General features: G+C 45.1%; 2 protein-coding genes across 5 annotated transcripts; both read left to right on the forward strand.

Annotated features, from left to right (window-relative positions):
• The first annotated feature begins 15,561 nt into the window (after nucleotides 1–15,561).
• Nucleotides 15,562–39,993, forward strand: OBI1 (ORC ubiquitin ligase 1). The gene is made up of 6 exons (XM_087757499.1): nucleotides 15,562–15,876; nucleotides 21,194–21,329; nucleotides 22,271–22,362; nucleotides 24,023–24,271; nucleotides 28,081–28,169; nucleotides 37,658–39,993. Exons 1-6 carry the CDS (start codon nucleotides 15,805–15,807, stop codon nucleotides 39,156–39,158), a joined length of 2,139 nt encoding a protein of 712 aa, XP_087613625.1. The 5' UTR covers nucleotides 15,562–15,804; the 3' UTR covers nucleotides 39,159–39,993.
• Nucleotides 39,994–49,647: 9,654 nt separating this feature from the next.
• POU4F1 (POU class 4 homeobox 1) lies at nucleotides 49,648–51,713 on the forward strand. Of its 4 annotated transcripts, none has more exons than XM_087758110.1 (3): nucleotides 49,648–49,770; nucleotides 50,667–50,928; nucleotides 51,019–51,713. In XM_087758110.1, exons 1-3 carry the CDS (start codon nucleotides 49,648–49,650, stop codon nucleotides 51,711–51,713), a joined length of 1,080 nt encoding a protein of 359 aa, XP_087614236.1. The 4 variants fall into 4 exon arrangements, with proteins under 4 accessions (XP_087614236.1, XP_087614238.1, XP_087614237.1 ...); XM_087758112.1 differs by having other exon boundaries at nucleotides 51,091–51,713; XM_087758111.1 differs by having other exon boundaries at nucleotides 50,667–50,926; nucleotides 51,023–51,713.
• Nucleotides 51,714–71,048: the final 19,335 nt, after the last annotated feature.

Consider the following 71,048-nt stretch of genomic DNA (forward strand, 5'->3'; position numbering starts at 1 on the left):
TCAACACAGAATAAGAAAATGTGCGTAGTCTGCAGAACAACTCACAAAAAATCGTGGCCTCTCTTTAATTTATTTATGGTTTTAGCTATTGTGCTGTTTATTCTAGCCTTTACAAAAGAACAATTCCAGCAATACTCATATTCTGGTATTGGCAGTTGGTGTTTCTATTAAAAATACAGTAAAAATACTACTTTAGGCATTAAGAGACATGGAAAAACATACCCAACCAAAATATCTGCATCATATGTTCATAATTGTCCTGGTTTTGGCTGAGATAGTTAATTTTCTTCCTAGTAGCTGGTATAGTGCTGTGTTTTGGATTTAGCATGAGAATAATGTGATAATACACTGATGTTTCAGTTGTTGCTAAGCAGTGCTTATACTAAGTCACAGACTTTTCAGCTCCCCATGCTTGCAAACGAGGAGGTGCACAAGAAGCTGGAAGGGAGCATAGCCAGGACAGCTGACCCAAACTGGAGAAAGGGCTATTCCATACTATATGATGTCATGCTCAGTATATAAGCTGGGGGGAGTTGGCCAGGGGGCAGTGATTGCTGCTCGGGGATGGGCTCGGCATCGGTTGGTGGGTGGTGAGTAGTTGCATCATTTGTTTATCCTGGGCTTTGTTCCTCTCTCTCTCTTTTGTTGTTTTCCTTTTCATTACAATTTATTATCATTATTATTATTTTATTTCAATCATTAAACTGTTCTTATCTCAACCCACTAGTTGTCTTTCTTACTTTTGCTTTTTTGACTCTCTCCCCCATATCCCCCGGGGTAGGGAGGGTGAGTGAGCGGCTGTGTGGTTCTTGGTTGCCGACTGGGGTTAAACCACAACAGTAATAGGGAAGGATTTATCAAAGCATTTCTATTTGAAAGCCCCTGTGTTTTAAGTGGCAAGTAACTGCATTAGCAAATACTGTGCCTCATTTCACAGGTTTATATATATATACACATATACACAAGTTACATCCAGATAATTCATTTCATAGAATCATAGAATGGTTTGGGTTGGAAGGGGCCTTAAAGATCATCTAGTTCCAACTCCCCTGCCTTGGGCAGGGATACCTTCCACTAGACCAAGCTGCTCAAAGCTCCACCCAGCCTGGCCTTGAACACTTCCAGGGATGGGGCATCCACAACTTCTCTGGGCAACCTGTTGCAGTGCCTCACCACTCTCATAGTGAAGAATTTCTTCCTTATATCTAATCTAAATCTACCCTCTTTCAGTTTAAAGCCATTACCCCTTGTCCTATCACTACATGCCCTTGTAAAAACTCCCTCCAGTTTTCTTGCAGTCCCCCTTCAGGTACTGGAAGGCTGCTATAAGATGTCCTCAGAGCCGTCTCTTCTCCAGGCTGAACAATCCCAACTCTCTCAGCCTGTCCTTATAGAAGAGGTGCTCCACCCCTCTGATCATCTTCGTGGCCCTCCTCTGGACTCTCTCCAACAGGTCCATGCCCTTATATTGAGGGCCCCAGAGCTGAACATGGTACTCCAGGTGGGGTCTCACAAGAGCAGAGTGGAGTGGGAGAATCACCTCCCTCAACCCGCTGGCCACGCTTCTTTTGATGAAGCCCAGGATACGGTTGGCTTTCTGGGCTGCAAGCACACATTGCCAGGTCAAGTTGAGCTTCTCATCAACCAACACCCCCACGTACTTCTCCCCAGAGCTGCTCTTAATCCATTCTCTGCCCAGTCTGTATTTGTGCTTGGATTGCCCCAACACAGGTGCAGGACCTTGCACTTGGACTTGTTGAGCTTCATGAGGTTCACATGGGCCCACCTCTCAAGCCTGTCAAGATCCCTCTGGATGGCATCCTTTCCCTCCAGCATGTCAACTGCACCACACAGCTTGGTGTCATCAGCAAACTTGCTGAGGGTGCACTCAATCCCACTGTTCCTGTCACCAACAAAGATGTTAAACAGTGCCAGTCCCAATACCGACCCCTGAGGAGCGCCACTCATCACTGGTCTCCACTTGCAGCCATTGACTGCAACTCTTTGACTGTGACCATCCAGCCAATTCCTTATCCTCTGAGTGATCCATCCATGAAATCTATGCCTCTCCAATTTAGAGACAAAGATGTCATGCAGGACAGTATCAAATGCTTTGCACAAGTCCAGGTAGATGACATCAGTTGCTCTTCCCTTATCCACCAACCCTGTAACCCTGTCATAGAAGGCCACCAAATTTGTCAGGCATGATTTGCCCTTGGTGAAGCCATGTTGGCTGTCACCAATCACCTCCTTATTTTCCATGTGCCTTAGCATAGTTTCCAAAAGAATCTGCTCCATGATCTTGCCAGGCACAGAGGTGAGACTGACTGGCCTGCAGTTCCCCAGGTCTTCCTTTCTTCCCTTTTTAAATTCCAGTCAGTGGGAACTTCACTGGACTGCCACGACTTCTCAAATATGATGGATAGTGGCTTAGCAACTTCATCCACCAATTCCCTCAGGACTCGCGGATGCATCTCATCAGGTCCCATGGACTTGTGCACCTTCAGGTTCCTTAGATGGTCTCGAACCTGATCTTCTCCTACAGTGGGTGGTTCTTCATTCTCCCAGTCCCTGCCTTTGCCTTTTGTGACCTGGGCAGTGTGGCTTGAGCACTTGCCAGTGAAGACAGAGGCAAAAAAGTCATTGAGTACCTCAGCCTTCTCCATATCGCAGGTAACCAGGTCTCCTGTTTCCCTTTGGAGAGGGACCACATTTTCCCTAGTCTTCCTTTTATCACCGACATATCTATAGAAGCTTTTCTTGCTGCCCTTGATGTCCCTGGACAGATTTAATTCTACCAGGGCTTTAGCTTTCCTAACTTGATCCCTGGCTGCTCGGACAATTTCTCTGTATTCCTCCCAGGCTATCTGTCCTTGCTTCCCCCCACTGCAGGCTTCCTTTTTGTGTTTGAGTTTGTCCAGGAGCTCCCTGTTCATACCTGCAGGCCTACTGGCATTTTTGCCTGACTTCTTCTTTGTTGGGATGCATCGTTCCTGAGCTTTGAGGAGGTGATCCTTGAATATTAACCAGCTTTCTTGGGCCTGTCTTCCCTCCAGGGCTTTACCCCATGGTACTCTACCAAGTAGATCCCTCAAGAGGCCAAAGTCTGCTCTCCTGAAATCCAGGGTAGTGAGCTTGCTGTGTGCCCTCCTTGGTGCCCTAAGGATCTTGAACTCTGCCACTTCATGGTCACTGCAGCCAAGGCTGCCCTTGAGCTTCACATTCCCCACCAGCCCCTCCCTGCTGGTGAGAACAAGGTCCAGCATAGCACCTCTCCTCATTGGCTCCTCTATCACTTGGAGAAGTTATCATCAATGCATTCCAGGAACCTCCTGAATTGCTTATGACCTGCTGTGTTGTCCCTCCAACAGATATCGAGGTGGTTGAAGTCCCCCATGAAGACCACGGCTTGTGAACATGAGGCTACTCCTGGCTGCTCCTATCTGTCTATAGAGGGCCTCATCTGCTCGGTCTTCCTGGTCGAGTGGCCTGTAGCAGACGCCCACTATAATGTCACCTGTCCCTGCCCTCCCTTTAATCCTGACCCATAAGCTCTCGGTCAGCTCCTCATGCATCTCCAGGTAGAGCTCCATGCACTCCAGCTAGTCATTGACTTAGAGGGCGACACCCCCTCCTCGTCTCCTCTGCCTGTCCCTCCTAAAGAGCCTGTATCCTTCCATTCCAACATTCCAGTCATAGGAGCCATCCCACCACATCTCTGTGATGCCAGTAAGATCATAGCCTTGCAGGTGTGCGCACGTCTCTAATTCCTCTGGTTTATTCCCCACGTTATGTGTGTTTGCATAGAGGCATTTAAGTTGGGCCCCTGATGAAGCTGACTTACTGGCTGCAGTGGTTGGAATTCCTTTGTGCTGCTCTTCAAGTGCTCTCCTGCTGACCTGTGATCCTTCTCCAGGCTCTGAGCATCTATTGCTGACACTGGCACCAAACTGGTAGGAGTGGGATGGATTGAGGTTCCCCTCCCCCAGCAACATTAGCTTGAAGCCCTCTTCACCAGCTTGGCAAGTCTGTGACCGAAGATGCTCTTCCCCTTCTCTGACAGATGGACCCCATCGGCCCCTAGTATACCAGGTTTCTCAAAGTGAGTCCCACGCCCTAAGTAGATGAATATTTCCAGCCAAATAATTCCATATTTCTTTCTGATAACTTCATTAAAAGAGAGCATAAAGGGTAAGATTAAAAAAAAAAGGAAATCAGGTGTCACTCAAAGAAATGACAAGGCTGAGAGAATAGTTTGGAGCGGAGGTTTTAAGCTGCCATGCTGTGCCTTTCACAGCTGCCTACACTTCATGTCATTAATAACCAGTAAATAAGATCTGCAGGTGGGCATATAGGGCACCCTGAGCCAAGAAGCTGTAGCTAGAGCTTCTGTCTCTAAGATGGGTGGCCAGGCTCATTTGCACAAGGCTGCTTATGTTTCCATACAGAAGTGTAACCCTACTTAGCATAGCTTCAGGGAAGCTGCTACAATACAGAGAATGCTAATTACTGTAACCAACTGGCAATGATGCATCCAAAATTAAATGGCCTGTGACTGAGCAGATGAACAATTTTTATAGCCCTAAGTTCAGGGAACATGGATATTCTGTCAAATTAGCAAACAGTCTATTTGGTCTTAATAGGTAAATTGAAGTCTTTTAAAAGACATTTAGATGTGCTATTAAGTTATCAGTGTGAGTGCAGTTCTCCTTCCAGTTTAAAGGTGTCAATTTGAAACTAAAATACCCATAGCCTATTACAGAAAAAAAAAAAAAACAAACAACAACAACAAAACAAAAATAAACCCAAAACTCACAACATTTTATGGCCCTTATAAGCTTCATTTTCAGGTGAAGCTACAACATGGCCTCTGCTCCTGCTCCAGGTTCCTGTTCATCTCTTTGTTCTCAGGCAAAATTCCCACTGAAGTCGGTAGCAGCTCTGAGCACAGTGGCCTTCAGGCACAGACACTGCAGGCTGCCTCCTCAGTCTTCAATTCCAGTACAATTTGGGGTTTTTTCAGGAGAACATTGTAAGATCAAAGTTTTTACTTGACTTTCTACAATGAGCTTTAACAAGTAAATCAAAGCCAAAGCCAGACATAAATAGTCCTTGATTTTTCCTGATTGCACTTAGTGAATGAATTGACCATGTATTTCAGCACAGATGATATAGCAGTCCAGCATTCCTACAAGTGCTCTCAACAAATACATGTACTCATCAACTGACTTTATTATCCTCTTTAAAGTTACCAAAACTCTCTTTCTGAATAACAGAATATACTTGAGAAAAAGGAAAAAAATTGTAAATAAACTATATAGAAAAAGTTCCAAAAGACAAATTTTATTGGCAGAGTGCAATCCTTTTCAAAGGATGTTTTGGAGCAAATGAGACTTACAAGGAAAGCTATTGGTGCAGTATATCTGGCAGAATGGTTCATTTATAGATTTATCAGTAAGCAAGACTGGCTGCTTTCAGGAAAAGCAGAGTTGTAAGCAAGTCTGGCTTAGTCTTCCCCCAGACGATAAACGGCTGGATCTAAAACCCACTGCACTTAGGATATGATTACAGAAATGGCACTGAAATCAGTATCTTTAGTTACTTGTCAGAGTTCCCTTCTTTGCTGACCATATCGAATTGAAACATAAATGTCTCTTCATCCCAGCTTCCCAACACAAAGTATGGGATTCACCTCATCAGTCTTAAGACACATCTACAATGTCTGGTCTAGTCACCCTAGAGTCCCTTTATAGGCATTGTAGAAAAACTAGGCACTTGTAGAAAACAAGTTATCAAATCTATTCAGGATGTTTATCTGAAGATATGATGCATCATATCCTAGAAAGCTCTGTTTCTCTGCAGTGACTCTCAGACATGTTTGGTGAGATTTGCTCATATATAGATACCGACATCTTTTTGTTGGGTGAAGAAGAATCTACAAAACAATTCTCACTTGTTTTTCAGACACCCAAGATGAAAGCTGTGCACCCTGCAGGCCCTTCAAAGGGCTCTTTATGGGCTCCTTGAAGAGTGCATGCACACTGGGAAAGCACCCCTTCACAGCCACCAGGCCTCAGGCAGGGTTTCCTTCTCCTTCACCCCCATGAGCGCGGAGGGGTGAGGGGAGCTGCAGAGATGAGCTTGCCAAGGAGAAAAGCTGGCAGAACAGCTGCAGCCACCGTTCAAGCAGGAATTGATGGATGTTGATATCATCGGAGTATCTCTGTAGTTTTCACATTGGCCCCTCTCTCCCCTTCGCTTACTGGCCGTTCACTCCAATTGCTTCTATCTTTGCTTTTCCATTTGTCCATTTACCTCCTAACATAACCCCCCTGGACAGATTTAAAAAACAATAACATGAAGCTTATAAAACTCCAGCAGTTCCTGGATATATGTTATATCCTTCCCTCCCTTCCTCTCTTGTCGATTTAAGATCTGTACAGCAGTCTATTTCTTAACTGTGTTTTTCCTGAAACTAGCCTCAGAGGCTAAGTCTACATTTACCTGAGTTGCGGTGTCCCAGGAGCACTCGCAAGTCTCTGAAGTCGTGTCTGACAAGCTATCATCAACTATTAAAAATGGGGGGGTGTTTCTGTTTTAATCCAGTAACATTACCGTAACAGACAACAAGAAAAATTACTTGGATACTAAACATCTTTGCTAAACATTATTGTAATGAAGAGACAGAGAAACCGGGAGTACAGGTCTCAGAGGTAAGTCAAGTAGGAAAGACCTGGGACCGATTGGATCCGTAGCATCTCACATGTCTTGCTGATGAATGCCTGGTCCTGCAAGGAGCTGTATACAATTCCCTGGTTGCCACTGCACTCCAGAGGTCCCTGATTGTGAGCCAAGGGTAAACATATATATTGTCAAAATGCAACACAACACTTTTTTTTACATTTTTAACATGAAATCCATTAGAAAGCCTTTCAAAGATTAGCTGAACTTATTAAATCAACTCAATCCAATTAATACAAAATCTAGAGAGACAGAAGTAGCTACTGCATATACTAGCAGGAAAGACATTCTTTTTCTCTTACATTATTATGAAAAAACTATTTCATAAAAACACACAGCTTTGCATATTCTGGACTAAAAGAACTGAGTATTTAGGGAGAGATCAATTTTTATTTTTAAAAGAAAGATGCAATTCCATAAACTAGTAGCTTATATTCAGCGACAGGATTCATTCTCAGAAGTGCTGAAGTTGTTGAGCACCAAGTTAGTGACACAATACTTCAGTGGGAAAACTCCAATTGGGCCATTTTGCAGGTGTCTGCAGCAAAAAGCCAAGAAGAGCTGTGGCATTGTTACAGTCGTCTCTCTCTATTGCTTTGCAGCTTTTCCTTTTCTTCTTTTCTGCCAAGAAAGACTGTCCAGGATTACCGAGCTTGGTACAAAACTTAACACACTGCTCACACTAGCATCTGTCAAATCACTGGATAAACAGACAGCTGGTTCTCACCACCACACTACTGCAAAGAAATGCAAAGAAATGCTCAGAGGGTGATATATTACTAGATCTCCTTAGCATTCCTCCCATTTGAAGACGTCAGATGTAACTGGACTCGGAACCCACTTCTGATTATGCAACATGTAGAGAATAGACAGGCATCTTTTTAAGGATATAACTGGAGTAACTAAACACATCCTCTGTTAGGTATGCTTGCTAGCACTTCTCTGCTGGAAATTACTGTCCTCACAGCAGACAATACCCTTCTTGATTTGCCACAATGCAAAACAAACAAATTATGTCCAGCATCTTGACAGCCCGTGGGCAATGAAAGCGAAAAATGAGCTTGACTTTGCAGCAAACAGATGAAGAGAACAGGGGTAGCAAACAGCTCAGAGGTGGTAAGAGCTTAAGCCATCATGGCTATTTGTAAAACAAATGGGTTATTTGGATGCCCTCTGCACATGCTGTCTCTGACATGATCCTTACAGGATGACTTTTCTGAAAGGGCAGAAAAGCACTGTGTGTGACTGAGATTTAAAGGAAGGGGTCTGAGAACTTGCTGTTGTCTGATTTCATTTTTTATGGGAAAAATTAGTGCTGTGGATATGCCAAATGTATAAAAGGGATGTTACATTTCAGCAGAATATACGGTAAATGAGTACTATACATTGATTGGGGAATAGGACTCTGAAAATTAAACCATTTTTTTTTCAATCTTAGATACATGGATAGTCACAAAAATGATCCATTCTCCATATTACACACATCCAACGTCAGCAAAAATCAGGAACACTGACAGGGGTTCGTATGACTGCATGCTGATGCTGAGGAGCACACCAGGACGCTCTGCTGCCTATGATTTGAAACTGTATTTCAGAGCCTCTCAGAAGAGCTGTGCCAGAATAAACATGGTTTTGGAGTGACAACAATGGGCAACCAGTTTTGATTTCAGACATTAAAGATGAAGCCAGGGATTTTTCAGAGATGTAAAAGATAACGGTTGCTACATGATCCCATCACTCCAAAGTCCTCACTCAAGTGAGATTTTAGGGAACAGTGAGTTATCTTAACATGTGTTTTAACAGAGAATAGGACAAAGAACCCAAACTACTGCAGAAGCTGTAGCAAGTCCTACAGGCCCTACAGAGGGACCTGGACAGGCTGAATTGTTGGGCTGGGGCCAACTGTATGAGATTCAACAAGGCTAAGTGCCGGGTCCTGCACTTCGGTCACAACAACCCCATGCAACGCTACAGGCTGGGGGAGGAGTGGCTGGAGAGCTGCCTGGTGGAAAAGGACCTACGGGTGAGGTTGACAGCCACCTGAACATGAGCCAGCAGTGTGCTCAGGTGGCCAAGAAGGCCAATGGCATCCTGGCTTGTATCAGGAATAGTGTGGCCAGCAGGACCAGGGAGGTGATAGTGCCCCTGCACTCGGCACTGGTGAGGCCGCACCTTGAATACTGTGTTCAGTTTTGGGTCCCTCACTACAAGAAGGACATCGAGGGGCTGGAGTGTGTCCAAAGAAGGGCAATGAAGTTGGTGAAGGGTCTAAAGCACAAGTCTTATGAGGAGAGGCTGAGGGAGCTGGGGATGTTTAGTGTGGAGAAGAGGAGGCTGAGGGGAGACCTTATTGCTCTCTCCAACTACCTGAAAGGAGGTTGCAGCGAGGTGAGGGTCGGTCTCTTCTCCCAAGTGACAAGTGATAGGACGAGAGGAAACAGCCTCAAGCTGCGCCAGGGGAGGTTTAGGTTGGATATTAGGAAAAACTTCTTCACCGAAAGGGTAGTCAGGCATTGGAACAGGCTGCCCAGGGAAGTGGTTGAGTCTCCATCCCGGGAGGTATTTAAAAGACGGGTAGACGTGGTGCTCAAGGACGTGGTTTATTGGTGGACTTGGCAGTGATAGGTTAACGGTTGGACTCGATGATCTTAATGGTCTTTTCCAACCTTAATGATTCTGTGATTCTATGATTCTATGATTCTAAGTCTGCGATTCAGATGTTCCTGGCCTGGAGAAATTTGTCATTCTCAGCATGAAACATAACATTCAAATTAAAGCACACAGTATGGGGTGGAAAAGGATTCATCCTGCTCAGTGAATGCTTCAGGTCACTCTTCAGCTGTGTGCTCTTACTCCTTATATGCCCATATCTGTGTTTCTTAAACTATAGCAGCAAGCACAAACAAACAAACAAAAAAATTGGACCAGGAATGTTAAGTAACTTTGCTTGCATGTTACTGTTTCACTTCCAGGTACCGTCACTGTCCTGGGATGGGTCATCACCTCACGTATGAACTCCATGACAGGGACTACAGCAGGGCTGGGGACATTCAACGTATGCACCCACAAACGGTTTGTCCGACGCTTGGGAAAGGCCAAAGAGCAGCCAGAGCACTGTACGGCCATCAGGAAGGCACCACCATCTGTGATGGACTACCAGGAATCAGGACACGGCCACTGAGGGTGGGACGGGAAACACCAGGGCCCTCTTTTCTCCCCTCAGAAAAATCCACACTTACTCTCAAATTACTCTTTCTGCCCGGCATGGAAAGTGGCCTGCAACTTCCAGCTGAAGAGGTTTTGTAGGTGGCAGATGCCAGTCAGCAAGCCCTACAGTAAGAGCTGTGGGCACTCAAGACCTTTCAGGAGGAGGTGATAAACCTGCCAAAAGGTGGCACAATGTGCAGTGGCTGCACTGTTGGCTGGCTGCTCAAATTAAATTTTAATAGAACTTTTAAAAATAATTTCAGCGTAAACCACAATGTATGTGAGTGAGCCTAAATTAATAAAAAACTATCTTTCAAGAATGAAGAATAAATGTAATCTGAGATCAATATTTATGAAGCTGTGATTAATTGACTGATGACCAAATGATTACAAACTTCTGTCTGAGGCAGCTACTCAAACGTATTAGCTTTGACGAAAAAAAAATTTAAAAAAAATACAAACTGGGTCAATGAAAAAATGCATTCCTAATCAATTTTTAATAGCACTTAAGATTTTATGATTTTTTAAACTTTCCTTTTAATAATTAATCAGAAAAATGAATCTAATTTAAACAAGGTGGTGTAAGGTGTTCTGTATCTGTTTGATGGTGTTCTTAATGAAGAAATTCAATTAGGGCTGACTTTTCTTTATAAATCTTTGGTTTTAAGGAATGCTCTGATTGGCTGGTAAACATTTGAGACTGGGAGAATAACGGAGGTGAACCGCAGCATTCAGCAGAATTTACTCATTAAGATTTTACACTGTTAATTCCAGCTTCCCCTTGCTTCCAAAAAAAAAAAAAAAAAAGGAAAAAAAAGTCCGTGATCTCTGCGATCTCTGTAACTTTTTTGAACTTTTCTGGTGTGTTGCAGCGCTTTGCCTTGTTCCTTGCCAGATCCCAGGAGACAGATCCTCAGCTCATAGCAGGCACCATAAGGTGTACTGAAAGGCCGTCATAATTACAGTTTAAATCAAGGCCTGTTGCACCCACATGTACATTTTGTCAGTAACATACTCCATGGTTCAAACTCTGGTGTTTGAGGAGGAACATCAGCAGCTCAGCAGCAGCCAAAACTTGCAGAATAATGGCCCAAACTTGAAGACGTTCCCTGCATGGATAGATAGAAGCACCGCTCTCCTGAAGTCAGTTAAATCTCTGCAGATGGAAGGCTTGGCTTCCACGCATAAAACATAGCTAAAATTCACCCCTCTTCTCTGTAATATTGCGTATTTCACAAAAGCTCTGTATATACTAGGAAATAAAACAAGCACAGGACACAAAGCATGGATAGTTTATCCATACCTCTTGATGGTCAGGATGCTGCCTGGTACAGCTGTGGCTCATTGCAACCAACCTTCCCCCAGACAGTCTCCTGAAAAGCCCATGGATGTATCCTTAGGCTGAGACATACCCGTACAGGCGGGTTAGAGAGTGCCTGCACAGCATAACACTTCTGGAGCTTCTTCCTGCCCTTGGGTGTTGTTCTAGTACAATTCAGTTTGTTTGGATAAAATATGCATCTGAAAAAGGGTCTGACGGGAAACCAACCTCTTGCATGCGCCTCAAAAAAAAAAAGGGGGATAGCCTAACGTCCTAGGCACACAAGCTGTACCGACTTCAGCTATAATCCAGCGTTTCTATTTACCTGTTTGGTTCCTTGCTGACAAATGGCAAGAAAAATGGAACGTGTCAGAAGGGCAAGATCAAAAAATCTAAAAAACGTCATAAAACAATGGGGTTTTTCTCACTGAACTTTGGACACCTGGAAGTAAGATGTCTGGGTCTGAGCTAGTCACTTTGAATTCCTTTGTGGACCACAGAGCCTGAGAGCAGGTATACTCCACTTTAAGAGGAGATAAAGTTACAGTGGTTAAACTCAAAATGAAAACTGCATCTGTAAAAGCTATTTGTCATCTTTTACTATTTCATGTGAAGAAGACTAACTGTGCCAAGCTTACACAAGCCTGTCAATCTCAAATGTTATTAAATCGCCAAAGCTATGCTCTTACTCTGCCCCCAGCTCACTTACCCAATGGCCAGAGATTTACCTTCTGGGCTCTGACATTCATTTCATTTCCTTTCTGGTGGTACATTTTTTCCACAGCCAAAAACCAAAACACTGTTTTAAAGAGAGAGATGAAATTCATCTCCGTTTTAAAATGAAAGCCACATGGGAACTCCCAAAGAGCACGGAGCAAGTAGCAAGAGCAGCCTACAGTGCTCAGGCAGCATAGACAAGGGCTACCTGAGAGTTACGTATTTCTGCTGAATGGCCTCTGAATGGCATCAAGAAGGGATTAGGCAGCCAGTGAATCCCTGAGCTGCTGCCTCACAAGCGAAGCCGTCACTCTGCTCATCAACAGTAAAATCCTGAGCAGGGGGGACCTGTTTTCACCCTTTCTGAAAGTAGTATGTTTTAAGAACCACGGGTTTGAATTTAGGCACCTGGAATCCCACGCTTAAATCACTTCTTTACTCTCGGTTTTAGGCAAATTTCACTCTATATTCCCCTAAATCATGTAAAACCACCCGGGGAAACCCCTCCTAAAAGCTAAAGATCCAGCCTTGTTTCTCAAAGAGGAAACTCTCTTAAAGGCAAACTCGAACAGACTTGACTGTTGCAGAAGTGGATAATGAGAGTGGATAGCCTGGCTCGGCAGCTTTCAGTCATTTCTACCTCAGCAGAATGCGAAAGAAAAAAAGAAATCAGTGTTTTATGTCTATTTGTGCAGGTGCAAACAATGAACTTCGAGTTAGGTTTTCATGGTACAAAGCCACCCATCCAAATATACCCAAATTATTAGAACCAATACAACTGCATTAGTTACTGTTTGCTTATCAGCTGGGCTAATCAGCCAAGAAGACACGAATTTCACTGTTCACACCCTCACCCATGCTCCTCACTCTTTCTGCACAACGTGCTGCTGGGAAACATGCACAGACCTAAAATAGATTATTTATGCACTTTAAGTCAAAAAGACAGTAATTTTATTTGGCTTTATGAGTCACACAATATGAGTCTCAAGTCGAAAGAGTTAACTGGGTCAGTTTAGTACTCTGACCAGTTTATCTTGTCTTAAATCAGTTCCTTTCAAGATCTCATCAAAGAAATTTTCGGTTTTGTGATAGTTAATGTTTCATATTTTCACTATTAATCATTTCAAGGTTTCTGAGATTTCAAGAGCAGGTAGTGAAGTGGCTGAAGCATTTCACAAATAAAGCCCTAACCCTGGGAGATCATTCGTGGTTAGGTTCTCGGCTTTTAACCCATCCTTTTAACCATCCTTTCTGTGTAGATTTACTAACAGCAGTGGCCAGACACCCATCTCCTGGCTGCCTGTTTGATCCTTACACCCCAGTGCCTCTGCAGAGGCATGTCAGGCATTCCAGGAAGTTTTTTATCTGTTTCATTCTGGCTCCAGCCCTACCACAAAAGCACCCTCTGCGCTACATGGACTCCCGTGTTAGGTAGCCTGGACTCTAAACGTTTGTTACCTCCTGCAGTCACATTATATTTCTCAGCTCCCCTTAGCTGCAGCAGATTGTTACCCCTCCAGCTCCCTTCCCCTCACTCTCTGCAGTCTCTCTCTCTCTCTCTCTCTCTCTCTCAGCACTACAGAATTAAATATTTTCTATGCCCCTGAAGAGTTGGCAACATCATCCCATAAATTTCAACTAAACCTCAGGCGCTACTAGATCACAAATAATTTTTGAAGTATTCGTTCACTGACTAGGCATCTAACTTCAGCAGAAATCTGCTAAACAAATAAGTTTAACCTCCTTACACAGAAAATACATTCCTTTTAGCAGCTTATTCAGAAAAATAAGCTCCTTTATAAGCTATTTTTGGTTGAGAGAAAATATATTCATCCCAACACAGCTTGTTCTCTAACAGGTCACTTTCCAGTTACATATACTTTTTTGAAGCAGTGGAAGTCATGCCTTTGAAAGGGTTCCTGCTTTATCCCAGATTCATTTAAAAGAGTTTCACCTGTCAACTGTAAGATGCATTTCCTTGCTTTTGGTTTCTCTTCCATGCATTTACCCTTTCTGCTCTTTGTATTGTCTATTCACATTTTTTCAATAAAAATCAATATAAAAATAAAGCTAAGAAAGATAAATAACAGGGATTCACTGCATTCCTGTGCAGTTCACTGGCTGCATGATAAACACACTCAACAGATTTCAGGCTCCAGTGGTTCTCTTTAAAGCCCAAACCCCAATAATTTTACATTTCTCTTGCAAAAATTCTCTTAGCACCATCCTACCTAAATGGCAGTCAATCATGCTGGGACTGAAAGCATCTCCTTGCAGTGGATGTCCACTCCCTCCAGCTTATGGCAATTGAAGTATGTCCATTATGTTGCTAATTGGTTCTTTTTTTACTTGACATTAAATCAGTTTTTCTGAAATTTACTAAAAAAGAGTCCTGTTTTAACACATGAATACTCAATCTTTATCAAGCACACCTTATTCAAACTTGTCCTTTCCCACCTAAGGATACGTTATCATCGAAGCCGCTAGGCCTTGTCTACGCTGGAATGTCACCATGGATTAGTTTGCTCGCTTTATTTGCAGCGACTTACCTATATCAAATTGAAATGCATCTGTGCAACTCTGCTATGTCAGCCTAAGATACTTTCCTTGTTAATCATTGCATCCACGACTTTACGCTTGTTTGAATTAGCTGCTCAGCATTCCAAGCATTTATCATGTGGCACAATGTTAAATCACTCAGGTCTATAATTTTCAGCATGCTATGGCACATTTACAAGAAACTACAGGAATCCTGGGACTGAGGTCAAGGGAGCAGACTCCTAGGAGCCTCCCGTCCCACCAGCACTACTTCCCAGCTGCTCTCCGGCAGCCCGGAAAGCACAACACCGAGGCTGCATGATTTGGAGAGTCATCGGTGCAAGCTGGGCAGCAGACGTGAATTTTCGTCCGTGGATTTGGCCCCTCGGTTTCCATGGATCAAGACAGAATCTTCCATCAGGGATCATTAGGCAAGTGCCACCACGCACAGCGCTCCCAGGGCTCGGGGGCTTATTGCAGTCCTCGTTTCCTTGTCGCAGTCCTCGTTTCCTTGTCGCCCTCGAAGCCGCAGCCGCATGGCCTGTGAAAATCCCACCTGAGCCGACAGACAATGCTTTGGCACAAGAAGCAGGGGGGTTTCGGCCGAGCCGCCTGTGCAGGGGGAGGGCAGCGTGGGAGCTGGGGGGCAATGGAAAAAAAAAGAAAGAGACACGGGGAAAAGCACAGAGGAAGGCTCCAGGGAATCAACAGGATCATAACGGCCGGTTTATTTAATTCAGTACGATGAAACCTGAGCGAGGGATAAATTTATAAGGGGAAAGGAGAGCCCTTGTAACGGTGTCGGCCTCCTGCAACGGACCCTTCCCAACCGCTTCCCACTGCGCTGTGTTTCCCCTCAAGAAGGCCGCGCGTAGGCCAAAAACTCGGCGGGCCCCCAGGCCACCTCCTCGGGGCCGCGGGCCGGCAAGGCCTGGCAAGGCCTGGCCTGGCCTTGCCTTCCTTGCCTTGCCTTCCTTGCCTTGCCCCGGCGGGCGCCGAGGCCGGCCTGCGGCGGCGGGGGGACGCGAGGGGGGCAGCAGCCGCCCGGCGGCGGGCAGAGCCGTGAGGGGGCCGCGGCTCCCGCCCGCCCTCCAGGGGAGCGCCGCAAAAGCGCGCACCGCCTTCCCTCCGCCGGGCGGCGGCTTGGCCTCGCCGGCTTGCCGTAGCGGAGCTGGCGGGGGGCCGCTGCCGCCGCCGTTACCGCCTGCCCGCCTGCGGGACTTCCGTGCTGGCGGGGCCGGGCTGGGCTGGGCCGGGCCGGGCCGGGCCGGGCCGCCGCGATGGCGCAGCACGGGCCGAGCGTGACGCTTTCCCTCACGCTGCCCATCACCTGCCACATCTGCCTGGGGAAGGTAACGGCGCCGCCGCTGCCCTTCCCCCTCAGCCCCCCTCGCCTGCGGGCGGCCCGGCGGTGGGTACGGGGCGGGGGGCCCGCTCCGCTCCGGCCGGCGGCTGCTCGGGGGGCCCGGCCGTGGCCCGCAGCCCTGACCCCGGCGGGTTTGTCTCTTTTAAAGGGCTGCGGCTTCGCGATGGGAAGAAAGTTGGAGGGGGGGAGAGGAGAGCTTTCTCCTCGGGGTGGTGGGGGGTCCCGCCTCGGTGAGGAGGGGATCCCGTCCCCCCATGGGGTCGGTCCCGGCCGCGGGCGAGGTTTGTTGCCAGCGTCGGGATGGTGGGAACCGTGCGCCATCGCGGCGGGAGCCCGCCGGGGGCTGCTGGAGCGGGCTCGGGGCCCCAGTCCCCGAGGCACCGGTCGCCCCCGCCCCGAGGGGTGGGTGTATGGCTCCCAGGGTGAAGGTTTTGAGGGTTTTTCTTCGTCCGATATCTGTAGGAGCTGGAATGTTTCAAAATATTAGGTGAGCGTGTGTTTCAGCGTGGTGCGGTGTCCTAGAGGACAAGCGAAACAAAGAGGGGATGCATAACCAAGTGGATTTAAACAGTATCGGGCGAAACTGCAGCAGTCTGGAGAAAAAGTTTCCGTTTCCTCTTTCTGACCCTTTCTCAGTCCCTTTCTCTTCTCCCTCGGGAAGCGGCGGGCTCTTGCTAGCCTGTTTCTCTCTAAAAGCCCCAGAGCTAATTTCATAGCTGTCACTAATTGCTTCTCAAGTTCTGTGCTCATCCCCCATTACTATTTTTTGCCTTGTTTCATTGCTTTCCAAAACAAAACAAACCTCTTAAAGCAGAATAGTAATTACAAGGGAAGAATTAACCTTTTATGTTTCTACTCTGGCATTTACTGTCCAGTTTCTTTCTATCTCGCATGGCCTTTACTCTGAGACCCTTTCTGCTTGAGTGATAACAAAAGAACAGGCGTGTTTGATGTATAAAGTAGGTGTAGTGCTGGTAGCGAAAGTTGTCAGACATCTCCCTTTTCTCAACTCTCTTAACTCTGGCAGAGTGATGCTTTTAGCAACCATGTTTACTCATTTCTTGGCTTTTCTGTGGAAGCCAAGCAAGGCTTCCTGGCTGTGGTCCCATTACCTCTCCTTTTCTATTTATCTGTTTAATGAAAATGGAGGAGAACACAAATTTACTGTGTCTGTAATGCAGAGTGGATACTGTTGAAAGGGGAGAGCGAAATCAAACTGACAATGTGTTTGCTATTTGAATCTGATTCTGGTGACTTTCTAATCTAAGCGCTTGATAGATTTGTTAGGTATTCACTCATATTTTGCTATAAAGCCACTGGGTTATTTCAAGGCACTGTTTCATACTTCTCCTTCTTTTCTGGAGTTGGTCAGGAACTGATGTTCCTTAGTTTGTACTGGAAGAGATTTCCACACTCTTTTTACTTGGTATCTTGCATTGAGGTAGTATATTAACATTATTTAAGTGAATCTACTGGTGATATCTGTAATAAAGATATTTGAATGCTTTCCTTTTTAGATGCATGAAGCTGTTTAAATTTTGCCAAAATTTGACGGCTCTGGCTGTCCTTTTTTTTAGTACATATCTTTGTCTCCAGCTTGGAACTTCATTGAAAAACATCATCAGAAAAAGCTCTTCTCTTTTCAAGAGTAATTTAGAGGAAGAAAAAGTTATTTAGTTTAAATTAAGGGTGTTCTAGTTTCAGCTGGGATAGAGCTAATTTTCTTCCTAGTAGCTGATACAGGGCCGTGTTTTGGATTCAGTATGAGAATAATGTTGATAACACACTGATGTTTTAGTTGTTGGTAAGCAGTGCTCACACCAGTCAAGGACTTTTCAGCTTCCCATGCTCTGCCAGGTGCACAAGAAGCTGGGAGGGGGCACAGCCAGGACAGCTGACCCAGACTGGCCAAAGGGCTATTCCATACCATATGATGTCGTGCCCAGTATATAAACTGGGGGAGTTGGCTGGGGGGCAGTGACCACTGCTCGGGGGTGGGATGGGCATTGGTCAGCGGGCTGGGAGCAATTGCATTGTGCATCACTTGCTTTGTATATTCTTTATAATTATAATTATTATTATTATTATTTATTTTACTTTATTTCAATTATTAAAATGTTCTTATCTCAACCCATAGGTTTTCTCACTTTTACTCTTCTGATTCTCTCCCCACCCCACCGGGGGCAGGGGAGGGAGTGAGCGGCCGTGTGGGGCTTAGTTGCTGGCTGGGGTTAAACCGCGACAGGGAAAAATCTTGCCGGTTTTATCCTATCTTGTAAGGGGGAGCAGAAAGTGTCATTGAGGGTTGACATATTCTGTGGTTTGTAGCATAGACTTCAAATGGAGTAGAAGGCCCACCCTACAATCAGAATTTACCTCTTGCTATCTCTGCAAAATTTACAAAGGACAGGCTGCAAAATAGAAACTATTCACTGTGCATAATGGTAAGGGGATTAAAAAGAGATATTGAAGAGAAACTCATTCAATAATGTGGACCACTCATTGTTTTTAATGAAGCAGAAATCTTGGGGGGGGGGGGAACATTGGCCCATTTTGTTAGTGTGAACAGTGTCGTAAAGTATATTGGCAAGATGTGCAAATAACCATTTATAATAAGACTTAATTGCTTGAATGAATTTCATGTTCGTTACCTGAATGTTCTTTTAACACAGTCTGAGCTATCTTCTAACATACCTGTATTCATAATTAGTGAGCAGATCAGAAGCCATCTGCATCAGGCCGTTAGGTTTACTCGTCCTAGAATGACTGAATCTCTCCTCTTGGTTTTGGTGTTCACAGTTTGCTTGGGCTCACACACATGATTCTGTGTGTGTTGAAACCCCCTAGGATGTCTGGGGATTTGTTCACTGGTATCAATGTGCCTGCTTTTCCACACGCCTGCTCCTCCGTTAATGCTGCTTGAAGGTCCAGAAGTGCCTTCAAAGTGACATAGGTGTGTACAGGATTTGATTTTGATCTGCAGAGGAATCGCATTATGCGTGGGGAGAAATTGGGAAATTGCTCAAAATCCCCTAGCTGATCAAGTCTTACCAAATAGGCTGTAGTCTTTCTAGACATTCTGGTTGATTAAGGAACTGAAACTGTGCTGTAATTCAAGTGAAATGCTTTCTTAGTAATGAGTATATCACGATACCCCGCCCCGGGCTTGTCACGGTCAGCATCTCAGGGACTCGGTGAAGGGCAGTGGCACCCCCAGCCATTGTGTGACACTTCAACAGCGGCTTCTGCTGCTGTCGCGTGGATTGCTTTGTGTGGATCCTGAGCCAACAAAAGTATAAACCTCAACCCTGAAATGAAACTTGTAAAGGTGTGTAAATCAGAAGCACTGTACCCTGGAGAGTAATAAATGTGACTTACTATTTTGCTAGAGATATGGAGTAATCACTCACTTGCAAGAAGTGCGCTTCCGTGTCAGGTTTGGGGTAACTGAGGGTCTCTTGCTCCCCAGGGGGGAGACCTGCACTCCTGAAATGTCTTTTCCTGTTTGGATTATTTTGTTTATCTGCTCTGTATCCTATCATCACCATCCATATAACTTTTCTTAGGCTGCTTCTGAGGAAGAACGAACTACGGCTAGAGAAAAAGTTGTTTTTTTTTTTTCTTCTAGCTGCTGGTGGGAAAGCTGGAGAAAGCTCTTTTTCGGGGAAAGAAAAGCAGTAAATAATGAGATTTTTTTAATATATAATTGAAATTGTAATATTTAAATGTTTCCAAAGCATTGGTGTGCTAATGCTTGCATTAATCACAAAAAAGCCTCTGTTAATTAGAGCTGAAAGTATGCAGACACTTGGAGAAATCGCTTAGTCTCTCTGTATTCACACCTTCAATAACCTGAGTTTCTGTTTGTGTATAGATAAATCCTTTGGCTCCCAGGACTGTCATATTGGAGGTTTTAAAGATGCTGTGAATCCCGTAATGTGACAGAGACATAGACAGTAAATTGGAGAAGAAGCTGACGGATCTGAGCCTTAATTCAAATCCATATGTATTTCAGTGGTAAAACGCTTGGGTTTTAGCTTGTGCAACACTGATTGTATGGGTATGATTACTACAGGACACATCTAATCTGTTTTCCGAAGCGATTTTTGGCTGTCCTTTCCAGTGCTTGCTTCTCCCTGCAAATGTTTCATTTTTCCTTTTTAGTTTGATTACTAATAGAATGAAAGAGGAAGATCTTGGGGATGATGAGGACTTATTTTAAAGTTGAAAGAATTGTCTTGTACTTGGGTTTTAAGTGCAACACCGTAGAGTCTAAAGTAATAGATACTGCTACTTCTGTGTCTCAAAACAAGTTTCTTTGGCAAAGATCGTGGTGGAGGAAAAAGAAATAATTATTTTTAAGACCCCTAACACAGATAGTACTGTTAAGTCTTAAGAGATTTGAGAGTGTGTATTACAGTAAGCTGTAACAGAAGCTGCAGTAAGGCATAGATATAGAGGAAAGTTGTCTTCTTCCTTATCCTATTTGGTCCCTGTATGCACACTTACTTTCAAGCAGGGTTTACAGTTAAATGACAAGACAGAATAATGCATTGTCATTAATATTTTCTAAAAGTTTGTTTACCCTGCTGTTTTGGAAGAGGAGGGAAAGCTTCTTGAAAGGATCTGTGTCTGATTGGAATATTTAATCCTTCAGTTAGCTGCCGCATTCTTGGGTAATGACTTATTTAGTAGCAATGCATATCTAGCAGGAGGCTTGAATTAGTGATTGCTGGTTCATGTTTCTCCTCTGTGGGTTCAGCCTTTATCCTTTTAAAGGCTGATTTCCATGAAGCTGATTATGTGCAGGCTAGAGTTAATCTGTAACACTATCTGTTTCAGTGACACCTCTTCCAAGGCAAAGTGTTGGTTGTTGCCAGGAGCAATCCCTCATTCCCTCACTTTTGGAAATCAGTTAATGTGTGTCTTATGGTCCCCTTCTACTGAGGGAGGCGAATGCATTTCACTGGAGTGGCTGGCTGCAGTTCTTGGAGGTTGTGGGGTGAAGGAAGGGTGCCTGCCACACTGTGTATTAATGAGCTCTTGGAATCACGGACCTTAGTGTTGCAAAAATGGTTATAGCTTTGGTGCCTTCAGTAACAGGGAAGTTTGGTGTTGTGAGTCAGGAAGTCACTCCTAGCTAGCCCTGTGAAACAAGTGTCTCTTTCCTGCAAGACCAGACTTGCACTGAGAGATGGAGTAGTGTATTTTCATATTCTGTTCCCTGAAAGAGTTTTAAAGTATTCATAGTATCTTTCTGTTTGTTTTGTTTTCTCCCTGCCCCCCCCCCCCATTACTGAAAGGTCCGTCACCCAGTCATCTGCGTCAACAACCATGTCTTCTGTTCCATTTGTATTGAAGTGTGGCTGAAGAACAATAATCAGTGTCCAGCTTGCAGGATTCCCATCACACCTGAAAATCCTTGCAAGGAAATTATAGGTAAGGAAAACTTTAGGCTTTGAAATAACTTTCTGATATTTACTGCTGAAGGAGATTCTTTTGAGTCCAAAGATGTCTGGATATTTTTTCCTCTGTGTTTTTTTTACCAGTGTCTAAGGAAGATCTGTCTTTAACTCTTTCCAGAAGCATACATAATAGCTGCAAGGTAAAAATTCTGAAGATGATGTGTGTATTAATGGCTAGATTATTCAAAGGCAGCAAGCACCCCACAGCTCTAATGATTGTTTTCTAAATCTTGGTTGGATGGTGCCTTTAACTGGAAAAAATGCATCTCGCTTGAAGTACTCTACCTATGTATTGCAACCTGTTGACCTAAAAGAATAGCATTTAGCTGAGAAATAGTGTGCTTAAATCCAGAATCTTGAATCAGTATGTGGTCTTTTTTTGTTTGTTTGTTTGTTTTGTTTACCATTTCCTCCCTTTTGCTTTTTTTTTTTTAAGAAAATGTCTCTTAGCACAGAAATAAGTCAAAGCTGTAACACTTGAATGAGGATCTGAACTTCCCCAGAGCTAGGAAATACTGAGATCTTTATTTGACATAAAATGTCAGCTCTACTATTTGGTTCTGAGAGAAAAAGATATCTAAAACTTACACTATCTTTTGTTATTCTTAGGTCTGTTTTAATAGTATGGTCTTAAATAAGATAGGATTCTGTCAAGGAAACTACAAAGTTGAAAAATTCAAAAGTTGTCTTCCTGCTGTAAGGCAGGATTTTGACTTCTAAACATTACTAATAGATACTCCTGTTTAACCCATTCTGAAAATGAAAGGACTTTAAATCTCCCATGGCAGTAGCTTGGTCCAATATTAGCTGTATTTGTAGTTGATAATATGGAAAACGCTATAAGGTGGATTACTAATGTTGAATTGACCGAAAAAGAAACAATATTAGTGTTTCTTTCATCCTGTGCTGCTTTAGGAGGAACGAGTGAAAGTGATACTATATTTAGTCCGACAGTCAGAAAACACCTACGTAAAACGAGGCTTGAATTGCTCCACAAGGAATATGAGGTAAGGACATGGGGAGTGTTGCGACTTTCCGGATGAACTGCAGCTGTTAAATTACTGCATACAACTGGTCCTTTTGCTTTGAGTCCTGTTGTTTTTAATTTGAGTAAAGGTTTATACTGAATCTACATGAAACTCAGCTGCGTTAAAATCCTACCTTCTGGCTAAGGTTACGGTAGAGTGTTTGCTGGTGCTTGAAGTGATCCCACTGAAGTCATGGTGATATTCTTTCTATGCTACAGGTAGCCAAGTACAGTCAATACCATAGTTCTGTGGGAATTCCACCCCCAGGTGGTATGGGAGGGTTTTCTTTATGTATATTGGGTGTTGGGGGCTTTTTGTTTTGTCTTCAATACAAATGCAAACATTTTCTGAAGTAATTCCCTGTTGCTCAGGGAGACTAAATTCCTTCCTAAATAAAATTGCCCCCTGTAACCTTATGGCATAGGTTAATTTTTATCATTGTTGCTTTATTGTTTTCTGAAAGCGAGTGAGTGCTTGCAAGTTTATCTCCACTCTCCTGCTGGAAAAATATTCTCTTAGGAACAAGATGAAAAGGTGTTAATAAGGAATATGCTTACTTTGTTTTCTCAGCTGTTGTCTCCTTAATAGCAGCAGTGTGAAGACCACATATTTTGCAAGGAAACCTGTCTCAGGGAGGAGAATGAGAGAAAGGAAATGGACACTGTATATATCCTTAACACTGGGGAAGTAAGGGCTGTCTTTAATGACAAGCTTGCCTGTAGCTCAGCTTCTTTCATCCTTTATGAAAGAAGGAGTCAGAAAAAAGGAGGTTTCCTGCCTTTCTATTGAATGAACTCCAAAATCACACAGATAGGCATAGGATAATATAAATCTCATCAAAAAAACTAAATTTAAAATTGCTGTTCTCATGATGGGGGGCAGGGGGAAGCTTGATTATTCGTGCAAATGTGCCTTAGATTAATGTAAATGCCGTATATGACCTCCTTTAGTAATCTGACCTTGAGCAACTTGAGTATTTAAGTTGGTGAACAGTGCAGAAGACATGTTTTCAGCATAAATTATTTCTTTTATCCTTTTAACAACAAGCTTTTGAAGGTTTTTTTTTTGCTTCTCTGTGGCTTCAGACCAATACAGCTAAAAGCCTTGCTCTTTGCATTTTGAGAGTCTTTCCTAAGATGTTGCTACTTTCGTGTAGCTGGAGCAGCCTCTTCCAGGCAGTGTTCTGTCCGGTTTGAATCTTGAGACTTTCTAGCATCCGAACATGTGATGCTTCAGAATGATACGAGAGAAACATTCTCAAATAACAGCAAATGAGTCAGCAGAGGACGACCTTATAGAACACTCTTGATACAGGAAATCCTCCCACAGAGTGCCCTAATAATAGATTCATGTTGCTGCATGCTTTGAAGCTTTTGGTCTGCCCGCCAGTTTGTTCAGGGTCCTTTATGTAGTCAAGGGATTCCCTTCGCTAAAACCTTCACTATGCTTGAGCGTGCAGGTTGATTAAAATCCTGCCTAGAGCACAATACATAAGCATACTTAGATATATGTGTAAGTGAAGGCATGCATCTGGGCTTGCCGGAGAACCCATGTTTCTAAAGTGCTGTGGGAACTTGCCGGTATTATTTAATTAATCTCACGCATTCGTTTAATTCCTGTGAATTTCTGACACCTTTAGGATGAAATAGAATCCCTGCAAAAAGAAGTGGAAGATCTGAGAGGTAAAAATCTCAGTTTACAGACACAGCTGAAATCTCTTCTGGATCCTACAGCATCAGCTTTATCATGCCAAAATGAGGAAACTAGCCAGTCAGCAGATGAAGCAAGTACCAGTGGCCCAGAAACCCCAGAGGAATGGAGCAAAAAGCTGAAAGCTGCCAATGATATATATGAAAAGGTGATGGATAATGTGGAAAAGTTAAAGGAGGTAATAAATACATTTCTTCAGCTATCTTGTGTTGTAACTGTTTTGTGTTAGTTAAACGGGAGTGAGAGCTAGCATGACCTCTGGGTACTTCATAGATCCAGAAGAAAGAGGAAAAAATTGAATTCCAGTGATTGTTGGTGTATCATAGTATTTCCATATAGCCTTTGCAAGTGTCAGATGTTATTGCTTCTTCTAGTGAGTCTTGTATGTGACTCTTCTTCAACTCTTCTGTCACTGTATGACTGGGTAATTGGATTATAGTAGCACTTGTCACCAGTATTGATGACCAGATTTTTCAGGCTTGCAATAATCTATATAATATATCTATTTTACAACATTCAATGGCCAAACACAGTACAGTTGGCTGAGGCAGATTTTGCACTATTGCCCTCTCTGCTAGCCGATATTTTTGGTGCAATTTGCTGAGACAGAGTAACTTGACCCTTTGACCAACAATAGACAAGCTTCAGCATTTTATGACCAGAAGATCCTTTACTGGAAACCTGCGGCTTTTTTGTACATCTTGAATGTAATATAAAAGAAAACCTGATATTGCAGAAGGAGGGGTGCAGGAGATAGTCATGTGAAAATACATCTAAATAAAAATATCTTGCAAAATCTACCTGTGGGCACAAGAAGGATCACCTCAAACGCTGAAGAAGAGTAAAATTTCAAGATTAATTTGAAAGGCAAGGTGGAAAGAACTGGACTTGCATTTATTCAAAATGCTGCCTTTATTGCTTCTATTAACAATCCTGGGTTGCCTCCTGCAAAACTGAAGTGTTATGTGTTTAGGAATTTTTTTTTCTTTTGTAAGCATTAATAGTGTTTACACTTTTCCTGTGCTACAGGCTCAGAGGCCCATGTTACACTGTTCTGCCATTCTGTTGTTAATGGGACACTACTAGATTTGCCTCTGTGTAGTCTAAAGCAAATTATGGTGCTGATTGGACTGCATGATGTCATGGTTTAACCCCAGCCAGCAACTAAGCCCCACGCAGCCGCTCACTCCCTCCCCCCACAGAGGGATGGGGGAGAGAATCGGAAGAGTAAAAGTGAGAAAACTCATGGGTTGAGATAAAGACTGTTTAATAGGTAAAGCAAGAGCCACGCACACAAGTAAAGCAAAACAAGGAATTCATTCGGCAGGCAGGTGTTCAGCTATCTCCAGGAATGCAGGGCTCCATCACACATAACGGTTACTTGGGAACACAAAACATCATCACTCCGAACTTCCCCCCCTTCCTTCTTATTCCTCGTTTTTATTGCTGAGCACAACATCATATGGTATGGGATATCCCTTTGCTCAGTTGGGGTCAGCTGTCCCAGCTGCATCCCCTCCTGACTTCTTGTGCACCCCCAGCCTAGTCGCTGGTGGGGTGGGGTGAGAAGCTCAGCAATAAAGAAAATAACCCTGTGTTATCAACACTGTTTTCAGCACCAATTCAAAACATAGCCCCATACTAGCCACTATGAAGAAAATTAACTCTACCCCAGCCAAAACCAGCACGCATGATAAACACTTAAAGGAATAAACTGAGTTTCCAAAATTAGCTTTTTCAATAGCTTAGCTGGACACCTTCTGCCCTCCTAAGAGGATCCCAGGAGCTTCGGGGTCACTTGTAGTTGGCAAAAGGGGATTCGCAGCACGTTCTTATCTGCCTAATTTTTTGGTTTGGGGTGGTTTTTTTCCTCCCCCCGTAAAGTTAAGCTGTACTGCCTCTATTTTTTGTGGTGACTAAGATTTTTAACTTTTTCCCTAGGTAAGTAAAAAGAATATAGCAGGGACTGAGGGAGCGATGTGTTTGGGGTTTTTTCAGTTTAACTTCAGCCTTAGCAAGAAAAGGCTTTTAAGTTTATGGAGTCTCTGAATTTGGTTAAGGGTTAGATACTAATAGAGGTTCAGATGGGTTTTATGGACCAAGTCTTAAACAGAGCAGCTGTTGAACAGGGAACAGATGGGAAGAGCTCAATTCCAGAAGGACCTAAAATCACTTGGCTCTTCTTTTGGACCTTGTTTCACTTCTGAGCATGCACTGACCAACTGCAGTCTGAACAGCAAGACGTCTTTCCCATGTACACCAGAAACCTTATCCCCTGAAGTACCTGGCCCAGGAGCTTCAACCACCCATTGCTTCCCAGTGAGACAGGGTCCCTCAGAAAATGTGGTTGCCATCACTTTCTTCTTAAAACCAGATAGAGTCAGGAAATAGCAGTCACCTTTATCATTTAATGTCCTAGAGCAGAAGCTCCCAAAGCAGATGTTATGCCTTTGAGTGGAGTCATAACGAGCATGGAAGTGGTGATACAAACCCAGTAGCAGACATACTAGACAAAGTGCGCTCATTAATAACGTGGTTACATGAACTCATCAATCTAGACGTTGTGCTGCAGGTGGAGATCCCTTGCGGATTACTGACTTGGAGGGTAGAGCACTCCCTGGAAGAAGGACACCGAAGAGGTTCAATTCTGCCTTGCCATGTGCCAGGTGGATGCCCTACCTACCAACTCCACACAAGTCATGCAATTTCCTATTTTATTGTGTGGCTGGGGGAACTGTGTCTGGAAAGAGAGAAAGGTCTTGGCCATGTTCTCAAATAGTTTGATGCTCCTTTGGAAGTCAGGTGTCCTGGATTCTTACTCATTGCTTTCAGGGTAGTTTTCTGTGCTTTTCTTTTTTAAATACCAAATAGTTGACACTCAGGCACCCAAGTCCTAGGCTCACCCTTCCCATTCCTTCTTTACCAGAAGGCTCTATTTACTCTTTCTGCCCGTGGGAATATTGTGGTGTTGGGGGGTGGGGGTGATGTTTGTTTATTTTTTTTCTGCATCATTCCCCGTATGCCCCACTGTATTAGCCTCACCTGGAGAGGTTGCTGGGGATATTTGTATAAGCATTTAGAGTTTTCTGCCTCTCTTCATGCACTGTTTGATGCTTCTGAAAAAGTACATTTCACTCCTGAGCCCAGTTGCATAGCTTCTTCTTCAAATCTAACTCTAGATCATACTTCTATTATGCAGTGGAAGCATCATGTAATTGAGGCTATGAATTACGAGTCTTGGACTGGTGGTGCCGTTTTCAGCATACGGAGATTGAGCAGACTATGAAGTGCAAAGACTATTTTCTACTTGTTAGGATGGTGGCATTCATTGTTCTGAAACACGGCAGCAGGAAAACTTCTCTTTGTATGAAGTATCTTGTTAACAAGGGTGTCCGTTGAACTGAGAAGAAGGAATTGACCTCAATTCAAGGAGTAAGAAAGGTTGTGAATCAGGAGTCTTATTCACAATGTCCTGGAAGAAAGTGAAGAAAGACTGCAAATAGCTTGTCGTAACGGATTTACATCCATAGGATAACTATGCTTTAAAAACAACAAGCCAAAAAAACCAAAGTAATCTTACTCTAATTTGGAATGGAGGAAGCTGTTCAACATTAGTTTTGCTGATACCTGCACATTGTAATGTTAATGTACTTAACGTATTTAGTCATGTAGAAAAAAAAACATGGAATTGCCATTAGTACATCTCCTTAATGACTTTCTGTACTAACTAACATAGTTGTGTTTATTTCCCTAGATAGGACACTTGCGATGTATTTTGGGAATATAAATAAAAAATGTCTGTTCGCTATTCATTTTTGCAAGCCATTTCCCATGGTGATTTTTAAGTGGTGTCCCTGTCTGAAGGCTGTTTCGTGCCTTCGCATTTCTAGTTCTGTCTCTTTAAAAAGGAGAAACAGCTTGTCCTATAAATATTAGAAGTCATTTCTGTTTTACTGTATACTTATTTTTTCCTTTTCTTTTCCTTAGGCAAATAAGAAACTGAGCATGGAAAACAATAGCCTTTTAAGAGAGAATTTGCGACTAAAAGCTGAAGTTGATAGTAGATCACCCCAAAAGTATGTGAATATTTTAAAAGCTACCATATTTTATTTATAGACTGTTTAACTGTTGTAGGACTTTAACCTAAAACTGTGGTGGTGTACATGGTGTTGCATATGTGTCTCCAGGTAGACTTCGGAATTTTTATCCTCATAGACTTGGGTGACAAATGCAACTTACAGAATAGCAGCAAGTCTGCAGTGAAGGAATATGACATGACTACAAGTGCTATTCCTTGCATTATCTGCCCAATATTGAAGGACTGGGTTTATTAGTTGAATTCTACAGTTAACTTATTTTTGTTATTGGGAGATTTCTAAATCTGGTATATGGTCAAAGTAGGTGGTCTGTTACTGAGTGTAAAGGTTCTGGTTGTTTGTATTTGTTTTGGTTTGTTCTTCCTTTTGCTGCCTTCAGGGTTTTTTTCTGTGGACTTAGGCTCTCTGTTCAAGGAAAGTCCCCGATAGCTTGGTGTCTGGGCAAGATACGTAGAATCGACCTTCTGCAGCATGAGAACATCATTCCCAGAACTGACATCTATGTTTAATACTCTGTCTTAAACAATTAAAACATAAATGACAATGACTTCAAAAAGCAGAAACTTTGCCATACTGATTACAGCTGTGTGCTAAGGTACCTCTCCTTGGAAGTACTTTGTGAAGCAACATGTTCATGTTTTTAAAATTGTGTTCCTCTCTTTCATTGGTTTTCTACCTTTTTTCCTCTCATTGGTTTTCTACCTTTTTTCCTCTCATTGGTTTTCTACTTTTTTTTTCTCTCATTGGTTTAGAACTTAGAAGGCTAAGAGCAGCTTTGGCCGGAGGTTTATACAGTGTTTTTGAGGAAGGGGGTTGAGGGGTACCTGTGTAATGTGTGAAGAGAGATCTCTGGTTTTTGTTCTAGTTCACAACTCACTTGCTGGAAGATGAAATTCATCCTTATAGAGAGCTTGCTTGCCAGACTGCTTGTCATTCAAGACCACAGGAAAGAAGATGCATGATCCTTGTGCTATGCTATTAAATGCATAAAAGTATATTCTGCCCTAAAGTCCCCTAATAAGGGAGATAGAGTCCTGTTTAAGGTCTTGGCAATGGAGAGGGCTTTAATGGCATGGAATGTCTTTTCCCATAAGATTTGAGAGTGAGTTGGCAAGGATGCCAAACTTGAAAAGTCAATAGATGTAACTAAATAAATCCTAGAAGAGAAAAGCTAGAAGAGACCAGATCATCTAACTTGATTTTCCTTTACTGATGTCAGGTAAACTCCCCAGTGGAGAGAATTTCCATTTTATCTAACTTGTGCATGCTTTACAATCCTGTTGGTCAGAAAATTAGATTTTGGAGGAGTGTGTGTGTGAAGAACTAGTCTTTGTTGCAAGCTGATTATTTTCCTATCTTCTGCCAGTGTGGCCTAAAACAACAGCCAGTCACTTTCTTCTTTAGAAGCACAGATATAGCCAAATGTTATTAGAAATTGGACAGTGTCAAGGTCTGTTTTGCAACCCAGATGCCAGTTAGATTGGCCTGTCCGTGTCACTACTATTAAACTTTTTTTTTTTAAATCTCCAGACAAATAGTCATATCCTACCTGCCTGTTGGGAATGGGAATGATCTTTGGCCTGTGCTAACTCTAGAACTGTGCATGGGAATTGAGCACGTGAGTTGAATCAGGCTTAAGCTGGGCCACACACAGTTCAAACACTTCAGGAGTGTAGGCAGTTGCATGTCTGTACCCTGCTTCTGCTATCTTCAGCTTTAGTTTGACTTTGAGCCCAGTGGTGTACTACAAGAATTTAAGTATATGCAAGGAAAAATTTGTCCTGGGAGAAGCCCTTCTGCACCTTAAATTTAGCAATTTTGATTCACCCTACCTATAGCCATTCAGTCCTAGTCATGTCTTCTAGAGTGAATTTGTCCAGTTCTTCTAGGTAAGTGTGACTTAAGAGAAAAAGTAAACTGATTTGCTTGATTTTGCTGTACTCTCAGGGCTCTCCAGTGTCTCTGGTTTTCTGAAGCAATAATGCTTAGAACTGGGTACTAGATTCCAAATGACGCTTCAGTAGCACTAAGAGCAGAAAACCTGTCTTGTGCCTTGCTACAACATCTTATATCGATATCCTGCAATACCCTTTTTGTTGCTTCCTTTTACCTGGCATTTCTAGCACGAATGGCCAGTACCAGTTCTGCTAAATAGCTACTTACAAAGTTACCTTCCTACTTCATTTTGCATTTGTGCTGCTGATGTCCCCTTCCAAAGTGTGGGACTTCACCCATTTATTGGTTTTCTCAGGTTGATGTTTTGATGCACATGTCAAACTTAAGACAATTCTTTTGAATTCCAGTCATGTCCTTCAGGTGGTAAGAAGTCTTTCCCATCTTAGTGTTGTTAGCAGATTTTATAAATTAACTTTCACCCTTGTAGTCATTAGTCTGGTCAATATCTAGACCAGACCTAACATCAAGACATTTTTTAAATGTTCTTCCAGTTCTGATGGCACACTTTGATAATATCTAAAAGGTCTTTCAGCTAGGCTTCGCACACTGAACAGGGCGTGCAATATCTGTTTTCTTACCTTGCTTATGAAATCAGAATTGAAGGACTGTTCAGAAAGTAATTTTTGGAAAAAGCTTCTGAATGGCACTATAGTGCAATTTAAAATAGCTACCGGATTGGATCTTCATAATTTAGTGTCACCACCATTGTTTCATTTGTCATATATTCCTTAGCTTCAGATTGTCGGGTATGGATTCATGCTTAAACAACTGGCTAGGTAACTAACTAAAACTTGTATCAAATTATTTTTGAAAGGATTTGTCATAGTTCAGTCCCCTTATCCTGAATGTAGTTCATTTTGTGCATAATGACACGGGAGCTAAATATCACAACCTAAATTATTTTAGTAGGCTTTGCTTTATAGCAAAGGTAACACTGATGGCAGGTGAATGATCCCTTTGTAACACAGACTCTACCTCTGACATCACAGGAAAAATATAATTGGCCTTCTTCAGTGGTCAATAAAAAACTTTCCTTTTATCATAGTCTTGAGTTGTTTTTTCTTTGTTCGTATCCATTAAAACCTGCTGAAAAATGTCATGTACGTCAATAAAATTGACATTGCAGCCATGTCAGGGATTTTTACACAATTTTTTAATTGATGATGTTGATTGATTAAATTTTTTTTTTCATGAAACATTTCTGAGAATAGACCTTCACCAGAACACCATAACCATCATATAGTTGGGGCATGGGTCTGAAAAGCAAATAGAGGCAAATTTCTTGTTCTGATTCTTACCAAAGACCTGTGTTAGTCTCCCATTGCTCAGGCAAATCAGACTGAGTGTTTGGTGGTTGTTGCTTGCTCTTTGTTTGCTCTTTCTCCTGAAGAATTTTCAGTGACTTCCATTTTCCTGATACAGAACAGGAAAACTTCTAAAACTTAAGTTTTGCAGGATGATAAAGCCCTATTACTTCCAGCTCTACTTAAAATAGAAAACTGTTAGGTCTATTGGCAAGGCACAATGGATCTAAAAGCATTTTTGGCAAAGGGATGTTTGCTTTTTACCTGAAGGAAAATAACTAGCAAGTCCATCTACTCCAGGGTATAGTGTATTTTATGAATGGTTAGATTCAAATTAGCTTGAACCAGACTGCGGGGCTTCCTAGGAGTCTTTTCCCTAAATATTTAATTTCTTCTGCCAGTTAAAATCCCAGTCTGAAAAACTATCTGTAACATGCAGAAAATTGTTGTGTTATCTCTTTTCTCTGGTTTTGTGAGTTGTTTTATTGTTGTTGTTTTGTTTTGTTTTGTTTTCCCTTTCTCCAGTTTTACTGTTTATCTTGTCTAGATTTGTGACTTCAGGTACCTGAACACTGAAATCTAAGCCTGTTGACTTTCTAGGTCATTCTGTACAGCATTCAATTTTTATCTAACTCAAATATTTCCACTCATGCCAGACTATTTAATTCAGTCTGCATTTCACTGAGCCTACAAATAGGCTTCTAGTAACCTATGTCCAGGGTGCAGAGAGTAAGAACGCTTCTATCTTCCTTGGTAGAAAACTGGGCTTCTTTCTCAGCAGCCCGCAAGCTTGCTGTCACAGAGGAGTGGCCTTCTTCAAAGACCAGCTGCAGCGTGGCCTTAAAAGTAAATAGGAGAAAATGCTATTCAGTAGCCTTCAAAACAACTTTGAGTTCTTGAGTCACAGCATTAAACCCTGAGGAAGCACCCACTCCAGGCGTAAAGATCTAAACTTTAAGCAGATGGGTAAGGACATTCAGATCTCACTGTTCGGTTTTGTGGGTTGCCCGGTGGTTTTTTGCAGTAATTCTGAAGTAATCCTTTCTGGTTTATGCTATTCACTGGCCTCGGGTATAATCTGGCTTTCCTACTTGGAAGACCAGTGCTGCTTCACTGAAAGATGTTAAAATGCTTGGAGAGGTTTTGCACATTTGTCTGAATTCACCCAATTCCCTAGGTGAAAGGAGAAGCTCTTTTCAAAGAATGGACCTTGGCTGTTCTTCTGTTCAAATCCTGCTGCTCTGCAGTCATCCAACAAACAGTAAAGCTTAGCCTTACTCGTGGGATGTGAAGGAAGTGGATTTCCCTGGTGCTCAGGAGAGATTTCATGAGGAAGACCATGTGTCTTCCGATTGGTTTGTACTCTGTGAACTGTGCAATGGAGGGGGATTTACTGCCCCTTATTTGCTTATATTGAAAATAACTTGATCTTTTACAAGCTTAGAAAATTAGTTATAGCAAATGTTTATACTACTTCCTTCAAGAAGGAGCAGTGGTACACTTTCTTCTGTCAGCCAGCCTGGTCTGCAGAATGGAAAGCAGTAGCGGGCTATGCCCAGGACTTTTTCTTCAGTGGATCTATATTCCATTACTGATTCTTTTTTTTCATTTTCTGGCTTCAGATCTTAAATAGAGCAACATACTTCAGGTGTATCTCTTGACTTTTTTTTTTTTGCTTGCTAGGAAAAAGCCCCCATCTGACAGTAACTGTTTGTTTTTTCTTCTTAAATGCGCCCATGCAAATACAACACACTTTTAAGGCAATTGTATATAACCTGGGATATGGTCAAGATGTTACTGCAAATCACCTTTCATAGTTGGTGTAGAGGATGATTGCAGGATGCGTTCTCATCCAGCTGCATCTGGTACATGATATCACAGAAGGGCTGTAGAAACTAGTAGGGCTTTCAGCTGTTTTGGTCTTGGATTTCCTACCTCTTTCTTCCCATCTAACTGCAGAACCCAAGTGAAAATGTGTATTTAAATGATGGGGCTGGGTTTGGTTGTGCATTCTGGCATTGCCCTGATCTTGAACTGTGGCAAGCCCTGACTGTACATTGTCATTTCCCACTTCTCACCCTCCGTTTCCTTTGGAGGATGGATCATGCTTATGTATCTGAGCTGCAGGGTGGTCCCCAGTCTGGGCCATCAGGTGATTCAAACTGGAGAGTCGTCTTCCATGGCATCCTTGCCACCCCAGTCTTCTGTAAATGGTTATACAGGAGAACTGTTTGCTGCAGCTGCCTACTATACACAAAGAGGAATGTTTGTATGAGGTTGTGTGGTTTTAAACTGAGTTAAGGGCTCAGGTAGACAGACTTGCTACAGTCAGTGGTCATTGATGTGTGAAAATAAAACCCTAAAGCTGAATTTGCAAAACTGATAGATAAGAAGAGAAGAAACAACTGACGAAATTGGTTCTTTTGTGAGCGAGAGACTTTTAAACTTCCCAAAGAGTTTCTAAATGGACATCTTCAGGAGTACTCGAACATAACGGAGGGAGCAGTTGTGGAATAATGTGAAAGAGGGTTACTCAAACATTACAGCTATAATGTCAGTTCTTTTTGGTCAATGTAGATGAGAGCTGACTGCAGCTTTCTGATTGGTGTCAAGTTAGAATAATGCTGGGACAAGAAGAAGGACTCTAACTGAGGAAAGGTCCTGAAATATAAGGTTCAAGTGCTCATCTAGACATCCAATGTCACCTCAGACACTATAACATATCCAGTACGCCTGCCTGGGGCTGGCAGCTGCGATACAGGACCTATAGGAGACCTGTATCCTTCCAGAGTGATAGCTGGAGGCCAGCAGTCGTATAAAAGACCTTAGGCCATTTAAAATGTCACTAGGTTTCTGTGTTGAAGGATCCAAATCCCACCTGAAATGTCTCTCTATTCACTTTGAGTGACCACTAGTTTCTCTGGGCTTTCAGGTTTCTGTAGAGAGGATGTAATGGAAACAAATGCAATGAGATACAAACTCATTGTTTAAGTGATACAGCTAAAGAACAAGACCCTAACACTGAAAAGACTTGGTCCAGCCGTGAGGGTATGAAAAGTGCTCTTTACCACACGTATAATGAATACCTTAACTTCTGCTGAACAATGTATCAAATTGTTACCAAGTGTGGAACGGTTCAAATACTTCAGGAAAAATAATTTATCTAGAGTGTCAGGCCAAATCTTAATTTCTTTTCATGTAACTGTACTGCATTGTATTATTATTATTATTATTATCATCAGACCATAACTTTCTGGCTATGGCACATAGGAGATCTCTTAGGAGAGTGGTTTGCTTTGGGGAGATGGGGAGGATTCTGGCTTCTTTAAGCAAAATATGCATATCTTTTAAACTATCTGCTGACCTGCCAGATCAGTCAATAAAACACCTATGTCATGCTCTGGTCTGGAGTAATTGGTTTAAATATGTGCATTGTAATATGGCTGTCTTAAAAATCCATGTCCTTGAAAATCTGGGAAATAAATGCATACAAGTCTCAAAGCAGGAACAGAAAGCAACTACTGTTCTGGTGCTTAACTGCAGAGGTAACTGTTTGTAGGCAGCGTGTCAGATGCTCCATTTCTGAAAACCAAAATTCCCAAGCACATCCCTCTACAACAATTAACATATTAGTGATGCTGTTTGGCTTTGAACAACATACTGTATTTTTTTTTAACCGGAGGACACTTGTTATAAAAGTTGCACTTGAGAATACACTACTTCTTCCTCATAAGCAAATCTCTGGCTGTCACTAATGCTATTTGCATTAAATAAACATACTACACCATTCTTCCATTAGAAAGGAATTGCCAGGTATGCATATAAATGTAAACACGTTGAATTTTTATGTCAAAGCGTCTGTTACAGCAGACCCCAGAAAATCTTCCTTATTTTACATAGGCATTTTTCCCCATCTCTCGCTTGGATGTTAAGCTAAGTTGTATTTTTGCACCATTTTTATATCCTTTATTAAGCAGTGTAAGGTTTGCTCCTGTAAGGCTGTGTGAACAGATCTGTTAGCAAAAGGCAAAATAAATACTTTTGAATCACCCTAGGAAACAGGAAGGGTCTTTCTTGGGCCCTGCTGTGCTACAGTGGCTCCTTCAGTATTTTAAACCAAAATCTGAGTTACTTTTACTGAAGGAGGGAAGAAGACAAAATGTGTTGTGTATGACGACGCTTATTTCATTGTAACCCCCTTCATCTGAAAATATAATTAAAACATTCCTGAGCTGTCTGTGATTCCGCTTTAATCTAGTTTCATAGGGGAGAGGGAGGAAGTCTTATGCACCTTTTCTCCCATTTCCCTCTTGCATGCAACCAGAAGTAGAGAAACTGCTATAATCAATTGAGAAAACTTGCTACCCATAGAGTAAGCAAATGCAAAATGGTCTGTCTTCTTTTTTATGAAGACAAAGGTAATTGGGTAGAGGTAATGTGGAGATGGGGAGGCAGTCCTTGCTTCAATAGGGTTCCAATCCAGCCAGCTTCTTTTAGGGGAAAAAATCTTACTGAGTGAACACTCCTATTCTAAATATAAAACTGCTACCTTGCCATTTTGTGTCTACAAAGCAGTGAGTGGCACATACCAAAACTGCGTGGAGCTTAGGCTGATCTGATTTAAAAAGTGGTCTAGTAACAGTTCTGTGAAACAACTGACTTAGACTGTTGCGTGAATCTTCCCACCACTGAACCATCTACACCAAAATCTTCAAAGTCCTTTAAACGTGCAGAAGCAGTGGAATTGTGAAATATGTCAGTAGATCTGGTCACTCGTGCCCAGCTTGTCTGGGGCTTGTGATACCCCTTATTTCTTTCGCCAGCTGCCCACCTGAATGCATTGCAGTTGTCAGCACAGAGCAGTTTCCTACTGCTTTGGGCTCAGGAATTGAAGAAACAAAATACAGTTCAGTTCTTTACTCAAAATGCATGCATAGATTCATGGATATTTTGCCAGCATAGTCGCAGGCCACAGATATACCACCTTCAGACCTCACTGGTCTAAGGGTTGCAGTGGGAGCATTTTGCAAAGGGGTGAGGGGACGGAATGAGGAAAATGGAATGGGAATTATCTCTGAAAGATGCTGAAGGAGGGACAGACAGATGAAGAAACGGGGTGGAAATTCCAGGCAGTGTTTGTGCTAGAAGAGTGAATATAAACTTGTGCTGTAACATGGAGCTGCAAGATGGAAAGTGCAGGTTAGTGTAAGCCCACATAGAGAATTGTCATTTCTTTGTGATATAAAACCTCATGTGTCAGAGTTGTAGGGTGGCTGCAGGTCCTTCCCTCCTTCCTAATAATACCAGAACTTTAATTGTTTTTTTCTTTCTGTAAATTGAAAGCCTCGGATGGAGCAGGGAATTCCCTGGTGCCCACCTGTCAGAGACAGGTTAGAATTAGTCAGGGCATATAGCTGAAACCTTCACCTGCCCTCTGGGGAAGGTCAGTCTTGAAAGCTGGTGGAGGATGGGAGGAAGGCAAGTCCGTATCTTGGCAGTTGAAAATGTGCTCAAGCTGGAAGCCCCACGAACACACAACTTTCACAAACCACAGGTGGCAGGTTTTTTGTATTAGAGTCAAGGAAGAAATTAGATTGTTCCGGTTGTAAAGCTCAAAAAAACAAGTAGCTCTGAAGTAGGTGGAAGTACCATCCACACGACGGCTGAGGAAAAGCTGTATATCTAACGGGAACATAATTGGAATGGTCTATATAAGTATTTAAACCACCTCAAAGGACTATTGCAATTTCTGAATTTCATATTGGCATTTTATATTTGACAAGGTGACATTGTGTAAAAAATGTATTGTAAAACACTGCTGTACTGTAGGAAAATGATTGAATGTAAATATTTCAAGATGTGGACCACTGTTCAAATGTTATCATAAATCTTTGCCATTGTTTTAGGGGATAATTCTTCATGCATATTTGAGTTGAATTGATAGAACCAGCCCCTGAAAGGGTAATCTGCGTGTTATTGCCTCACTACCACTAATAGTTTAATTTTGGCTTTTCAGGTATTCACCTCCACCTGTACATTATATATGATGATTTATTCTTTTTCATAACTAGCAGAGAAAAGTTCTGACTTTTGTTTTCAAATTAACAGAGCGTTTAATGGTTTATTCTTTCTTTAAATGAGCTTGCAAAGCACCACGAGAATGTCTTTTTCCAGCTTAATATTTTCTTTCTTTTTTGCTTCTTGCAGGTTTGGTAGGTTTACAGTAGCTGCACTTCAGTCCAAAGTAGAACAAAGTGAACGTGAAATGAACCGTCTAAAAAAGGCACTGGAAAGAAGTGATAAATACATAGAAGAAATGGAATGTCAGCTTTTACAGCTGAAAAATGCAGGCGAAGGAACCCAGACAGTGAGTGCTGTTAGTGAGAGAGTGCTTTCCACAGATGCTAAAGGACCTGAGAGCAGTGAAGATACATGTTTGAAAACCCAAGTTGAGGACAAAAAAGCTTTGACTGCCAGTCAAAGTCCTGACAGTCTTGAACAGCTGACAACCAGTGGAACTTGTTTAAGCTCTTCTAGTCAAGATGGTTCAAATGGCTCAAATACCCAGTGTGCCCCAAAGAAAGAACTATTTCCAGGATGTCAGGGGGTTCTCCTGGATGAAAATACTACAAATATGGATGCCTGCTTAGAAGAGCAGTGGAATAAAATTGAGGAATGTACCCCATATAAGGATGAAGAACTTTATGATCTTCCACCACCGTGCACTCCTTTTCTGTCTCTCAGTCGCCTTCAGTTGAACACTCCTGATGGAAAAGAAAATGCAAGGAAACCATCAACATTCCTGAGAAAACTGAAATTTGAAGAGTTTCGTGACACTTCAGATGATTGCAGCAAAGATTCTCCAGAGCACAGCACAAGCAGCTGTAACAGCGAAAAGAAGCTAAACTGCTTTACTACAGGAAAATCAGGCTTTTGGGGGACCTGCCCAACAAATTTTCCTGAGAACTTAGATTTTGATGAATCAGAGCAAAATTCAGTACCTGGTCAGTCAGATGAGACATCAGCAAAGTCCAGTGATAAAACAAGTTCTTGCTTGCCTAAAAGGTTACATACTCTCTGCTCTTCCGAAATGAATCGCACAAGAACCTCCAGTGAGGCATCTATGGATGCTGCCTACCTCGATAAAATTTCTGAGTTGGACTCAATGATGTCCGAATCAGACAACAGCAAGAGTCCATGCTATAATTTCAAGTCCTCCGATCTTGATAATTCTTCAAAGTCAACAGAGTGCTCTAAGCTTCTGGATGAAACTGAGAAGAAACTGGAAGAGATGAATGAGGAACAGAGTATGAAGTGTCCAGAGGCAAGCAATCTGGCAGTTGACAGAACTGGCTGGAAACCTGCTATGTTTTCCGTCCTGTCCCCATCTGAGCTAGATATGAATGACCACTTTCCGCTGTTTACGGGCCAAAACGTAGTGGCTAGTGATATCAAACCTCCAAACTGTTCATTTCAAAGAGACTTTTCCCAGAGTTTACTATTCAGTAACTCACAAAGGTTGTTTGAAGAACAAAAGTTCGGTTCCTGCTTTTTAAAGATGTCATCTGACCTGCACAATCAGCTTAATCCTCCTTGGGTGTCTTCCTTTATAACTGAAAGGAAAAATAAAAATGTCAGTCAGTCAACCAAGAGGAAAATTCAAAGCAGCCTTTCCAGTGCTAGTCCGTCAAAAACCACCAAAAACTGACTCTGCTTGGAAATTGAACATGACTCAAAGTCGTCAGCCTGCAAATGTTTAATATTTACAGGTGAACTTAACTTTTAATGACTTCCATGCAATCTGATCCTGTCTTTTTCAACCATGTGAAAACTGAACATTCCCTTACCCATTACATGCTCTTTCCTAGAGAAGAACCATTCCAGATTCTGTTCTTTGGCTGGGCATTTTGTTTACTTGGGGGTTTTGGGTGGGTTTTTTAAGTTTTCAGGTTACATGATCTTGCAGTTGTGAGCACAGCTAGTGGCTCCCTTGAACAGGACAATTTTTAGTGGTCTTGCCAAATCAGTCCTTTATGTAAGAATTTGTTTTAAAGGTTATGTTTCCCATTCCTAAAGATTACGTTTTGTGCATGTAAGGCAGCTACTGGCTATATATCCTATGGATTCACGAAATTGCTATAAAACAATGTCAGTTTTGCCATAAAACTTGCCTCCCAGAGGAAATGTTGCTGCTTGGACTGCTTGATAGCACTGTACTGTACTGAAACTCTTGTTTTAAGTGGGTGTAAGGTAGCAGCCTCTTTCTTTTCAGGATTACAGCACTTCAGTTAGAAAATGTCTCTTCTTTAACACTGCAAACATAGCTTGTATTTTTTGAAGTTAAGCACAATTTTTAATTTAGTTTCCAAAAAGCATTGTTATTCTAAATGTGTTCAGTATGCCTGTATAGACCATAAAAATGGGTTTGTATGCTAATGACTTGTTTACCTAATGTGCACTGAACATTTTACATTAATACTGTACCATTTTACATTAATACTGCATGCTTTTCTATGTGAATTGAATAAAACATGTTATAAGCACTTGATGTTGCCTCAAATATTGAATTAGCAAAAAGAGAATGGGTAAACTTTTTTTTCATAATTTGGAAAATATCTAAGTTTTGTAAAACATAAATGTGAGCTCATTCACAAAACAATCAAATCTCCCTTCCTCCTCCTTGTTAGACGTATTACCATTCTAGTGTCGGCGTCGATACAGTTGATGGAAATGGCTTTCGGCCTCTCTGGAGGTGACTCTTCCATAAAGTATTGCATAGGTCAACATAACGTGATGGCCTACTACAGGCAGGAGACCTAATTAAGCAGCAAAGCAAAATTGGTTTCTTTGCATTATTGTGTTTAAGTTTTTTTTAAGGGCCTATTTAATTGTAAGATGCAGGTTTTTCTTTCTGTATAGGCCTCTGATGGCATTTCTTACAAACAGACATCCTTGCTTCATCAATACCTGTGATATGAAAAATCCATACGCTGCCTTTCGTCCCTTTGAAAAGAGGGATAGCCACTTGGAAAATTTCAATAGCCTGGCTCATCTTTTGTAGAGTTAAGTCCTGTAAGCAGTTTGAACAAGAACCACATTTCACATTGTAATGTGTGCATGCATTCGTGCAGTTGGTGTGGTCGTTCATTTTCTTTTTTGAGAAACAGCTTTACCAGAAAATCATCATTCAAGCCATATGTGCAAGGACCCTTTCCTGGTGACAGGCAGGATGGCATTGTGCTTTCGTATACTGCTTTCAGTATACCACCTGGATTTTAATCTTCACAGAAAAATCTAGTCATTCAATTTTAACATACTTTTCAGAAGTTAGAGAGCTGGCAAAACCATCTGGACATGAGCTGCTACTTGATTTGATTACTAAGAAGTCAAAAAATGATGCCTTGATTTAACCCATTGGGAGAAGAGGCAAGGGCTTCTCAGACACGTCTCTACTACTTTCTTAAAACATCCTTGTATTGCTAAGCAATTGCAAATATGCAGTAAATAAGTGTTACGGTCATTGGTTTTTTTCAGTGTGGGTTTGGGTGGAGGTGCGTTTATGGGCTTTATTTTATACTCCAGTATACTTCTGGTACACAAGTAATTTTCAGTGATGGAAACATGGATACAACTGGTATCATACCTGAAATCAAACTAGAATAAAGGAAAATGCTGGGGGGGTTTTCATGCTACTTTCTAGTCCTTTGGACAGGAACACCGCTTATGGGCTTGCTCTTCAATATGGATGTTTTGATTTTACATGTCATGCAACTTGAATGGATAGAAGAGCCAAGCCTAAGGTTAAAAAAAATGCTGAAGATCAAAGTCATAAACTTCATATCTTATTCTCAAGCGGGGACAGAGAGTGAGGCATTTCAGGCCAAGTACTGGCTTTTCACTTGGAACGGTCATAGGAGCACATAGATCGTCACCTACAGCCTCCCAGCTCTGGGCTGGTAACCTCCTACATTGTGGCAAGTTAGTTATCGTAGCTATCCATAATTACTTGATTTCCAAGCTCTCTCATACCCTCGGATCCAACTGCAGAGACGGTGAGCGGATTGTGATTGCATCCAGTGCTATAAGTAGGAGCATTTTATGTTTCACAAGTTGTAAAGCTGAAACAGATCTGAATTCTTGTATCTTTGTCTTGTTTTGTTTGGCTGGGGTTTGTTTTGTTTTGGTGGTTGGTTGGCTTTTTGTTGGGGGGAGGCGTTTAATTAAGTGCCTTTAAAACAGCTACCACACTCTAGATTCTGTATTTTATTTGGTTAATGTAGGTTGTATTCCTTCTGGCTTAAAGTTTGACAGAGCGGTAGGTGCAATATCAACTTAAAAATTTAAGCTATATGTAATGAATGGGGTCTCTTCAGTTATACATTTGTTGGCCATACATGAGGTTTCGGTTCTCCAGGCTGCATTCTGTCAATGCTGTGCTTGCTTAATCTCTTGCTGCGCTTACCATGCTCTCTGAATAAAAGGGCCTAAACGAGAGTTCATTGCTGTTAATTTTTATGATAGTTACCTAGTTATGTAGTAATGTAGAACTGGAATATACACGATCTAAAACTTAACTATTACAATTTTGATTAAGACAATAGATGTTTCAAAGTGATGCAGAGATGAGATCTGTGATGTCTAATGATATTTAATAGCTCATAAAATTTTTACTTCATCTAATAATACTTACTGTACTAAATACGTGGCAAGTTGCAGGTTGTAACACAGGAGAAGGCTCTCCAGGGGTGTTGGTGACACAGGAGAGTGAGATTGCTACCAGCCTCACTTCATTGCCAGTGAAATTTCTTGGGTTACACCTAAGAGCAAGAATGCCAGGGTCAGGTTTTCACTTCGTAGCAGGCAGTTTTACCTACACACAGTCTGGCCAGTGACCTGTGCCTCCATGATTCCCGGGAGGCCGCGTGAGAGCCCGGTTCTGCTTGCTATGGCTTCCGCAGATGCAAGGCTGCTGGACAGCTCTGCCTGCCAGCACCAGATACCGAGCTGGGCTGCGTTTGGCTCTGTGTGCTCTGTTGTCTCTGTTTAAAATATCTTTAACAAGGGGGGAAGAGGGACAGTGCATAACTTGTATACACAATACAAGGTGTGCTAACTTGCATCTCCCTTCCTTCCCCCTTCTTCATTTCACAACTGTTTCCCTCGCCAAATAATGTCATTTAAAAACAGTTCAAACCAAGTAAGTCTGATCCGAATTCTTGCGCAGCATCGAAGTCCTGCCTCTGACTTCCACCAGCCATAGGCTTGAAAGACAGTCTCTCCACACCTCTTCTGTGCTGTGGTTATGGTAAATGTTTCGCAGGCTGTGAAGATGACACTCCTTCCTTGCTGCTTTTGGCATAGGACCCTCCCACGTGAAAAGACTAAGGCTTCTCCCTTCTTCCCTCCCAGGTTTGGATGAGAAGAAAAACAGCTCCGAGGTGACTTGATGTGGGGGTTCACGGTTGCTCCAAGGATTGCCTGCAGAGGTGATGAGCAATCCCCCCTGGCTACTAATCCAGGTCTGGCCCTTCTTGCGCCTTGGTCCCTTGCAGCAGTCCTGTACCGCTGTGACGAGCCACCAGCTTGTCAGGCCTGGCCTAACGGGCCGGCCTGTCTGTCCTGCCTTCGTGGCCCAACATCAAGCTATTGCCTCGGTGTCCCCTGGCTCTAACTGGAAAAGCCATCTTCATTAGCTGAAGGACGGAGGGAAAAGCACAGCTGGCGCAGGGGAAAGCCTGCATGTGCTTTGGAAGTCGTGAATGCAGTGGGAGATAGCAGGGGAGGATAAGACGGGGCTGGAAAAGCAAATGAAGTTTAGTATTCCTGATTTTTTTCAGCTTTTCTCACTAGAAAGCATTGTCTCCTCTCTAGTGCTCTTACAAGCTGTGTGGGTGCTGTCTGCTATTTTTCAGAGAAGCCAGACGGACAATGTCAAAATCCATCGGGCGGCTACTCCTCACACCTACTGCTCACGAACCAGGCCATCAGGTGCCGGTTTCATGCCGGCAAAATGTGCCGGGGAAGCCCGAGGACCGGGCACGGATGAGAGAGGTCCCTGTCCCTTCCCCGGGTCACTCTCCCCTTGAAGCCCGCCTGAGGGCCGGGCTGGGCGGCTGCGGCTCCGCGGCGGCTCCGCGGCGGCTCCGCGGCGATCCGGACCTCACTGAAAGCGGCGTCAGTGATGTTTTTTTCCCCGGCCGGCTTAGAGCTGTCTCCAAATTTTGGGGAGAGAAGTGTCCGCGCTGGCTGCCAGCCGCTGGCAGGACGGCGGGGCGCAGTCCGTACCCCCTGCCCGGGGATGCGCCCGCCGCCATCACCCCCCGCCCGGGGCTCCTCGGCGCCCGCCTCCACCCGCCCGGCTCGGATCAGGTTAATTAACCGGCCCGGGCACCACCGCCGGCCTGCCCGACCCCAGCTACCAAAAAAAGGCCGGGGGAGGCCGGGGTTTCCCTCCCCCGCCGGCCGCAGCCCCGCTCCTCCCGCCGGCGCTGCCCTTCCCCGGGCTCCCCCGCCCCACGCAAACCCTTCTCGCGGGTTTTTCCCGCCCCCCCACCCCTTCACTGTTAACAAAACCTGGTGATTAAGACGCGAAACTAACAAAGAGTTTTTCTTCCACCTTAACCTTGCACACAATCCTTTAACAAATTAATTAATCCTAATGAATTAACACTTCATTTATTTAAACGCGCTACAGTTCATGAATTAAATTTTCATGCAGTGATTAAAGGCTGTTAAAATATGCATGATTTCGTTAAAATTTTATAATAAATCAGGGCAATGTGTTACATGACAAGGCAACTACTTCCCAGCCCCTCGGAAGGTGCTTTGATTCGCGGGGGGGGGGGGGCGGGCGGGGGGGGTGCCGAGCGCTCCGCTCCCGGTTTTGGCAGCCGAGCGCATCCCGGAGGGCGGTGAGACTCGGCTGAGGACCGACGCCCCCCCCGCCCCCTCCAAGCCCCTCTCTGGGTCTTTCGGAGGGGAGGAAGGCAGCGTTTTTCGGCTGCCCCATCGAAACGCGGCGTCCCCGGAGCGGGGGCGATCGTGGGCGCGGGTGAAAACCAGCAACTGGTTTGCCCACGGAGCCGGTGGGGAAAGCGAGCGTGGTGTGGGAGGTGTTCTGCTGGAGGGGCTTCTCGGTGTGCTTTTTAATTCCTCCGCATCACATAAAAGAAAGAGCGAGAAACTTTACTGGACCTGCAGGACTTTCCACCGGACCTCCGCCTGGCTCCTCCGGTCTCCTTGCTTTCCCGAAAGGGGACGTTGTGAACTGCCTTGGGACTTAAATCACCATCAAGCGTTTCAATTTTTAATATGACAACATTCTACACTTTGGCTGCAAAAGCAATTATTGCGGCTTGCGCATCAGTAATTAGTAGGTCTTTGCTGATGTAAAGAAAGTCCTCATTAGGACATGGAAACACTTTTTGTGCATTCACCCAAAGGGTTGGTTGGTTGAGGGTTTTTTTTCCTTCTGAAGGTTGATTTTTATCATCTAAAGGGAAAATAGCTTTTACACTAAATGGGATATTGACTTTCCGTGAACTTCACCAAATAACACATGTAGTGTAGGTTTTCTCTCAGTGCTCTCACTGACACTCGGGGTAGGACAAATAGGGCGACTAAAAAATGTAAAGCTAACGTTTGGTGAAATTAAAATATCCAGAAGGTTTAGAGTTAGTGGTTCTGTAAGCTCGACATTAACTTTTTTTTTTTTTTTTTTTTAAGTCGGGATATATAGCAAACTATGATCAAACGTTCATACTTAATATCCCAAGCTTTAGTATATTCATCTTTGGGGAATCCTAAAAAGAGAAATCAAATACAATGGGTTACAGTAATTAATTTATAAACCGTTTCACTGTGGGAATAAGGGGTTACTTTATTACTTTCTCGAGATAGGCAGTTCAGTCAATTAAGGAAATCTGCCTATTTCTCGCATTTGAAGCTGGAGAAAACTACGGGAGACAAGTAAATGCGTTATATATATATATATGCCTCCCTCGCTTTATTGAGCATCTTGGGCCATAAAAGTAGGGCTACAGCATGGTCGTATCTCCAATGAACTCGCCCCTCAAAGCCTGCGAGTTTATTGCCATCAGTATTCATGAGGCTGGACGTACCCACGAGGAACAGAAATAACAGCGAACATTAAGATAAAATCTATTACCAGGCCCGTGCGGTGCTGAGCCTGGCTCAAGCCGCCTTCCCGGGGAGCCGGCTGCGTGTGGCGGGGAGGGGGGGAGCCGGTGACAAGGGCGGTGAGAAGGGGGGCTGGTCCCCAGCGAGCCCTGGGGACCCCCCCTCCGGGCACAGCCCCCGCCCTCGGGGGAGGCAGGGGGGGCTGCGGCGCGGAGACCGGCTGCAGCACCGCGGAGGGCGTTACGGTCGGGGCAGCAGCGGGAGGGGCTCTCATTTTAAGCGCTGCTTTAAAGGTTAGCCCTTCCCCTCTTCCAAAAAAAAAAAAAAAAAAAAGAAGCGTCCCAAGGAAAGTTTTTCCTCTCGGACTTAGTAAGCGACAGGGCAAACGGTGCCTGAAAAAAATCCTCTCCTCCCCGGGGCCTCTACCCTCACCTCTTGGCACCTCTGAACGATCAGACAGAGGGAAAAGTTGGCTGCCACTCCCTGCCGCAGCTTCTGCCCCCGGGGGCAGCGGGAGGGACCAGGCGGGAGCCGGCAGCCGCCGCACCGGGAGCCCGACGCCTCCCCGGGGTCCGGAGGCTGTCGCCCCCCGCCCCCCACGCAGTCGCCCCCGGCCCTCGGGCTGCCGCGGCGGTCGCGCCCCGGGCCATCTTAACGAAGGAGCACCCGGCAAGGGGTGTCCCTCCAGCCGGGCGGGACTACTTCACCCCCTGTTTGCCAAACGGAGGAGAATCCAGCAGGACGCACATCGCAAGCTGCAGAGACAACGTGCCCACCCCCATCCCTGCCTCCAGAAGACACCGGGAAGGTGTTCCCTTGGAGCATCTGGAGGTCTTCGCCTCCTCGGGGCGGAGGTGGGAGAGCGGCTGAATTTTCTGCTTTTCTGGCAGAAGAAAATAAGCAGGTGAACAGAAGGTGTGTCGTTTTAAAAGCACTGGAGGGGTCTGATGTTCCTCCGGCCAAGGAGAAGGTCTCTCCCACCGGCGCCTGCCCGGGCCGCCCGTCCCCGCTCCCGCTGCGGCGGGCAGGGCCGGGCCCGCGCTGCCTGCACTCGGTGGGTGCGCCCCACAAGTTAGAGACCCGCGCCCCAGAGGCAAAGCAAGGCCGGTGGCATGGGGGGAGGAAGGCAGGTGATCGGTTAGCCTAGAAATCCCCCCCCCCCCCCCCCCCCCCCCCCCCGCTGGCCTCTGTGCGCAATTTTCCCTTGCTCTCTGCGTTTGCTTTAGGGAAACCCCATGAACTTGGCCTGACAGCATCCTGGCGAGCCGGGGCCGCGCAGGGACACGCAGACAGACACCCACGCATGCCAGGCGGAGCAGCATCCCACGCCTTCCTCCACTGGGCGAGCAAGTGAGCCGGGCTTGCCGCCTTACCCCCGCCGGGGCCAGCCGAGGAGCCCCGCCGTGTGTGCCGCCGGCAGGGAAAGGCAGGCTGCTCGGGCCTTTCTCCTGGAGCTGCTGGCTTCTCCGCAACTTGGCGAAAAGCGGTGGCGTCTCCCACTTTCCTCTTCCTCTCCACCCCTTCCCCAGGAGGCTTTCTGTTTGCAAGGCATGGTAGCTCAGAAATAGCTAGAATAAGTCATATGGCTTTAAAAAAAAAAAAAAAAAGGAAAGACAGAAATCCACGTAAACTATGATTTGGCTATTCTGATGCAATGACTTCGATAAGTAAGGAGAGCCCAACCCCGCTTCAGACCAGTGTCTCTCAGTTTCAAGTTCACCCCCTCAGAGTGGAAGTTGCATTCAGCCACCCCAGGGGACGCGGTAATGGACGGAGACCTGGCTCCCTTTCGCACAAGTGACTGGCAGCCGTTCCCTCCTTCCCCCCGGCCTGGACGGGGAGCTGGGGAAGGGCTTCCGAAGGCGAATGTGGACTTCACCTGGGGTTGCGGTGTGCGCTGTGGGTGTGCCTGTGCGTGCCTGCGTGCCTTTTCGGCTCTGTTTATGCGCATAAATAAGAGGCGTTCAGGAGAAACAGAGCAATTCCGATGCACTCCGAGGCTGTCGCAGCCCTGATCCGAGCACCCCGCTGCCTGCAGCCCTGCTGAGGCAAACCCGCTAGCATCTGCTCGCTCACCGAGGGACGGCTCCGGCGTGCCCCAGGGGACAGGATCCACCGGGGGCCGTTCCCTAGGGATTCACACTAATCCCACAGGCACAGTAGCAGATTCACTCCTTCGACAGTTTTGCCTCCAACTTCATATGCAGCTAAAAGAAAAAAAAAAAAAATCTGCTCTAAAACGGGACGGTAACCCCGAATCACTCACAAAACCAGCCGTGCGTTATTAACCCTAGGGTCACTCCTTAACTATTTCATTCAAATGCAAAAGTATTCAAAGAATAAACCACAGGAAAGAGAGAGAGAGAGAGAGAAAGAAGAGAGAAGAGTAAGACAGAAGGAAAGACAGAAAGAAAGACGAAAGAAAGACAGAAAGACAGAAAGACAGACAGAAAGGAAAGAAAGACAGAAAGACAGAAAGACAGAAAGACAGAAAGAAAGAAAGAAAGAAAGAAAGAAAGAAAGAAAGAAAGAAAGAAAGAAAGAAAGAAAGAAGAGGAAAGAAAAGAGGGATGAAAAAAAGAAAAAAGCATCTCTCCAGACTACTTTTCTTTTTTTTTTCAGGGTGTATAAGATGGAATCGACTCGTTTCTTGCATAAAAAGTACCTGGGTAGCAAGAGAAAGAGGGGGAAAGGAGAAAAAGGACGGAAAGAGAGAGAAAGAAAAACAAAGATAGAAAGAGAGAGGGAGGGAGGGAAGGGAGGGAGAAAGGAGGAAGGGAGGAAGGAAGGGAGGAAGGGAGGAAAGGAGGAAGGGAGGAAGGAAGGAAGGGAGGAAGGAAGGAAGGAAGGGAGGAAGGAAGGAAGGAAGGGAGGAAGGAAGGGAGGAAGGAAGGAAATACATTCTGTCTGTGACTGTTTTTTGCTTCAGACCACGCCAGTGAACTGGGGTTTTCCCACGGAGAAGGAGCGAGGGCCGGTCGGGGGGCCAGCAGGAAACGCGCCGTGTCACCCCGGCGGCGCTGCCCGCGCAGAGCACACGCTCCTCGTGGGCGAAGCGTCTGTCCCCCGCGGCGCCGACACAATAACACTCGCGACAGAAGTACACGGGGTGGGGAGGGGAATGAAATCATATGGAAATCAATCGCCCCTGAGTGCTTCAAACAAATGTCTGCCGCCGGGGTTCTTCTCAAGGAGCCGCTGTGTAGGTCTCGGCAGTAGCGGGGTGCGGCCGCAGGTCGCCCCTTTCGGCGGTGGGGCTCCTCAGCGCGGGGTCCCCTCTCCCCTCGGCTGCGGCAGGGGCCACGCACCTTTGCGTTTCGCTGCCGGGCCGGTTCCCCCCGCCGCTCGGAGGGCAGGGAAGGGGCGCCGGCCCGCACCCCGGCCGGCCCCGCCCCGGGGGCGCCCGCCGCCTCCGCGCCCCGCCGCCCATCCCCGCCCCGTCGGGGCGCCCCGGGCCGCGCCGGCGGCCGCGCAGCGCGCACGTGTGGCAGCCACAGGTGCCGCAGCCGCCCCGGTGCTCGGCCTCCCTCGCTATAAGAGCGGCCCCGCCGCCGCCGCCCCGGCGAGAGGGGCGAGGGCTGCGGGAGATGCAACAAGGCGCGAGGAGGCAGGGACCGGGGGCGGCGGGAGGAAAAGGAGGAGGAGGAGGCGGAGGAGGAGGAGGAGGAGGAGGAGGAAGGGGGGGAGACAGCTGATGCCTGTCAAAGCCGGAGCCGCCGCGCTCTCGCGAGAGCCCGCCCGGCGGTAGCCACGGGATGCGGGGCTCAGGTGCGGGCAGAGCGCAGCGCAGCGCGCCCGGCGCCGGGCAGCGGCAGGCAGAGGAGTGAGACGGCGGGGGCCGGAGGGAGCCTCGCCGCCCGCTCACCCGCCCAGCCCAGCCCCGGCCACCGCGGCAGCGGCGGCGGCGGGGGCAGGGTCCGCTGCGGCACCGCCGCCACCGGCTCCGCCACCGCCGCCCGCCGCCGTCCGCGGCTTCCTCCGGCGGGAGGAGAGCGCCCGGAGAGCACTTTTCCCCCGACTTTAGGAGTGTTTGTGGATTTACATGCCAAGCCTTCAAGATGATGTCCATGAACAGCAAACAGCCGCATTTTGCCATGCATCCCACCCTACCTGAGCACAAATACCCCTCTCTACACTCCAGCTCGGAAGCAATAAGAAGAGCATGTCTACCAACTCCACCGGTAAGGGACAGGCAGCTGCAGCTCTCTCTTTCTTTCTTTCTTTCTTTCTTTCTTTCTCTCTCTCTCTCTCTCTCTCTCTCACGCACACGCACACACTCTTTCTCTCTCTCTCTCTCTTTTCTGTATACTGCATGTATGTGTATGTGCATTAATAAAAAAACCGCTGCGAGGCACATTTTGACAAGCGGCGCTTAATGTTTTTTTCATGTCTTCCTCTGCAATCATCTGAGCGCCTGTGATCTTTTTTGAAAGCGGTGTTCACACGAGTCTCCGACTTCATCCACTTTCTGTATTAATTTTTATGACTCGGCCTCTGAAAACGAATGCGCTTTATGTGCTCTTGTGTTTGACACAATTCCCCAGCTGAGAGTTACAGATCCATTTCTTCTTCTCCTCCTTCTCCTCCTTTTTTCTATTCTTCTTTCTTTCTTTTTTTTCTAAATTTATTTGTTCCCTTCACACCCCCGTCCTCTCTTTTTCGGATTTCCCCCCGCCCCGGCTGTCTGCCCTTTCTACTCTTCGTTTCTTCTTTTCCTGTTTTACTCCCCCTCCTCGCTTTCCCCCCTATTTTTCTACCCCATCCCCTATTTCCCCTCACCTCCCCGTGCCGTCTCCTGCTATACCCCGCTTCCCCCATTCACTCGGCTCTCCCCACCCCGTTCCCCGTTACACGGGCATACTGCCGCCGGCTCCCCCCGCACGGTCACCCCAACTTTGCCCACCTCTCCCTCCCCTCCCGGGCTCCCCTCCCTCGACTTTCCCCCCTCCTTCCCCACCGCACGCCCCGTCCTCCTGCAACCCCCCGCTTCCTTCCCTCTCCTGGCTTTCTGCCCCCCTCCCCGGCGCCCCCCTGCCCCCCTCTCCCCGCACCCCGCTCTGTTTTGTGTCCCTTGCAGCTGCAGAGCAATATCTTCGCCAGCCTCGATGAGACCCTGCTGGCGCGGGCCGAGGCTCTGGCCGCCGTCGACATCGCCGTCTCGCAGGGCAAGAGCCACCCGTTCAAGCCGGACGCCACCTACCACACCATGAACAGCGTGCCCTGCACCTCCACCTCCACCGTGCCCCTGGCGCACCACCACCACCACCACCACCACCACCACCAGGCGCTGGAGCCCGGCGACCTCCTCGACCACATCACCTCCCCCTCCCTGGCGCTCATGCCCGGCGGAGGCGGCGGCGGCGGCGGCGGCGGCGGCCACGACGGGGCGGGCGGCGGCGGCGGCGGGGCCGGCGGCGGCGGGGGCGGCGGCGGCGGCGGCGGGGGCGGCGGCGGCCTCATCTCCACCTCGGCCCACCCGCACTCGCACATGCACGGCCTGGGCCACCTCTCGCACCCGGCCGCCATGAACATGCCGTCGGGGCTGCCGCACCCGGGGCTGGTGGCCGCGCACCACGGGGCCGCGGGGCAGGTGGCCTCGGCGGCGGCGGTGGTGGGGGCGGCCGGCTTGGCCTCCATCTGCGACTCGGACACGGACCCGCGGGAGCTGGAGGCCTTCGCCGAGCGCTTCAAGCAGCGCCGCATCAAGCTGGGGGTGACCCAGGCCGACGTGGGCTCGGCCTTGGCCAACCTGAAGATCCCGGGGGTGGGCTCCCTCAGCCAGAGCACCATCTGCCGCTTCGAGTCCCTCACCCTCTCCCACAACAACATGATCGCCCTCAAACCCATCCTGCAGGCCTGGCTGGAGGAGGCCGAGGGGGCCCAGCGGGAAAAAATGAACAAGCCCGAGCTCTTCAACGGGGGCGAGAAGAAGCGCAAGCGGACTTCCATCGCCGCCCCGGAGAAGCGCTCCCTGGAGGCTTACTTCGCCGTCCAGCCCCGGCCCTCCTCCGAGAAGATCGCCGCCATCGCCGAGAAATTGGACCTCAAAAAGAACGTGGTGCGGGTTTGGTTTTGCAACCAGAGACAGAAGCAGAAACGGATGAAATTTTCCGCCACCTACTAGGGGCGGGCGGGAGGGGCGGCCCTGGCACCGGGGGCACGGGGGGCGCCGGGGGGGGCCGGGCCGGGGCCGCGGGGGACGCCCACCACCGCCGCCGACCCCCGAGACGCCGTGGGAAGCTCCTGGGGACCAAGGGACGATGCAGAAATTAAAGGCGAACTGCTCGCTGAGCGGGGAGAGGGGGGGCGTGCGTGGGGGGGTGTTGCGCTATCAATTATTAAAACAAAAAGACGCCGGGACACCAACGAGAAGAAGGAGGAGAGAGGAGGTAAAAAAACGCTCTAGAAACCCGTGGGGGTCACTTCTGCGGCCCCATCCCCCCTCTGCCCCCCACCCCCCGACAGAAAGCGGGAGAAAGAGCAACTTAAAGCATAAACACACACAGACACACACCAATAAATACCGTGACAGCAACAACCACAAACCGAGAAACCTAAGTCACAACTTTCCGAAGGAAAACAAAACCGACCAACAAACCCGGAAGGCGAAACTGTCGGTGATGATGCTACGTTTGGTTTGGGTCTCTCTTTTCATTACTTTTTGGTTTTCTTTCTTTTCGCTGGCTTGGTAATGAAGGAGGATGGCGGTGGTTTGGTGTGGGGGGTCTTTTTCTTGGGTTGGCTTGGTTTTGGAGTAAGTTTGGTTTTTTTTGTTTGTTTGTTTTTCCCTCGAATGCGGTTTTTCGCGAGGCTTTGGCGATGGGTCTTGTCTGTGCCGGGGGAGCGGTGCGAGCGGGGCCGGGGCCGGGGCCGGGGCGGGGGCCGGGGCAGGCGGCCGCAGCCCGGCGGGGCAGCTCGGGGAGCGGGCCCTTTCCTCTCCGCTGTGGCCTCGATAATCCTAGTTAGCTCCAGGAAAACAAAACAAACCAAAAAGTTACTCCGCAGCCCCTTTGTTTCTCTTCCCTCGCTTGCGTGGTTTGCGTTTCCATCTCTGTCTAAAGACAGGTCCCTGTCTCTGCAGGGATGTGTCCGGAGATAGGTGCCAAACCTGCCTGAGCAGGGATGCTCTCCGAAAGAGTATCCTGAGATTCGTTAAGGCTCGTGGTTAACTCTGTGTCCTCTCCCCTCCCTCCCCTCCCCGCTCCCCACCCCATGCCCCCCGGCATCCCTACCGGAGCTGCTGGATTTAGGCTAGCAACGGGCTGCGGTGGGAAAAAGGTCCTGCCTTGGGTTCCTCCGAGGGATGGGGGTTATTGCACCCAGCAGGCAAAAGAAATCACCAGTGCAGGGTTTGAAATGACATTTGTTTCTGAGGGGTCTGCATGTTGGGAACAAACAGGCAACGCCCCCCCCGCCCCCCATTTGGGCTTAAAAGTCGTTTATTGTAAATAATAAACGTTAGGTAGAGGATGGCTTTTGCGGGGTGTGTGGGGGGGGTTCAATTTGCACTATCACAGTCTCCCGGATTGGAAGCGATGATGTTATTCCGTAGTAGCGATGCTGGTACTACTACTACTGATAATCAAGGTGCATTATATGTCTCGCGGATTGAAAAAAAAAATAAAAAAAAAAAATTAGCAGAGCTCGTTAGGTAAAAACGCCAGCTACGTGCAGAAGCCATTGCTGGGGCTGGCTGTAACCGAAGGACTGTTAAGGCTTTCAAGTAACAAGGAATTTCGGAAAAGGAAATACCCTCCCGTTTAAATCAAAACAAACAATAGACTGAAATTATGCATGACCTAAAAAAAAAAAAAAAAAAAAGAGAGAGAGAGAGAAAAGAAAAGAAAAAAAGGCATAGAAAGATCCGTGATAAAGTCTCGATATTATTTATTTATTTATTTATTTACTTAACTATTTATTTTATTATTATTATTATTTCTATTATTATTAATATTATTATTTTGTGTATCATTGTTTGCAGCGCAAACATTCTATGCATTTTGAAACTGAGCACTAAATAGAATAGCTTCTGGTAGAATCTTTTGTGGATGGTGTAATTTCACAGTTTAACTGCCTGTTTTCACCGAAAACACAAACATTCTTGTCACGTTCTTGTATTTAGATTTAAAAGAGGAAAAAAAAAAGGAGGAAAAAAAAAAAAAGAGAAGAAAGACGATTGTAAATATTTTCTTTAATGCACAAAAAAAAAAAAGGTTACAAACTGCAACCACGTGTGGATCCTGAAATGTCTCACTGAATAATCTACCTGTTCATGTATGTTTGCTGAGCTTTCTCCTTGGTTGTGTCTTTATTCTATTACTTTTATTTCTATCAGAAATATTTCTGTACGCCAAAATACAACAGGGAGATGCGTCCCAGCATACTTACAAATAAAACAAACGTGAAAACAGAATAGTTATTATTATTGGGTGCATTAAAAAAAAAAAAAAAAGAAAAAATATTTCCGAGACACGGCTGGTAAATTCAAGGTATGGCCGTTAGACGATAAGACTAATTCTACCAAAAAGAAAATAGTGAGAGATGTATTTTTCTGCTAAATCCAGAAATCATTACTTTGAGATAGCTCTTATGTGAAAATCGGTGCTCTGAATAAAATTAACTATATATTAGCTGCGTGTGTTTCTTGAAGTTTATTCTATAACTGCAGAATATAAATCAAAGTGAAATTTTAAGAAGGACTTCTGAAATATTTCTTTTCAGTTTGCTGGAAAGGATTAAGCACCTACAAAAATATGTATAAAGAAGAAAAGCTTGGGTGGTTTCAGGTTTATATGTTGTTCTGACCGGCCTAATTGCACTTAATTATGTAACAAGATACTTTATTTTTATTTTGGGTTAATAAATATGAAAATCCTAAACTGATCTCTCCTTATGTTGTAAATGCAATTGTTCATTAGGAACGTATAGGATGCCACCTACTGCTTCAAGTGATCAAAGAACCTCTTTCTATTTTCTGATGACCTGTGACTAGATCAGATGCCAAATGTAAAAAGTTACTTAATAGCTGGGATTATTTCTTCTGTAGACATATTTTAGCCAAATCTTTTTAATTTCGCCGGTAAATCTGTGAATCGAGACACGTGATGTTCAGAAAAGAATAATACGTTCAAAAAGCTGTGATTTTAAACAACTGTTGATGTTAAAAAATAAGCACTAAAGGTATTTTTAAAAAACATAGATCTCATCCACCGGAAATTGACTTGTTTCTGTTGTTATTAACTTGAAATGTCATCAGAATTTTTAATAAATGCATTTGTAAAAATATTATTTTATAGAAAAGTATTACCGGATATCGTTTTTGGAGAGTCAGGAATGAACAAATAAAAATAATGACAAATGTTGGGGTCTTTTTCATCTGCCCCAAACGACTGAAATGTTACAAGTGATACCGCATTTGTATTATACAGTAATGACCGATGTATGTATTGAAAAGTTAAAGAGTTTGTTTTGTAATAAGTACAATCCTTATCGAGTACAAAGAAAAAATAATATGTTAATAAAACAGATGGTGAAAATAAAAGCTTTGCAGAGTTTCCTATTTTTCATGGTAGGAAACTGTGCAAAACCGGAATGTCCTGCTTTCCGTCGGCTGAAGCTGAATAGTTCACAAAGCCATGAAACACTCGTGAGGCCTTTTTAATGAATGCCTCACTAAAAATATCGAAAGAAGGAAGGAAGGAAGGAAGGAAGGAAGGAAGGAAGGAAGGAAGGAAGGAAGGAAGGAAGGAAGGAAGGAAGGAAGGAAGGAAGGAAGGAAGGAGAGAAAGAAACAGAAAAATAGAGAAAGAGAGAGAGAAAGAAAGAAAAAGAAAGAAAAGAAAGAGAGAGAGAGAAAGAGAGAAAGAAAGAAAAGGAAAGAAAGAAAGAAAAGAAAGAGAGAGAGAGAAAGAGAGAAAGAAAGAAAAGGAAAGAAAGAAAGAAAGAAAAGAAAGAAAGAAAAAGAAAAGTGTTTATATTCGTGTTTGTGAGGTCTGACTTAAGGACTGTTAAAACTTTTGCATCCGAGAAAAAAAAGTAGAAGAAAAAAGACGAAGAGGCAGAAAATACATTCGCATTTATTCCCCAGCAGTATGCAATCGCCTGCATACAGAAGCGCAATTTGTGACCAAAAAAATGCCGCCCCCCTCCCCCCCCCCCCGCCCCGCCCGCTGTGAGGGGCCCGAGGCCGCTGCCGGGAGGCGGCCGCCACCGCCGATGGCTCCGGGGCGTCCTCCGGCCCCAGCGCCCGTGACCCTCGCCGAGGACCCTTCGGTGCTGCCGCCCCTTCAGTGGCCTTGTGCTCCACACCCGAGGTATCCCGCCGCTTTCCTGGTGTGTTTTCCCCAGTCCTAAGTCCGCAAGACCCGGGCTGACTCCCGGAATTTCTCCTTAACACTTGCTCTCCGATTGCTTTCAACTTAGATTAGGCCATCATAAGTGAGTAACAGACACTCACTGCCACGATCGTATTGATTTTTACTCTCCTGTGATATTAAGACTAATTCGGTCCTGGTTCAACAAGTAAAAAGGCTCCCCAGAAGGGGAATGAAGTGTCCTACAGCACAGGTTTTATGGTTTATGTGCCTCCCCCCCGCCTCCCCGTGTCCCCCTTTTCCTCCGAAGAGAAATAGATTTGTCGAAAGATAATTATTTTAACTCTGACGGACTCGAGCGCGTAAAGCTTGATACCGCCGCTGCTGCCCTGTATTATTCTGGCATTTCCCAAACGATTTAAAATCCCTCCAGTTATTTATATCTCGCTTTTCAGCCGGCGCTATTTTTTTCTTTTTTTTTTAAAGCTTTATTATATTTACCTGCTGATTCCGAAGCGGAGGAAAGCCTAATTGATTTTTTTAAAAGATCAGCAGCAGAATTCCAACCCGCTTGGGAACCTGTTTCCACCTGCCAGGCGAGCGTCTGATTATCGGTAATTACGTTATTTAAGAGTTGATAAAACACGGGAGCCGGCCGCCGGCCGGGCCCGGCCCCAGCCTGGGCGCGGAGGGGACCCGCGCGGGGCCAAGCCGCCGCCTCCGCCGCCGCCGCCGTCACGTGCGCCGCTGCAAACACAATTACGGAGCCGCCGTTAATAATTCATGGGCTGAGATTTAGAAAATTAATAAAATGAATTATAACAAGAGGCTAATTAAAAACTTTAGTAATTGTTGTCAAGACAGCTTGATGGGAGGCGTGCTGCATGACACCCCCCCCCGCTTCCCCTCCTTCCCTCTTCCCCTTCCGCTTTTGGAAAGCTTTTTTTTTTTTTTTTTTTTTTTTTTAATTTTCCCTCCTCTGCAACCCCTTCGCACCTGAAGCAGGCTCAGTTTAGGAGAAAAGCAGTGGATGAATATATAGGTCAGCTGAATATATAGGTCCCAGAGATGGGAGCGAGGTAGTAAAACTGCAAACAAGTCTCTTTGCACCATGGCAAGACAGATAGACAGGCGGGTGGGTGGGTGAGTGGATGGTCGCATGGATGGATGGATGAAAGCCAGGGCTCAAAAGTTAATTTAAAATAAGATGTCACGTATAAATCTTTGAAGAAGCAGCAGTAGCAGAAAGGGCGCCTGCACCGGAGGGCCCCAGCCCCGCCGCCGGGCGGGCAGGCAGCGGCTGGGGGCAGGCAGGGGCAGGCAGGGGCAGGCAGCGCCCGGCGGGCAGAAGCGCGCACTTTCCGCCGTTGCTTTTGCACCGCCGATAGCAGCGGCAGCCGGTGCGGGGTCCCCCCCGCGCCTCCTCCGCGGGGGCGGAGGGGGCCGCGGGGTGCTCCCGCGGTGCCGCTTTCCTCCTGCTGGTTTAAGATGCAACTTTAAGGCGGACTCAGCGCGGTGTTTCCGCGGGCAGACGGGGCCGGGGAGCCCGGTCTGCTGCACCCCTGCGGATTTACGGCCGTGTCAGCCGCCAAACCCTGCCCGGGAGCTTGCCGTGGCTGATCGTCAAGGGGCAGCTGCGCATGCAAAAATCTGCTTCCCAAATTGGTCTCTGGACTTCCGCGGAGTCACAGCCCCTCTGGGAAAGCAGGAGTCCTCCTTTGAACTGCATTTTAACTCCTTCAGCCTGCCCGCCTAACTATGCCAAAGCATCTCTAACTCTGGGGGCAAAGTTGTTAAACGCCTCTTTTTTAAAAAATGTGTATGGGGAAGGGAGGGGGGGGATTACTCTAAAAAAATCTGATGCCATAAGACGTTAATCACTCTAAGGAATGAAGTATTTAAAAGGCTTTATATCAAAATTAAATAAATAATAAAAGAAAAGACACACTGCGCTGGTACGTTGAAGATAAATCGTAACTTCGCATGGATTCTCGCAAGCGAGTCGTAAAAGTCTCGAAACAGTCTCCTTCGGTGGGAACGCCGAGCGACCCTCCCGCTGGCCCCGGGGGCGGCCCCGAGCCCTCCCCGGGGCGGGGGGGGGACACAAGCGGCCCCAGGCCGGGCTGAGCAGCCGGAGCCCCGGCTCCCGCTGCAAACCCCCCGGTGCGGAGAGGGACAGGGGCGTGCGGGCGTCCCTCGCCCCGATAGAAGAAAGCAAGTCAGAAGTGTAAGCCAAAGCTAAAATGTGTAAAAGCTGTGGGTCTGGGTTTCTGGGTTTTTTTTATTATTATTATTTATTTTTAAAAAGGTGTTCCTTGACAAGAGGATAGCCTGTCAACACAAAATCTTTTTACAGCCCGCGTGGAAAAAAGACAAGGCGCCGATATACATAACTTAGCCCTTGATTATGGTCATTATGTAAACCGAATTACTAACAAAAGTTTGTTTGGTAACTAATTACAGCTCACTAAATCTCTGCCTCCCTTCACTTCAGCATAATGTATACAAACTTTTGTACACGCGGATCAGAATAAAACAGAGTGTTGACAGCATCCAGCAGTGGAAATTCACTTACACAAGACTTTTTTTCACTGAAGTGTTGACAATAAACATTTAATGAAGGCAGAGACTTGGATGTCTCCAGACAGTGTCAGAATACTTTAAACAGACCATTAGCATGGCTTCTTCTACTTCAAACAGAGCACACTATACCATAACATTATAAAAATACAAAGTATGAAACAAATAATCTGTTTATACAGATATTTTAAGCTGTTTTCACCAGCTCTGACATCCCCTGTATTTAGTAACAGAAACTTACTCATTTCAGATTACTCGCGCTTAAAAAATGTTAAATACAGTTAATGCAATATTAATCGCCCTTTGGTGATATAAAATGCAATATTTTCAGGCAGCTATCGAGCTTTTCTAGAGGAAGAGCTGATGAAAACAGTCACAGCTGAATAGTGGAGAGAAAAAAGCTCTGTATTTATTGCTTTTGTTTGGCTTTTGGCTACAGAGACAGGAACATTCTAATGGGGTAAGGACATTTATTTTATCTGCAATCTATGGCTGCTAGAGCAGGAGTGGCAGATGGGGTTTGGTGTTATATTCACAGAGTAATTTAGAGCAAATCCTAATAACTAATAATGATTTATGTTAATTTCAATCACTTATGTGACTTTATTAAAGCACTGCTGTAAGAGGAATAGAAAGAGAGGGGCGGGGGGGCGGGGGGGGGGGTAAAGAGGAGAGACTGGAGGGAGGCAAGCTGTGTCTGTCTGAAACCGAACCGCATGCTTGCGAGGCTGCTGGGGTGAGCTCCAGCGCAATTCCCGACCCGAGGAAGCGGTGACTAGCACCAGCTACCGCGCACGGCTTGCTTTCCAGACTTCTCTATCGTCGGCGCTCGTTTCTTAAAAGAAAAGCCCCCCTGTAGAAACCCCGTCCACCTACGAGAGGCAAACAAAAACAGAAAGAGGGAGCGAGCGTGCGAGAGAGACTCGTGTTATGCAAAATGTATTGATTGTGTGCGAGGAATCTGCTATGCTGATGTGCCGGGCTCCCGAAAGAAGGGAAGGAGGCTACTGGCAGAATAGCTAGAAAGAGCCCAAACGTAGAGTATGCGAAACTTTAAGTCTGGGCTGCTTCAGCCTGATGGAGGTCTACAGTTCTCTACTCACGTTGCATCGGCTTTACTCCTCGCCGCAAATCTCTAGGATCCTTTCCCCCACGGGATTTTATATTCTTATTAGGGAAAAAGAAAAGAAAAGGAAGAAAAAAAGCGGCTATTGCAATGAGCCTTTCGTATTTCCCCCTCTCATCTTCAGTTTCATTAACAACTGATAATAGCAGAGTGCCCACACGTAAACACAGGCGCACACATCGCCGCGTGTGCACTGAAATGAGAGGGGTTTGCAATAGCCAGGAGATCCCGTACCGCCCGGTGCTGCTCTGCGTAGGATCGGTTTGATGTAGGAGAGAGGAGTACTTACAGGATTTTGAAAGGGAGGGTGCTCTTCGCTTCTGGCAATTTACTTTCCCAGCTACCTTTATGCGTTTTTCTGCCTTAAGGCATACAGTCTGAAAGTAAAACAACATCAAAGCTCCTTATTAACACTATTTTCCTGAAATCAGAAGACGAAGCTACCTGAAACGTTTAATCTAGCGTTAGCATTTATTTCCCAACAAAACAGCCAGAACAAAGTTCAAAAGAGCTGGGGCAGTTATCTATAGGAGACTAAAAGGCAAAGTGCAGGGAACGATTTATGTTTCTGTCAGAACCCTTGCAACGGATTAAATAAACCTCAGGTTTTGCTGCATTCTCAGCCACTGTATTGTGTACTATAATTCCCGCTCCCAAACACCACGGCTGGGAATGACCCCTCTCCCGCACCGCCAGGGGCTCTAGATGCGAGTTTCCTAACTTTTGGGTTATTTGCAGAAAGCTGTCTTTTCTGCTCTGCAAGCTGGCGCTGCGTTTTAAATGCGACCGGTTCCCACACAAGGCGATTTTTGTGTTCTCTGTAGTAAAGATTTTATGTATAGCAACACCTTTTTTTCCTCAGATTAAAAAAAAAAAAAAGAGCGAGGTAAATCCCTGTTTTATGGACCAGGATGTCGCTGTCGCTCGAAAGCGGCGCAGGGCTTTCAAATCCGCGCCCGCTGTTTTGAACGCGGCGGCGGCGGAGGGGCCGCGGGGCGGGCGGGCTTGCGCGCAGGCGGAGGGGCGGTGGGACTTGCGCGCAGGCGGAGGGGCGGCGGGGCTTGCGCGCAGGCGGAGGAGCGGAGCGGCGGGCGGGCGCTTCAGCACCAGGGAGAGCTCCGGCGGGGCGGAAGGCTGTCTGTCTGTCTGTCTGGCTGCACAGAAGCCTGTAATATGTTAATGGCCGTAGGGTATGCCCGAGGTAGCATCTCAAGCTGCTTCGCACGCCATATGTCAGGCCGTTAGCCACATGGATCTATTAATCAAAGGGGGAGAGAGGGGAGAGGAGAGAGGCGGCGGGGGGGCGGAGGGGGGGGAAGGGAGCTTTTAATACCCCACCCTGTTTTGCTGTATACTTTCTCCTTTCATTTCTCTCAGATATAAAGACCCGGAGTACCTCGAACGCACAGCTGTAATGCTCTTTTGATCCGCTCTTTTATACCCTCGTGTAAGCAGCTCAGGTCAGCCGACAGCGAGATTTGAGGGAGGAGGGGGGGGGGGAAATGTGTCACGTTTCCCCCGGCAAAGGATTTGGTTTTAAAGTGCTGCTCAACTTCTGTGACAAAGGGGATCTCTGTCCGCCCCCTCAGCCTTCTCCTTGCGCAGGGTGCCTCTGAGGGGAAGGCTTTTTCTAGCCGGCCGAGGATCACCTCCCCTACACGCAGCCAGACCTCTGACCGCCCTTACCACTTTTGCATGCCGCCCTGTTACCCATCGCAGCACGTCATTTCTTCACGGGAGGTTTGTCCCACGGTGACTAAACCCGTGAGATCCACGAAAGTACCGGGAGCAGGGGAGGAAGCCGCCTGTGTAGGAGAGCGGTGTAAAAGCCCTTGCGGTACGTGAAGTTTTCATGCAGCCCCCAAAAGGGGACCGGCGGGTCCGCCCAAACTCCTGCGGGTCAGGCAAACAAAAGACGTCCCGATGTACCTAACGCCAAGGCTCAGCGCCCGAGAAGATGCACGGGCTCTCGGGTCTGGCTTCTGCTCTTTGCTTGGAAGATGGGGTGTTTGGGGGGACTTTCTCCTCAAGGTTAGCGTGAACAGGCTCACACGCGGGCTCCTCCTGGACCTTGTTGGCCAGTCCGTGGGTGACACCTCGGGGCACAGCCCCGGCAATCAATACTCCCAGCCTAATTCCGAGACTACTGTTTTTTGGTTGTGTGGTTTTTTTTTTTTTTTTTTTTTTTTTCTTTTCTTTCATGATGAATGAGGAGGAACAGTAAAGAGATAAAGAGACTGACCTTTCGCTCAGGCATAAAGTTTTTAAAATCTAGATTGTTATAAAGTGCTGCAGTGGCTCAGGGAAGTTATTGAGTGGTGGAGGAGGGGGAGGACAGGACCACTTGGGTGTGCCAGGACCTCGCAGCAGGGTCCCCTCGTGGGGAGCGTGCGGGTGGATCGGGTGGATCCCCTCCCCTGATCCCCAGGCCAAGCGGCGCGCCCGTCTGGACTGGAAATGGTTGAGAAAAACCCGGAGAAAGGGAAAGGACATGGGCGAGAGCAGGGACACGGAACACACGGAGAAACTCTGCTTTTCATAGGTTTACATGAAAAGCAGAAGATCCCCTAGCTGGCCGAAATTCCCTCTGTTGGTACAGTGCACTACAGAGAGGCAAGTTAGAGCGAAGAAGCACTTGAGACAATTTCTGCGATTGCAGACACAGGATAGTAACCCTATTGATGGTGTTGCAAGGTACATTGCATAGGTTATGTGGAAGTCAGTCTTTAAAACAGACTTATTTTCTGACCTTTTTTCTCCTTTCGGTGGCTGGAAAAATAATGAGTGCATCTGTGCTTAGATCTAAAGCTGGCACCCGTCTTCCGGAACCTTTGCTTTAATACAGATTGCGTTTAACCCGCAAAAAATATGAAAGCCTTTCTAAGCAATGCTTTGCATCAAGACAGAGGTAAACGCATGGGCTGAGTGTCAGTTGGTTCTGCATTTCCACCTAGCTAGGGAAAGGCTCTTATTACCTTTAAAATTTGGTGCATACACTACCCATCATTTTCTTCCTCTATCTAAAAGGTAACCCATATATCTGTCGTTTTAGGTTTCCAAAGACTCGTAACTTAATTCCTTCAGGCTATTCATCAGCACAGTAATTAAACTAGCAAATGGATGTAAATAAAGTGAAATTGGTTTCATGACAGATGAGCCGAAGAGGCCTCTGACATGAAACAAGCCAGGACAATAATTATTTCTGCACCGGGCTATATGAGGAACTCCATCTGGATTTATTAGGTGCTGCAAGTTATTTGCTGGGAGCAGGCAAGACAGGAGGATTCACTTTAATTTGACAGGATTTTTTTTTCTTTTTGCATCCTAAGTAGGTTACAGAAATATAAATCTGGAATTAAATTTGGCAATAGTCTGAGAAGCCTCTATCCAATGTAAAAACTCGGCAGTGAAAACAAGTAGTAGGAGAAAGGCTTATTAAACAATTTCTTCCCAAATGCTAAATAGGCGAAAATCTACATTAAAATCCTGCTCTCGAGCTATCCCCTTTTAAAAAATAGTCCAGATCACCGTGGCAGCCAGTGTATGCTTATCTTTTCTACAGAATTGCATGCGATACAGTGGAGGCAATAGAAAGAAGGCAAATTTGGAGAGTTTGGGCATTCTGAAGAGCTGCCCTTAAAAAAAAAAAAAAAAAAAGAGATAATCTCAGCTAAATGGTAAGATCCCCCCCTTTCCCTCTTCTCTGTCAAGGAAAAGTTTATACCTACGGAGAAGAGGGGAGCAGAGAGAGGGGCTGCGAAAGGGAGGGTATGGATTCCGCCAGGCTCAACTGTAATCGGAGCCATCAGGTCCAGCTTGGAATGGAAGTAATATACAGAATAAATAAAAAAAGGGCTCTCACAGCAGGTGCAGATTAGTCCCTTTTCCCCTGAAAAGATTAGAAATCGGCTGCTTTATGCTTAAACGTACTCTCAATTATTTAAGCGCCCCTTTTAGCAAATAAAAGTAACGCTCCAAAGCGCTGAAGAAACGAAGCAAGAGTAACACCGCTTGCCCACAGCTCACGTAGGCTTTCCAGCAGCCGCCCAGCTCCCTGCCGGCGAACAAGGCTCCGACCGGGGAACCCTCTCGGATACATACACCTGTAGGGTGGGGAGGGGGGGAAAGGAGAGAGGGAGGGGAGGAGGAGGGAGGGGGCAGCTTCAGCCTGAAAAAATTCCGCTGTCGAGGCTGTGCAGGCTGCAGCCCCACCTTGTTTCACAGGGGATTGGGATCCGTGGACAGATTTTTTCCCAGGGATGTTGGACCCTCAACATCTCTTCCGTTGAGGGGGCGGGGGGGAAATCTCGCACCAAAATCCCAAACAAAAAAACCCGATCCCCGTTCTTTGAATGGGCTGGAAACGAACCGAGGACGCCTGTGTTTGCATACGGCAGTTTGATCAGGGTTCATATCTTTCTGCAATCAAATCAGAGGCGTTTTCCACCCTTCCTCACGGAAGGGACCGTGATAACTGCAAAGCCGGGGAGAGATCCTAAAGGGACTGAAATCCCCTTATGTCTGAAGCTTTCCCTTTTAACACACACCAGACTAATTATTTAAAAGTTCTTGTAAAATTAGAAGACATAGCCCGGTCCTTTAATTAGAATACACTGTGAATAGGGATAGCATATGGAGGGGAATGTCAAGAAGAGGGTGCCAGGGGCAGATCCTAGGAAATCTGTATTCATTTCTGCCTCCTATTTGTTCAGTAATCTCTACCATCATAACTAAATCTTGGAGCACTGATGTAGTTCGAGTTGTTGTTGACTCAACGTCAAAATTCAATCACTGGGGGTTTTGCATCAGCCGGGCTACTTATTTGTCTAATAAATCCGTCATTTTGTAAGAAAAATATTTGAGCAGCCGTACTTGACCTCTTGGTATCCACAAGCCACATTTATTTCTACCAGTTTACAAATGCAAAATGGAGATGATCATCTTAATGCCTCGAGGTACTGTGTTGATTTCTGATTGGATTTTAGATGGAAATGTCTATTTTAAATACCCCGTGATTAAATTGTACATATAATAGAATTCATGCCTCTCAAATCAAATCCTGATTTGCAAACTCCGATTTTATTTTAAAAGAAATATTATTTAAGCATAAATTGTTTTCGTAAATGATTTGCTAACTCTCCCGTGCTCTAAGATTTTATTATAGCCGGGCATCTTTCTCACTGGAAAACTTATTTTGACCCTGGACCATCCGTTTTTGATTGAAAGGTGTCAGACAAGGGTAGGGTGGAAGGACACCCGTTTGAGAGCGCTGTCTAGTCCGTGACATCCCGCGCTGGGGGATTTACTGCCTCTATTTTTACGCATAATTCTTCCGAAACGGGGGTCACACTGCACAAGTTTAATTGGCGTAGGGGGAAATAACTTTCATGAGAGATTTTTGGTTTGGGGGGTGGGGGTGGATGGGGACTGGGGGACGGGAAGGAATAAGGTCCCTGTCGGGAGAGGAGAGATTTGGGAGGTTTGGAGAGGGGCCGGCTTCAGCCACCCCAACGCAAACCCCGGGGAGCCGAGGCGCTCCTCGCCCCGTCCCCGGCCGGGCCCCCCCGCCGCGCCGAGCAGCGCCGGTCCCGCCGCCCCACGCGTGTCGCCGGCCGCGGCGGCCCTGCCTGGGGAAGCCCCACGGCCCTGGGGCCGCCGGCCTGGAGGCCTCCCTGCGGCGGGGGAGGGCCGGGCCCGCATCCTCCCCGGCCAGCGGGGAGCTCCGCCGTGAGCTGCTGGTTTTTGGGGCTTGTTTCCTTCGGCAAGCACCTCCCACTCGCTTTTTTTTTTAACTCCCATCCCCTGAGTTTCCCCCTCGGGCGGCTGCCGGGGTCTCTCCGTCTCCATGGAAATGTAACCGGCCGCCGTCAGGCCGGGCAGCGGTCATTACTCCCGCATTAAAGCCAGCTATCGATTCCTTCCCCCAGCGCCCACTCGTGCCGGGACCACGAAGGACCGCGCCTGCCGAGCCGGAGCCCAACGGCGGCGGGGGCTTTTGCCAGGCAGCCTCCCCTGGCAGCCATCCCCTGCGAACTCCGTAATGAAGCACCCGACGCAAGGAAGGGGGGAAAAAAGTGAAATATTTCAGCATACTGAAAATATTAATGTTGGCTTGTAGGAATTAATGTAATGGGCTATAGTTATTAACAACTTATAAAGGCTTAAATCAATATAAATTAATTTAATTATGATTTCTAATTGCATTATGCATGATCAATTTGAAACACTACATTAAAGATAATTAGAGCGGGGTGCTAGTCACTAATCACTTCCCTAATAGCTTAATGAAAAGGAATGTCACGTATTACCTATGGGGTGGACCCATCAAATAATAAAAATGCTTATTTTCCAATATAAAATAATTGTACCTTTTAATAGACATTTTAATCACTTTATTGTAAACACGAAACGGATTTGGACTCTTTACGTGGCCTTGCTTAAATTTTACTGGTGTTGATTGAAGTGCTGATGTATTATGAGTCCATCTATTGATGACCCGAAGGAAGACTAACTTTTATGTAAAAGTATCATGCTGTCCTTAGAAGCTAGTGCCAAGAGGTCACAGCAGATGGAGGTCCTAGCTTAGCATAATGGGTTTAACATTTCCATGACATCATCAGGGAATCTGAAAAGGAGTCTAAGGATAATCAGAGTGGTCATTCAGAAGCAGAGTAAATATTTTATGAGGATATATAGAAGACAGGAAAGAAGGTGGTCAGAAAGGTGAATCTCTACTTCTTCATGCTCTGTGAAGAAGGTTTTTCACTTGGTACCAATTTTGATTGAAAACTTGTGTATTGTTAATACAAGAAAAGCCAGAGCATGGCCCTTGGAGGGGTGAATCCCAATTTGTTTTTAGCGGCGATCTAAATACATTTGTATTCACTGTCGCCCTTATGGGTTACAGATTATTTCTTTCTTACTTTTCAGATATAAATACATCCTTACTTGATTCTCCATTCACTCTGCACATTGTCACTCACTCAGGGAACTGTTGCTACTTTAATAACAAAAGTTCATTTGTTGTTAAAATTAAAAGCAACCAACATAAATGAATGCCTTGTAAATGGATGGTGTGAGGCAGATTAATTGAAAGTGCTTTCCCTGTGATTAGCTTTAGTTTCATATCTTTGCTGAATAACTGAAGCAGTACTTGCAGCATACATCTTGGTTAGACTCATTATATAATTCACAGTTTTCAGAGAAGTAGTGTGTAATTAGGGAAACTGAGATTGGAAGAGAACAGTAAAGAACAGTAGCATATAATACCTACATTTGTCACAGCAAGACCTTTTTGAAGAATTTTCCTTCTAGTAAGGCCTGATTGAGACAGAGAAGGTTTGGGACTCCCAAAGATAACACTATCTGAGGAAAAAGGAGGACTGAAGGATAGAGCTTAAATGTCACCCCAGGAGTATAGCCCTTTAAGTCTAAGTTATTAGAAACATCCTGATTTTAGTACTGAACTATGAGGGTAGATGACTCTGTGGATGGAATGATTCCAGACATATGCAGCTGTTCTTTTTTAAAAGACTCCTGTTTAAAAATGCACAGTTATTTTTTCCCTGCATGTCCTGCAGAGGGAAGGTAGAAGCAGAAATAAGCTTACTTTGCGTAACAATTTCTAAGTATTCCAGTGAAGTGGGACAAATTGTAGGATGAGCCTGGTCATTCCCTCAGTTGTTCACAGTTTGAAATGATGCGGCCTCATACTGCCAAGATCCAGTGACAAGATCTGAAAGCATTTCACGGAAAGGTTTTAAAAAGTGTAGGTACTCCAACCTCAAACTTGCTGTTTTTCTTAAGAAAAAATCCTCCATAGAAGCCGTCAGCTCCTGCAAGGAAAGTTCTGACATGCTGGAATGGCAGTAAATACATATATGCAGTCTAATACCTTGAACTAAGGGTGGGATAGCAAAATGGCTTAAAATATTCAGGTGACAAATGCCTTTTAAATACCAGTGGAGACACACTCTTGCGGCTCCTATGTCACTTCAGGTATGGTAACTATTCCAGCTGCTGCACCTTTCCCGCTATTTTGGTCCATTATCGCACCCTGACCTCTGCTCCAAATGAAATGATTTCCACGACTATTGTTCAACCTCTTGTCAGGAGTGAGGAGTGCCCCAGCATGACTCTTCCATAGCCAAAGAGCTCACAAGGAGGAAAAATGTCCACTGGATTCCACAAATCAGCTCAAGGACTGAAACCTGTACATAAACTCCTCTTATGATAGGCCTTAATTTTCTCTGCCATGACTAAATATTGCACCGGCCTACATTTTTCATTCTGCACCAGAGTTGGGGAAGTCCTGTCTACAAAAAGGTGCAAGCGGGATATTAGCTAATACAACTGCTTTTGAGAATATTGATTTCCCCTTTTTTTTTTTAAGTACAAGCACAAAGAAAATCCATGCTTGTGCAGGGGACCCTTGGTTATAAAAGTCTCACCTATACACTGTTTGAGTGGTCAGATTGAGAACCACATGGAGTCTATGTTTTATGCTGTCCTTTCATACAGCAATTGATTTTAGTTAGCACTGTGAATCAAGGGTGGAGCATGACTGCTGTTTATATGCCAGGGAAAGGTATGAAAATACATGAGATACAGTGACAGCTGAAGCATATAGCTTTGTAGCTATGGAACTATCTCATGGTCCTCTCTCTAACCTAAATCCAGTAGTTAATAAAACAAACACCTTCATGGTTCAAACACATCCTTCTGTCCTTTTGGGAAGCCTCTGAATGACTGGCACATTTGCAATTGTGGCAATTCACCAGAGCCTTAGTATTCATTTTTGTAAATTTTTGCCCAAGTTTTTTGTTGAGTATAAAACTGATTTTTCTCCTCGCCTAAAATTAAATGAAAGGAAAATTTTAATTACTTTAAATAGTTTCTTTAAAAAAAAAAATGTTTGCTGCCTAACAACTCAAGGCTTCCCCTTTTCTGATTGATTGATTTTTGCACAATCCACTGACAGCTGCAGGCAGATATGTTAGCAGAAACTTTAATAAAGTTTCTAAAGCTTCAAAACTAAACCTGGCAGCTTTGGTTTTCAGTAATAGAACTAAGCACATTTTCATCAGTGGCTATTTTAGTGCTATGCAGGTAGGATAATTGCGTCTGACCAGGTTGTCATCGTGATCTTGGTAGTGAGCTGCCATGCTTGGTGTGAATATGTTGGGTTGCAACGCTATATTTTTTAAAAATTTAAACTGCTCAAAGACTGTGCCACAGTATCAGCTAATTGGACATTGGGTATCACGATTTTTTGAAAATGCACAGGGTTGTGCTAGAGAAGTTTTTAAGTAATATGAAGCAAGGGAAGGTCTTTTCAGCATCCATGGGAGACTGAAGAGGATGATGCTCTTAGCATGTAATTAAATATTAATAATAGGGAGAGGTTGGACTTATTTTTATTCTCTAAAACATTGTTAATAGGTCTCAATCTGGCATTGAAAACATTAGGCACATTGCTCTGTGTCTCACCTTTTTAACCCTGTTTGCATGTTTAAGTAAACACATCTTAAGGTCTTTTGTGCTCGTGATTGGTGACAAAAACAATCTGTATGTTAAATCAGTGCCGGGCTCAGGAGAGGAGCATATTCTGGTTCAAATTCATCCCATCGCAAACTGAGTAAATCATGATAGCCACCAACTATTCTCTCTGTATTTGAAGTGCATATGGTTTGGTTGTCCAAAACAAAGGACAAGAATGTGGAGCTTATACATATCCACAAAAAAATGTAGAAACATTAAAAAAATAAATTGGATTAGGAAACAGATGAATATAATGACCTTCCTTACTCTCAATCATATGCTGCCAGCTAAGTGTTTGAGTCTGAAAAATTGCACTAATGAAGCTATTTGAAGGCTTTTGTGGACAACTGCTTCCTCTTTGAAGATTAAATGAATGATGTTGATGTGATTAATCTTAGTACAGGGAGTGATGCAGCAGCCAGAAAATACCTTGGTGATTTTCATAATTAAACTGAATCAACATTTCAAAGAAATGCCAGTGTTATCACTTGTATATTAGAATTACATTCATTAGACAGAAGAAACAAATAATTTGAGCAAACAAGATTTTCCTTTTGGTGTACTGAGACTTCTGTCATGTCTCAGAGTATCTGACTATAAATCATCATTACTGTTTAATTTTATCCTTGCTTTTTCAGTTACTTGTTTTCTGTTTATTTTTTCTTAACCATCCTAATGATCCATGGTTACTTGCTTCCTGATTACTTATTTCAGTATTAAGTAGCCTTTTCCATTTTTCCAGTTAAAATTGCCTGCCCAGTATAGCATTTCAAATCGTTGTAGCTGAAAAATGATGTGAATAGTTGCTGGTTTATATGGATAATGGAGTCAGGCATTCTGACGATCTCTAGCTTTATAAGGGCTCATCTATAAAGGATAGGACAAGCCACAGAATATGTGAGAGACAGGAGTGACAACAGCCTCTGCCTAAGACTGAGAACACAAATAGTAGTCCACAGTGATTTGTGGCAATAACGGTTTGGGTCAGATTCTCCATGTTTAACTCATTCCCTACTCAGTCTGTAGGACTGCCCAAAGTAACAGTCCTTAGCAGCTGCTAAAGTGGCAGAATCTGGATTCACATAATTGAGCAACCTTGAGTGGTCTTTTATAGTGCATATTTAAAATATTTGAATAACATATGTGCACTATTTTGTAGCATAAGGAACTTAAAGTATTAAATATGTTTGCCAACATACATGCTTAAACACATACATGCACACACATATGCACATGCGTACTCACAGGCAATAAAGTTGCCAACCTGCCAAACAGTTTTGGTAGGTAAAAAACAATGAACATCACAAAAATATAGTCAGCTGCCTCTTTAATGCAAATGAAAGTGAAGGTGTAGAGTTAATGATTGTTGCATGAATACAAATTCACTGTATTACTCTTTCTATCACCAATTCAGATTATTTGAAAGGTTTCTCTGTGACTTTTGGTAACCCTGATATTTACAGTGCACTTCTAGTCATTGCACAATCTTTCCTTTCATAGTTGCTTAATAGAAAAAAAGAAATGACTTCTTTAGCGTAGTGGATAAAAAAGTAGCCTTTCACCTTGAGGACCTCAATTTCAGTACATTCCATAATCTGAACTAAAATGAGCTTGGCGGTCTCCACACAATCTCTAATGGGCAATAATCAACACCACCAAGCTGAAGTTTTCCTCCATATTCAGTTTAAAAGCAGCACAGGGACTTGGAATGCCCACTGATCCCAAGGAAAACATTTCTGTGATGCTGTCTAGATATGATATAAAGAAAACATCTCTCTCACCCTGTCTGAACTTCAGTCCCTTCATCTAACCTTGTCTTTCCATGCAGCTAACTCCATTTACCTCAATCCATTCCTCCTATCCCACCTCCCACTTCTTTATAGAGGAAACATTGTGTTTG

Source organism: Nipponia nippon, unplaced genomic scaffold (assembly GCF_047370975.1).
Source record: "Nipponia nippon isolate SJK-2023a ecotype South Korea unplaced genomic scaffold, ASM4737097v1 scaffold_2, whole genome shotgun sequence".
Lineage (NCBI taxonomy): Eukaryota > Metazoa > Chordata > Aves > Pelecaniformes > Threskiornithidae > Nipponia > Nipponia nippon.

Coding starts and splice junctions, on each gene's coding strand:
- OBI1 (XM_087757499.1), top strand. CDS start 15,805: ATGGCGCAGCACGGGCCGAGCGTGACGCTTTCCCTCACGCTGCCCATC. Junction 21,330..22,270: donor TCCTTGCAAGGAAATTATAG/GTAAGGAAAACT, acceptor GTGCTGCTTTAG/GAGGAACGAGTGAAAGTGAT. Junction 24,272..28,080: donor ATGTGGAAAAGTTAAAGGAG/GTAATAAATACA, acceptor TCTTTTCCTTAG/GCAAATAAGAAACTGAGCAT.
- POU4F1 (XM_087758109.1), top strand. CDS start 49,648: ATGATGTCCATGAACAGCAAACAGCCGCATTTTGCCATGCATCCCACC. Junction 49,771..50,666: donor CATGTCTACCAACTCCACCG/GTAAGGGACAGG, acceptor TGTCCCTTGCAG/CTGCAGAGCAATATCTTCGC.